Below are 67,159 nucleotides of genomic sequence, written 5' to 3'. Positions count from 1 at the left end.
AGGGAACTGTCACCTGGACATTCCTTCTGCCTACTACTTGCAAATAGCTGCTGTCTCCAGTCCTTTTCTAAATCCTTAATTTTGGTCCTTGTAGCATTTAAATAGGTTTGAAAGCAGATTGATTGGACAGATGTGAGATGGATTTACATATGGCCAGTACTTACCATTAATTCCTTGTATATGAAGATTGTAGCCTATTCTGCAGTACATGCCAGCAGTTACTAATTTTAAGCCTTTGTATTTTTCAGTCTTTGCCTAGTTCTCAAATGCACTTGGCTACAGGAATGTATTTTTGACCCTAGTCTTTGTTTCTTCACTGATTAAGAGCTCCTGTTCTTGATGACTTATGGAATACACTGAGCTGTGTATTTGTTTGTAGATAACTTCTGAGAGAGACTCTGCTTAGACTTGTTGAAGGAACTTCCCTAGGTAATGTTCTTCTTAACCTGCAGCTGATAACATCTCTGGCAGGGGTAGGTTACATGACCCCAGCTACTGCTCAGGTGCCCAGTACAGTTGTGTGCAGCTTAGCAAGGAGAGCAAGTCGTGTACGAGTGTTTTATTAGGCTTTAGTATTTGAAAAATTTGAATTCTCAGGAAAGCAGGCATCTGGAACCTTCCCTGTCAGCTGTGGTAGAAGAGTTGTGGGCTTTCTCATGGTGCAGTGTCATTATCACTTCACAGCTTCACTGTCTCACTGTGTAGGCAATGAAATGTTGTGTTGGCTGAGCTCTTTGGTTTCCAGATGCAGGGGAAGTTAAAACCAGTTTTGGCTCTTGTGAGTGCTGAGGAGGAACCTATTCTAGTGACCTTGGAGTTTCAGTCTTGTAAATTGGAATTGGCAGTTTCTCAGCCTGGAGTTCCCTTTGGCAGATGATGGTCTCTCATCATGCTGCCTTGCTGAAAAAGGGCAGCTGAGCTGGGATTGTCACTGCTCTGTGCTGCACCTCTGGAAGCCCAGGGTTGGTTTTCACTTGAAATGCCTTATCACAGAAGTATTTGTAAACTTTGTGCTTGAAGTTAGGTTGGAAAAGTTCACTGTGTATCTTCAGTAAGGTAACATAGTCCTTCCAACCTATTTACATAGAGACAACTTGTATTTTTCCTTGCTGGAGGAATGGCAGGGTTTCAGTGTTACATACAGGTGGTGTGTTTTGGCCAGGCTCATGTTCTCAGTGATCCCCAGCAGTTGGCTTTCCTGCCTTCTAACTCCATGATCCTCATCCCATTATCCCAGCACTGGAGCAGCCAGGTAATAATGTACTCACACAAATGTGTTTGTTGCAAAAGATCTGTGAACTGTTAATTTCAGGATTTTGTTCTGTGGATGGTTTTCTCATAGATGACTGTTGAAATTCATGCCTTGCTAAGGATTACAGTCAGTTCTCAAAGCTGTGGGTTTGTGACTGACTAACAAAGCGTTTTGAGAAAATGTCCTCATTTTCTTAGAAAGCAGTGTAGGCTTGTGGACAGAGATTTGCAACCAACTAACCTTCAAAAAGTAACTCTGTAGCTCAGTCTAACCTTCTTAGTAAGGAAAAACTAATGTCCTTTTATCTCATAGTGAGAAATTTTGTGACCCTGGTACAACCCTTGAAGAAGGCAAAGACAGAGGGGGACAGTGCTGAACTCTGGATAGGCAAAGTCAGGTGCTGGGTACAGAGGCAGAGAAAGACACTTCTACCTCTCCCCAGGGCTGGGCAGATGTGTTGATGCCTGCTGGACTGTACTCCTCAGCCCTTCACTGCTCTGGGAAAAGTGGAGGGTTCTTTGTGCACCTCTGGGCTAGCACAGGAGCCTTGAATGTTCCTGAATGCTCCTGACAAGAGCCAATTGTCAGTGGAGGAGCACCCTCACCAAGAAATGCCAGAGTGTGGGAATATGGCATCACTGACCTGAACCCTGCAATTTCTGCCCAGCAAGCACCCATGCATGTGCTGTGGGTGCATGAGAAGTAGCTGCTCCTGTGTGAGCTGATTGAGCACTGGGCATGGATTAATTGGGTGCTGACGTGAGCTGTCTCCAGGCTTGTCTGTCAATAGATTGAGTGCTTGTGCATGAAGAGATTGGAGACTAAGGTATAAGTAGTTTGGGCACTCATGCATAAGCTAATTGGGCACTAATGCATGAAGTTTCAGGGTATTCACGTGTGAAATGATGGGATGCTGTGTTCATGCATAAACTATTGCGTGCTCATGCGTGAACTGATCAGGCGCCCGTCATGCCTGCCTTGGCTGCTGCACTGTCTGTGCAGCCATTGCACACTGGCTGGGCTTTGTTTGCTGCTGGCTGGGAACACATGAACGTCCATTCACTAAACATCTCCCTCTGCCTCCAGTCCTGGCTGGCCAGCAAGCACAGAACAGTATTTTCTGCAGGAACTGGCCTAGAACAAATCCAAACCCAAACAAGCTTTTAGCCAGGAGATGACAAATGTGTGTCAGGGCATAAAGAGCTTTTATCTTCTGTATCTGAGGGAATTGACAGCACTGTGCTGTAACAGATGATGTTGCTCTCGCCTGCCCATGGACACAGAGCACATATTTGCAGTCAGAGCTGACAAAGAGCTTGTGATGAGATCCATAGGGTTGATGGTCTGCTGGCCTGGCTTTTATATTCCAATAAAGGAATTGAGTGCCTGCATGAGTCACTAGAAACCCAGACACTGGTTTCTCCTAATTCCCAGGAGCCCCATGGAAGCCTTTTTGGGGAGGTAGTGGGTGTGTGGGGTTGAGAGTTCTTGATTTCCTGATGGAAGTACCTATGCCCTCCTAAAACCACATTGTCCCACTAGTGCTCCCACTCTTCTGGCCAGTGGCATTAAGTAGAGCTGGAGTTTGAAGAAACAGGAGCTGAACTAACCTATGACTTCAAATAACTTGAGCAGTAAAATGCTGGAAAATATCCATCATTAGCAGGTACTGCAAGAAAAAGGAGCAATTCCTTTTCTGGGCATCCAGTACTGGAGGTAGAGCTCAACAAAATGGAGCTGGAATGAGCTGGAAATCAAAGTAAGTCTATGCCCATTAGCTGAAGCTGTAGGAAGCCAGAACTGCCACACAACAGCTGGAGTTTCAACAAGCTGGACCTGAAATCACCTTCAACTTAAAACAAGCCAAAGCTATATGATACAATCCCAGCAGTGTGACATTTGATCCTTTAAGCATGTCTAGTTAAGGGTTTTAAATTCTCTCTCTGTGGCCTTTCAAGTTATATTTGTACTTTGACACTGGGTGGCAGCAGCTCTATGAACACACTATTCAATAATCCCTTTCCTTTTCCTCCTCCTCCCCCTTCAGTATTTTCACAGTTCAAGTACCAGAGCAATAAATTGGATGTGCTTATCACTTTTTGACATTTCTATATATATTTATGCAGAATAGTTAACAAGGTAGCTGTTGTCTTCCTCTCCTCTTAAAAAGAGGAGAAAAGTGCATTTTCATAAAATTTCTGGCTCAAATGTTCCTTGAGGTGGTGAGGGAAAGGAAAATGCCACCTCTGGGTTTCTGACTTTTGCCTTGCCTGCCTGATTGGCACACCCACAGTATTTCCCTTTCAAGCTGGTTTGTTTGTAGATCCTCTGCTCTTCCTGTTGCACTTCTTGGTTGCAAATTGCAGCCTCCCACACTCTCCCCCTTGTCCTTAATGTGGTTGTGAAATAAGTTAAATCAGTTAATCTAATCAGGTACTATGATGTTACTCCTTTCACACATTGTAACAACTGTTAAATACAAGTTTCTCATTCCAGGATTCAGTCCTCTTAAGGGATAGGAGGAGTATTTCACCAAAAGTTCCAGATTTCATGATCACACCTACCCCTAGGGCAATTCTTGTGGAGCTGTGTTCTCTTCCATTTCAAAATTCCTTTGCTTTCCTTTGCTATGGTATGAAATTGCCATGCAGACAAAGGAAAACAAGTCCTGTGCAAGCAAGCCACCAGCCACCATCAGCCTGTGAAAAAAAGGACAGGCTAAATTCCAGCCTCTTTTGGCTCTAGACCATCAGGAGTCCTTTGCAGTGAGAGCTTTAAGAACATTCAGGGATGAGACAATGGTAATGTGGGGAGTATTTTGGAGTTTTTGTGTTTAGATGGTTTGGTTTTTTTTTTTATGCTGTGCCTCTATACATCAAATGCAAACAGCAGTGCCCTGATAAGTTTTAGGCAGAAGGAACTTGAAAATCATTAAGCCATTTTTTGGCCAGGGTGGGCTCATATCTGCAAGCCCTTCTCTAAGGGAAATGGCCAGGAGAAAAGTAAAATCTATGTGCAAAACAGATTAAAAAGAATTAAAAACTGGAAGACAGAAGCTGTGCTTTCCTCCTGGCTGAGAAAACAGGCAGTTGAAGACAGCAAAACGCTTTTCACTGCTGTGCTGTAGTGAAAAAAAGCCCAACTATTAGGTGTGGAGCTCTGTGGACTCCTGTCTTGGCCTTAAGGACAGCCAGAGCAGTGATGTGCACTGACTCACTGCACAATAGGATTCACTTTTTAATCCAGTGGTCACTCCTGGGCCTGGTGTCATTAGGATACGTGGGGGATGGCACCTGCTAAACTGGGAATAGGCTTGGATTTTTGGTGGGCATCAGGATCTGCACACAACACCTGATGCAACAGTTTCCAACAGTTGTCTTGTAACAGCTGCTTAAATAAATCCATGGTTTATAAAATTCAGTGTGACAATGCCTATTGGTAAGAATCTCACAAGCTCAACCAATGAACCCAACTGAATCTAATAAATTTGTAGCGAGCTCGCTGCAAAATAGATTTCACAGAGCTTGACACAGAGCCACAGCACATCGGGAGTCACAATGAGCTCACATTTGGGAATTCTGCCAAAGGATGCACCTGACCCCTGAGTTAAATCCTGCTGCTGTCTTGCTGCTATCCCCAAGACAGACAGCTGGGCAGTATTTATGTGGCAAACAACAGATAATGGGTTTACAAGAAAATAATTACCCACCTTTCTGTGCCTGCTGTGCAGCTCAGTTTGCTTTGAACTTGTAACTCCATGTCTGGCACCATCTTGCACATGATGCACAGAAGAACCAAGCCCTCATTTCTCACCTTTGATTACAAGAACAGCACCACACCCATGGGAATCATATCCCTGAATGTGGATATACAACCCCTTCACTGGTGAGAAATATAACTGGGAAACAAATTTCTGTACTGTGTGCATGTTGATTTACCCCTACTAGTTTAGCCCTACATCAAGATGTAAAGAAATCAGTCAGAAATGTTCAGATCCATGCCAGGAAACAAAACAACTGTGCTACAACATTCAGGCACAAGGGACTTGAGAGAGAATGAGTGGCAGTCTTATGCTGCCTTCCAAAAAGTGGGAAGGGAGGAAAAATTCAGGACAGTGTGTTACATTACAGTTGGGAAGGTTGGTTTTAATTTTCTCTTCTTTCCCACATTTTCTACACAATTTTGAGGAAGCCAAATTGTCAAAACTGTCAAAGGTTTCAAAACCCAAGGTAACACACATCTCTCTAGAGGGACTTCAAAACCATCAAGGAACTTAAATCTCTAAGGACAAAGATAAAAATTCTTCTTGCCGCTGCACTGCATCCTCTCACTCTGCTGCTGTTCCTGCCTCTCTGATGTGCTTACCTGCATCACCACTCTGATCTGGTAGCTGGGGGAAGGCACCTTCATCTCACCAGCCCAGGCTAACTCTTCCCTCACCTCTGTTCTCTGTCAGGAACAACCTTCATCCCTCCTGCCTCCTAAGGCAGGTTCTCTTGTGGCAGAAGTGCAGGGGAAAAAGCAAAGCTGACAGGACAGGCAAGAGCAACAAGGACAGAACTCAGACAATTACTAACATATCCATAGCATGCCCAAAACCTGAACGTCAAAATCCGTTATCCAATGACTTTAAATGAGGAAATACAGCAATGAGCATAATCTGATCATCATCCTAATTGTCCATTCAATTCTCCCACTATCTCCTGCACTGTGACACTGCTTCAGCCTGACTCACTTATTTGTCCCCTTGTTTTACATCAGCATAACTCCACTGCTGCTGAGCTGAGGTACATCTGTCTGTCAAAGGCCAGATGGTGTGACATCAAGTAATATTTAGTCTCTACTGTATCAGCTTCTGCTGGTTTCTGGAAAACTTCCCCTCAGTCAGCTGCATGCATGCCAGAACTAGAATGAATTGAACGTACATGGGAACTCTACATAAATACAAAGTAATCTGTGACCTCATTTATTGCAACTTTTTATACATTCATTTTCTCAAATCCACTAGGGAAAGCAAAATCTGAGCGGGGGACATGCTGCAAGAAATGCCATCAGTGACTCTCTCTCCAGGGTAACCTTTTCTCTCTTCTGAATCACATAGACAAGAATCCAATCTATGAACCTAAACTGCTGTATGGAATGTGCTTGTAAAAAAAACCAATGTCCTTCTCATTACATTGTAAGCTTACTTTATTTGCACACAAATAAACAAGCTAAATTAAACTTTGTAAAGGAAATTTATCCCACAGCTGCATAGACAATGCTAACTGCACTAAACTTATCATACAGCTATTTTTTCCACTTAAAAAACATATATATATATCCCAATAATATTTTATATATATAAGGAAACTACATATAAATACATGGAAAAATACATTCAAAAGCTTTTTATAAAACTTGTTACAGTATTATTTTTACTGTAATAAAAATATTTATGAGGGAAAGACAGATGCACGGAGAAACACAAATACCTAATTGTCTAGAGCTTCATCTAAATCCAAAAAATAAAATTTAGTCTTTGGTATTACTAAACAAAGTTAAGTTGCAACCATCTACAGCTCACAGCCTCTGGTCCACCCTCTCTGATTCCACTTTGCACAGACTCTGCTGGCTGCAAGTTTCCATAACAATTTGCAGACAGACAGAAACAAAACCAGTTAAATGTGTAGTGTCTTCTTTCAAGGGCTCCATCCAACCTTCACTGAATTAGATGGAAAATATTATATTGCCTTATTCAGGCTGAAGGCTATACAAAATATTTGAATTGATTTGCTGTCAAAGCGATGATCACCCATTAGTGAAAAATAATTATAACCATGGAACAAACCATGGAACTGCCCCTGGGGTATTCCCTCCCCCATTTCCCCCTTCCCAGTGGGAAAAGTCATGACCAGCAGCTAGGGGGATGATCCAGCAGCTGTGGGTAACTAAACCCTGAGCACACAGTGCAAGTTGCCCGGGAGGTTTTCCATCCAGCATTGCTGCAGCAGCTTCAGTATGGAAATTTAGATTGGACTTGGTCTCAGCAGGAGCTGAAATAAATCCAAACAGTGGCTGCAGATGCTTCCATCCCATAAACCCAGCATGAGAGCCAGGAACATCCCTATTTCAACAGCAGTTGGGGTTCCTAACACAGAGCAGCAGAATTTTTCTGTATAAGCCACGAATGCACAACATCCATCTGCATTTTTTCCCTGCAAGGTAAAAGCTTTTTGTCCATCTATTTTATCTTCACACTACACAAAAGCAAAACATTTAAAGGAAGGCACATGGCTCTTTGAAGCAGTAAGGGAAATGCACAGCACAGTCTGATTCTCTAGGCAACTTCTATTATGAATACATCTTTTTGTTTGATAGTCTCACATATCCAACCTGGAGCAAAACTAGACTGACAGAGGCAGTTTACACAGTGATAACCTTTTAGCTACAGCTAAATCAAATCAACCCTTTACTAAAAGTCTCTTTTCTATACATTTCTGAATCAGTGCAATACAGGACATTTTGGGTGAAAAGCCAAACAGAGCAGAGAAAAAGAAAAATAAGTGCCTATACTTTTAGCTACTGACAAATGTCACAACTGTTGGCTTCTGATACCCAACCTCTCCACCCAAAAAAAGATGTAGGGTAACCTTGTTAATATCAAAATTGTAGCTAGTGATATTTTTAGTGGCAAAACCATAGATCTGATCAATGGTATCTGAAAATATTCATAGAGACACTGTGTAAAAAAAAAAAAAAAAAAAAAAAAAAAAAGATAATTCAGTTACAGCTGCTGACTGAATGCATGCCCTTGTTATAAAATGCACAGATTTTAGTGGATTATCCAAACAAGTTCTGATTCTGTACTGTCTTCTGTTCTTCAAGGAGTGCTGCTTAATTCGTGTAACTTCATTTTATGCAAGAAACAAGATAGAACTGATGCCTATGAATCACTAAAAATGTGCCAGAAGGAAAAAATGATCAGAAATCCTTGTCCCAGCCTGAAAGTTCATCTGGAGGGCTTCCCACTTCAGGTGGATAGCTGTCAAAGTAGCTGTAATCAGTCGGTCCAGACAGCTAGGACATTGAGAACACAAACAAAAGGGTGTTTCAGAAAGGAACTTTTGAAATTGTTCTCTATTGATTATGCATAATTTTTGTTGTTCCCAACATGGAAGGCTAATATGATATAGATGATATATTTCAATGGATGCAATTCCTCATTCTTTAAAAGAAATACCTTCAGTAATTACATTGTACAATAGAACAGTGGTGTTAGCCTTCTTATATAAAAGGACTTCCCAAGTATTATAAAATTCTTGATTTTACCCTGTAATTCAGCAAGAAAACTGGGCCCCACTGCACAATTTGGATTCTATTTAAGACTAAATCTACACTCATAGGGTTGCTACCCAAAGCAGACCTTAGAATTACTTTTTGTTTTAAATTAAGATCCAAGTGAGTTTCAAATGCTTTACCCTAATCTTAGAGCAAAAGCAAATAGGGCATTTAAAACTGGGAGCTTACTCAAGGATGTGTTGGAACTCAATAGCAGAACACAGGAATTTGTACTCTTCACAGTAATATGAACAGTGCATCTTAATAATGTGCCCATTACCAAGGGAGATATATTTTTTCAATATTAGTTTCTGACCAAACACCATTTGTTCTAGTAATGGTGAAAATGTAATGCAAAGTACACAGGCAGAATAATATTTCCATTACTTGACTGATTGCAAGTTATGTATTGCTTGCTGTCTCTCTCTCTCTTTTGTTCAATTTTCACTAAAAAAATGTTGAACTGCAATAATTCAAATGCATCCTTGGGAAATTTTGCTATCTATCACCATCAGTTCTCCTTTGTAGGCAAGCTGTGTTAGTAAAGCATTATGATAAAAAAAAAGCCAAAGCCAATACCTCTCTTTTCAAAGGTGATGTTAATTTCCTCACTTTCAGACTATCCCAGTTAAAGCCACTCAACCACCTGATTGAAAAGAGATGAAAGACAGGGAGAGACCAAAAGAGAAAGTTCTTTTCTGAAATTATACCACAAAGAGCTGAAAATCACTTGAACAAGGGCTGTAAGAAGCCTTTTTTCATGCCTTTTTTCTGCTGTAACAACACAGTTAGAAGGAGGAATTTAGAGCATGGGCAGCTTCTGGACCACCAGGCACTTTGGCATTTCTGCAGGAGGAGGTGCAGAAACTGGCAGGTTAATACAGGCAGAAATACATGCAGAGACTTGTGTGTCTCCTTGGAATGCCACCCTTTGTACAGCATGAGAAGGGGAGACGAGAAAAATCAAAGAATTGCTTTCCCCAAGCACAAAGTGTAGGGCTTAGAAACAACTGAGATAAAAGGGGAAAGCAGAAAATGCTTAATTTACATTTTTTACATTCAGAGGGGTTTCTTTGTTAGGAGAAAGACTTGCATTAGAAAAATTCATTATGAGAAAGACTTTGTTACAAGAAAGAGGACAAAACCCTGAAATTATTGCTCTGGAGCTCTTAACTACTCATTCTTAAAAAGTAAATGTTGAAGGCTCAGGAGGTCTGAGAGGCAGATGCTGAACAGGCATTGATTTCCCTGAGAATTGAATTAAACTCTTACACCTGCAACTCCAACAACCTGCAGCAAAACCAGTAAAAAATAAGATTTCTAAATAATCATGCTGAAGATTTATGTTCATATTGTTGCTTGCTGTAGTTGCAAAAATACTCAAAAGCAACACAGATGTCTATAGCTCACCAGTTTGGGTTCTAACATATTAAAAATATTTCAAATTAAACCCCAAACTTTCTTCTCAGAAGTATCTCTTGCTTACCTATGCTTCTTGATGTCATTTATTCCATTCCTCAAATTGCCTAATCTTTCTGTAGGGTTTTGCCTTAAAAAAAGAAAAAAAAAAATAACAGAGAGAAAAAAAGAATAAGGATAAGAATATATAAAATATCCCTATTTTAAAAAGAGCATTTATAGGTCCTAACTGCTTGCACTTAACAGTTGCACAGCTTGCATAAAACATGTGGCCTCACTGCTCCTTTTTTCTGAGGATGGAGAAACCTTCTAGAAAGTTAAAACAGCATCACTCAGCTGTGAGAAGCAGCACAGGGAAATCAGCACAGGCTGAGGTTTAGCTGCACATCCTTTTTTCTTTTATTCCTGGCCAGCAGGTCTGAGTTACAAAAGGAGGCAGATCAAAGTTTACAGCTCCAAAGATGATTTCAGTTGTGGTACACAAGAATGTTGAACACTGTTTCTGGTGCTATGGATGAAATCCCCCAGGAGCTGGAATCCAAAGTCAGTGTCACCAACCAGAGGTTGTGCAGGCCATTGAGTTAGGCTGGCCCTATATATTTTGATATATTTCTAAAGGACTTTAAGTGCCTTATGTTTTCTGCAGAATCTATATGCTTAAATAGTTTTGGAACCTTTTTTCTTAACAATGTGCTTAATTTGCAAATGAAATTCCTCAGCTCTTTCCTCAGCCCCCACTTAATAAATTTTCTCAGAGATGTTTTTCAGAAAATAAAAAAAAAAAAATCCCAGCTACAGAGAAAGCCCAGAGCCTCTGCAGACTCAGAGGTGTGACACACACAGGGGCATGCAATGCATACTGAATATAACCAGGATGGATCAGGCCATGCATAACAATTCCAAATGAAGTTGTCAGAAATTCAATGCCCCAGTCTGAGTCCTAAAAGAGATCAATTTATCTGCACCCAGGCTTTCCCCACACTGCCCCTCCTACCTGCAGAGTCTGCGGATCAAATCCTCAGGTCGCCTTGTTATTATTTTAGGAAAATCCAGCTTTTCAATGCCTTTGAGAATCAAATTATATGTCATCATTTGGTCAGCCCCAGAGAATGGTGGGCTAGAAAAAGAAAGCAACACTGGTAAATGGAACATCTGGCAAGAGCAGATGTGGCCAATACTTACCTCAGTAAATAATTGAGAATATGGAAAAAATATGAAAAAAAGCCCACCTTCCTACTTTTACAACCCTCACCCTTTCAGCCTGTTTAAGATAATAGAAAGGCTTGAAGTTAGAAGGTACCAGGCAAAATGTATGACCACATGTGTCCCTCTAAGCCTAACTCAGAGAAGCTTCCACGTTGTATTGCCACTGAGCATTCCCAAACAGCTGTGATGGAAGTGTGCAGGAAGATGAAGAGAGAGCCCTGCTTGCAGTTCACCCACCCCCTGCACCCCATCACCCACTGATGGGGGAGAGAACAGCCTGCTTGTTCCTCACAGAAACAGCAGCAGCAGCTACAGGAGCCCCACACCTGCCAATTACAGCTTGTGTCTGGATAAGCCAGAGCTGAGAATTTGTAACCCACTTGGTCTGTGACATTTCTGAAATGATGGAAGGTAAGACATGCATGAAGAAGTGCAATTTTTCAAGGCTATTTAAAAATGGAGTGGAAAGATTTCTAAAAACAAACAAACTAGGTAAGAACTTTGAGTAGGAGGCACTCACCTGCCAGTGAGGAGTTCATACACAAGAATCCCAAGGGACCAAAAATCCACGCTGAAATCATGGCCTTTACTCAGGATGACTTCAGGGGCAACATACTCAGGGGTTCCACAAAACGTCCAGGTTTTCTGCCCTGATCCAATCTTCTTTGCAAATCCAAAATCAACCTGAGCAAAATCAACATATGCTGCAAATGCAGGGGAGTTTTGCACTGGGAAGCCTTAAGGTCTTAATTGCTTCCTCACTTCCTGCAAAGATCCTGGGGCTGCTAGTTTACAGCTGGAACCACTGCACAGAGTATTTGTGAAGGAGAAAGAGGTAATTCCACAGGATTACTGAATGTTACAAAACAGATCCATCTATTATCACAAGTAATTTTCTGAGTAGTTTTCCTTTTGGGGAGAACAACCCACAATTTCCTTGAGGACATGAGGTTTACTGTCCCTGGAAAGCAGTGGGTTGCTCATTGTCTTCAGAATGGATATTTCCAGCTCACTGAAGGGTATTCCTGTTGCACTTCCCATGGCAGTTCTTTTCTGTGCTCCCTCTCTACAGAGAGAGGGAACCTATGATTGCAAATTGAATCAATGAATGCTGAACTATGATTGTTTGAGCCTGGACAGGGAGGTAATTCTGCACCTGGGAAATGTGGTTTCTGTTCTTACAATAAAACTGACTGCTGGGAGAATATTTTTCTTTTGCTGTTTATTCTGTGGCAAGAGGCTGCAATTCCCCAGTTTGCCCATGGCTTGCAGTGGCTTTGCAATGCCTCTATTTCTCATTGTGCAATGAGGAGCCTGCCCTCTTTACTGCTGAAGCATGAGAGTTACTACACTCCAGGATCATGGTTCTATAATTACCTGCTGCCTATATCCCCCCTGCAAAGAAACAGGATACAGGCACAAAAAGGTAACATTACAACGGATTGCATCTTACCAATTTTATATATCCTTCAGCATCCAAAATTAAATTTTCTGGCTTCAGGTCTCTGTAGATAATTCCAATTTGATGCAGATAGTCAAAAGCCTCTGTCACACACCCAACACAAAACTTGGTGGTGAATTCATCAAAGCTGCCTCTGGAACAAAAATAGTTACAAGTTCTGAAAACATCTCAGTTATTAACCAGGTAATATAATATATAATATGTTATAACCAGCATATTAACCAAACTGAACCAAACATCTTTTCATTGAATGGAGAACCTGCTCAGTAGCCCATTGGGCTGACTTTAAAGGGCAAGGTGATGCTGTGCCTGCTGTACCTGTCTCTCAGCAGGCTCCACAGCTCCCCTCCAAGGCAAGCCTCCAGGAGCATGTACACGTATTTGTTATCCTTGAATGTGCGATACAGCCTGGGGAGACAGACAGAAGCAATTCAGGAAAAGCAAAATTAAAAGCAAGGCTTGCAGTGTCTTTCCTCCAGAACTCATGTGTGCCAAGCCTCATTCCTAATAGTGCTGCCCTGGGGGACAAAAATCAATGAAACCTTATGCTCAACTTACTTGACAACAAATGGAGAACATATCTGCTCAAGGATTTTCTTCTCAGAATAAATATGCTCTTGCTGTTTGGTGTCCACTACGTGTTTCTTCTTTATGCATTTCATAGCAAAAGCCATGTTCTCATTTTTAACTTTAACCTGTGAATAAAAATGATGAAAAATGAGGCAAAGGATGTTTTACTAAATCATTGTCAGTAGATACACTGATATCCATCTTTTCTAACACAGCACAGAACTGAAATTGATGGTTGTAACAAGGGACAAATTCCAGATTTTCTGCAGAACTGTTATGTATGATTTTAAGCCAAGCATCAGATATTTTAGTTTCCCAGTCCCCACTCATAAAGTGAAACGTTTCCTCTGTTAATTTTATATATAGCAAATAGCAGCAGCTTGGATAGGTGCTACATATCACAATGGGTTTTTATCACAGTGGATACCAATTTCAATTTAAAATTTCTAATCACCAGCATGATACAAAAGAACAAAAAGGAGAGGCAGTTTAGGAAGAATATGTACAAGTGATTTTGCATTACACAGAAATATTATCCAATATGCAATAAAAAGATGGAAGTAAAAACAGGGCTTCTTGGAAATGAAGGAAACAGATATCTGTGTTCTACAGCTGGATGAGAATTCAATTCTTAGCTTAGTTTCAGATGCTGCAGTAGAATTCCAGTGTGGATTTTTTTAATTTTTTTTTTTTTGTGAAGCATGAATCAGAACGAAACAGTTGATGATCTAACTACTGTAAAAGATTATTGACTTCACTAAAAGCACAAAGTCTCCTTTGATTTACTATTACTTTCAGCAGCCTGCACAAAAAGCACTCAGGTTTTTGTCAGACGTTTGCAACTCAGCCAGGGGTGAGTGGGATTTAAGGCTTTGGGTAATGAAGCTCTTGGTATCCCAGAAGCACAGATGTCCAGGCTATTGAATATGACTCAAAGGAGCCATTGCAGATTGCTGGAAACCTCCCAGAGAGCCCAGCCCAGAGACAGCTCAGCTGGCTGGGAGTGCTGTGGGACACACAGAGCAGCTCTGGCAGCATCAGACTGCTCCAGGTCCAGGCAGAGTCCTGGAAAAACTCCTGCCATTCAGGGCACAGAGTGAACTCCACAGGCACAAACTGATGGCTATGTGTGACCAGGAAGGTGCTTTCAACAGCAGGAGATGGAGGCACACAAGAATGGATTTGCTTCTTTCAATACCCAAGACTTGTAATGTTTATTTTAACTATGCATTGCTTTATGGAGAATTATTTCTGCCTGAGGGACACAAGCACACAGAATACCAAAATCCTCCACATTATTCAGTGGCTAAATCAATCATCCAAGACAGAGAGCTACATGAATAATTTTAAAACATTCTCTTACAAGCTCAACCCTTCCGAACCCACCAACACCCAGAGTTGTGACAACTTCTAAATTCTGGAATGGGGCAGGAGGGAACTGGGCTACTTTCTCCTTCAGCTCTATCATCTCCAAAGACACCTCTTTGGTCAATTGTCCACAGAAGGATCTTCCTCTGCATTAAGAAAATTAGAATAGGTTAGTGCTTTTCCTTGCCATTACTTTTAATGATCCTATATAAAGGAAAGGAAATTGAAAAAGGAGAAAAGGAGAAGGAGGAAAGAAAATCCTTCTTATTTCCTAACAGAATCTTAATGGAATCCTTCTGAAGTAAATTAGAAGAAAAATGCTACTGAAATTCAGAGTGGATTGACAGTAATTTTAGCAAGAGCTGATCCCTGGTGAGATTCATAATAATGTGGGTAGCTGCAAAATTTTGGGCACTCCAAGCTGGAGAAGCAATGCTTGAAGGACTGTGTACCAGTTCCAGTAGAATGATCAGAAATAAGAATGCAGCTGTATTTCTAACCAGAGGAAAAACACCCTCTGCTAACCTTCCAGCAGTGCTCAGACTGAAATCAGAGTCACACAAACCAAAATTGTGGCCCATAGCTAAAAGCAGACATCAATACCATCAGTGTTACACTAAACATTAAAAATAAACTGTTTCTTTTATGTCTGCTTCTTTCTTTTTGAAGTATCACAATCTTTTGCACAGCAATACAATTTCCTTAACTCATCCAGAGTTAAAGTTGGCCTTCAGGGGTAAAAACAACATCACCTTTTTTTCTGTGCTCAGTTTTCCAGGAATAGAGTGAATTCTTGTTTGAGATTCTATGTAATTTTTGTATCAGAAAAAGTTTGTTGGGCTCCATAAGCACAGCCACACTGTTCTATTACAGTGACTGCTGTCATTCCTAATGGTCCATCTCCAACTACCACCCATTATTTTATTTACATATCTATCACTCTTTTTAATAATTACCTGCTATAGGTATAAGAAACAAAAGATCTGACTTACTTTGCATGTCTCTTTTCATCAGCCTGGGCCAGATTAGCCACATAACCTTCCAGGTAAGTCTGCAGCTCCTCATAAGTTCCAACTGTTTGATTAAATGTCCTAAAAACACAAATGAAACATTATAAACTGTTGAACTTCTAAGTCATGACCCAGCTGAAGTTGGTTGACACTCAAGGTTGTATCAAGAAATCTGGCAAAAGGGGCAAGAGGCTTGTGCAGAGAAATAAACTCCTGTGTTTAGTCAGGCTTAAGTGGGAAACACACAGGAGATGGAAGCTGGGTCAGGTTACTTGGAATAATACAGAGAGGTTGTCAGGATAAATATAAATGAGACAAGGAAGGCTGGGGGCCATCTGGAATTAATCTGGCTGAGGATGTCAAGGACAAGAAGAGAGGAGTCTTCAAATATATCAGTAACAAAAGGAAAACAAAGGATGCTGTGGACCCTAAATGGAGCAGGAAGGCAGAGTTATACTGAATGCCCTCTTTGCCTTGCTCTCCACTGACAAGAACAGGCAGTAAGGTTCCTAAGGGAACCTCTGACCCAGGAGATCAGGGCAAACATCACCACTGCAAGGAGAGAAAGAGAACTAATAACTCTGAGCTGCTCTTAAGCATCTGTGCCAGCACCTGCTGTCAGCCTCTCCTCACCAGCATTCCCAGCACAACCACTCCCTCATTGAAGGAACAGTGGTGCCTCCAGTAAGTCCCACTAACCCCTGGAGGCAGGTGGCCTGCAGAGAGGGTTTGGCAGCCTTGCCCTGCAGTGAGTCACTCACTCTCTGTCTATGACGAGGCACTCCACGCTGTTCTCATCCGCAATCACATTCGCTGACCTGACGTCGTCACTGGGGATGGAAACACATCAGGACAGTTCAGAGCACGTCCAGATCCTCAGGGAACCTCACACTGCACCCATGGAGGGGCACAGCTGCTCTGGTGAAACTCCTCAAAGGCCTCAGCAGCCTCTACCTGTGTTAGTGCTGCTGCACCAAACACAAAATTCAGCTTTTTGCTAGCCATTGTAATGGTCTAGCACAGTTTTGGGATCATGACACCCCTTAGCAAGAAATTAGGGTCAGATGTCATCATCACTACATCAGGATTTTCTCTGATTTCTAAAATGATCCTTGGATATAAAACATCCCCAAACCCAAGTGATTCCCTACTCCATCACACATATAAATATGTACTGTGTGACTCCTTCTCTCTGTTTCTTACTGCCATGGGCAATGGAAACAAGAGCACATTCCAGTCATGATGGATCTTACCCATTCTGAAACCACCTGGCACAAGTTCTTACCCCAGATTTTACTGAAGTATTAACAATAATCCACAGTGCAGAGGGCCAAATTTGACTTCTACAGGGAAAACCAAAGGTGGATGCCAGTGTAAACTTTCAAGCTCTCTACAGCCCGTCAAAACATTAACACAAATTTGGTCACTACCTACATCTACTGGCTTTACAATCAAAAACAAGATTATATTCAGAACAGCCATGAGCTGTAGAATCAGACACACAGTGCTGGGACAATTAAAATCCTACACATCATGAATCAGACAATTTGAACTAACCTAATGAGAGCCTTTTCTCCAAAGTAATCTCCTTTGTGTAGATTTTTAATCACCTGAGGCTGTGAGTGGTCTGCAGTGCTCTGGGTAACTATCACCTGCAAAGCACAGAAACAAAAATTTAGTAAAGTAAAATTTCAAAGTATTGCATGATTTTTTCCTTCTGTGTATTTCAGAAATGTCTTAAACTCAGTAACACTGCAGAAAGAATTACAATATATATAGTTATCCCCTTCCATCAAAAATTACTACCAAAAATTCCCTGATCCCTCTCTGATTTTTGTTGGCAAGAAGGAATATATTCATTACTGGTAACCCCTCAACATCTCCTCATACCATCTCAAACAGAGCAGAATAAGTCACATTTTAATGAAAGACTGAAAAATATTTCAGCTCCTGCAGTGGGCAGATGTCCTGTGAGTTTTTTACCTTCTCAGCTGAATAGGCAGCACTTCAGAAGCATTAATTCACATTTCCCCTCGTGAAACTCTCCCCCCACAGGAGCACATCCTGCTGATGCCCATGCTAAACCAAACTAGGATATCTACAGACACAGGGATATTCTGGAAACTGGAAGTTTATTGAGGAAAGGTCTCCTGATTGAATTCTTTAGAATTAAATAAGTGTCAGCCTCCAAGGTATCAGCTGAGGGATAAAGGTGCTGCCTTGCTCCTGTGGAACTAACAGAGGAAAGGATTCTGAGACACCTCAAAGGCCATTCTCCCCTGACCCTACGACTCCATCACTTCTTGGATTTTCTCAGGTCTGTGTTTTGCCCACTAGATATTGCACCGTCTAGGAGATGTAGAGTCAAATCTCATTTACAAAAGAATTACCTTTACATCTCTGCCACAGTGTCAAGAGGCTTCAGAACACAATTTAATTACATTTTAATTAGAACAGTGTGACATGAGTTCACTGTAAATGGAAAACTAGGCTCTCTGAACCTCTGCAATTCTGCTCCAGGATTTTATCACTATATTGTGAACTTAAAAACATGTGCAAAAACACTCTGCACCATTTTGATTGAAGACCACACTCCTCAAGACAGCTTTTGAGATACAAGTGTTTGCACATGTTGCTTTACAAATAATTATTTATTACACCTTACCTTTCCTTTTGCTATTATAAAGAAGGTGTTTCCCTCTTCTCCTTCCCGAATAACATAATCTCCCTTGTCATAATACTCCTGGTGGGGGGCAATGAGAAACAGTATTGTCCAATAAATCTCTGAAAGGTTATTATGCTGAGTTCATAACACATGTGGGTGTTTCATTGATGTTCACTTTCCTATATCCTTCATGCCTCCATGCAAAAAGAGTAAAGAGTCACCAATACCCTTGGAAAAAAATCCCAGCTATATCAATACATCAAAACTTTCCCTATTTTATATATATATATATATATATATATGTATATATATTTCCCTTCAAAGGCTGCTGCAAATGCAGCCCTAAGGCACACAGATATTTGGCTGGAACCATGTGCTGGGGACCCAATGCCTTCTTCACTTACATTTTGCAGTGTATGTGGTCCAAGGAATATGAAAGCATTACATATCCACATCACAAAGAAGTAAATTTGATTACCAGAAGAGTCCTGGAGAACAAGTTTGTATTTAATCTTAATAAAGGATAGATTACAAATCCTCTTAACTACTTACTTGACTCCTTAGATGCCAAAATGTAACTTATTTCTATGTCACTAAATGTTATTATTTTCTGCCAACCTGCAATTCAACTCCAATCACTCCAAAATGACTCTCATGTTAAAAAAGCTTGATGTTTTTTGTTTTTTTTTTTTTTATTTATACTCCTTTGTTATTTTGGCAGCTCACTGAATACTATTCAGAAAAAATTTAACAATATCTTACCACTTCCAGACAGTCCATGATCTTGGTCAATTTATCTTCAGGTAAGTTTTTCAGCAGGGACACACTTCCAGAAAACAAAAAAAAAAAAAAAAGCCCCACAACTCAAAGTAGTTATCATTAACAATTATGATCTCATCTATACAATTTTTACAGCTATATTTTATAACTAGTTAAACTAGTGGTGAACACAGTATACAACTAAATCTTAATTTGGAAGGTTCAAACATTCTCCTCCTGTTTTTTTAGATCAACAAAACTCACACAACTTAGAAATGCAGCAAACATTGGTCAGTTTGTAAACCAATTTTGTATTTCAGGAGAGGAAGGACCTTAGTGGGTGTAAGGAATGATTTCAAAAGAATCCAGCAATTACATATCCAAGACATTATAGCAGTTCAAGAATATATTTTCAAGTGCACTAAAGAGACTGCAAAATCAAAGGGAAAAACTTCAGTGTTGTTTGGACAGCTATTGAAATATTATCCAATTACAGGAAAAACTTTGTGAACTTGCTGGTAAGAATGAAAAAAACCTCCCACCCTGATCACTCAGGCTTGTAAAATTTAGGAAATTATAGAAATTTCTTTCTATTTAGACTCAGCAAAGAATTGTGTATAAAAGTCAAAGATGGAGAGGGAAGTGAAAATACACAAGACATTCTGTGCATGGCCAGACTTGGCATCCTGATTTGAAAGCATAACAGAATGGTCATTCTGTATCAAAAAGACAAAATATTACATCAGCTAATTATGGTTTGGAACCTCTAATTTCTTCCTCTTCCTAATGAGGAGCATGGCACCACTCTCAGTGTTCCCTGCAGGAGAGAATTACTCTGCTCTGCAGATTTCCTAGTAATTTATGTTGGAATTAGTTAATAAGTTGAGAGACATGCAGATCTCATATTCAAATCTCCAAAGGATAAGGAATATTCCTTAATCTATTCCAGCAGTGAACTACTTATTGGAGGATTGACTTAATTTTACTTATTATATTGTTTTAAATTCCAGACCTGTAAGTTTCCTGTACATTTATACTACTACTTAAAGGCATTCAAGCATCAGTGTGATGCAGGAGAAAAACAATTAAAGTGGAAAACAATCTTATGAATCTTAAAAGAAAAAGACAAATATTCAGGCTTTTGAGGCCATATTTGCAAGAAGAACACCTTTTTCTATCTGTTTACAAGACATGCACAATATTGTTGTGCACCTTAGTAAATAGCACAAAGCAGTATCAGGAATAGAAAATAATCATATTTACCTTCTAAGGAAGTTTCTGTATTGCTCCTGTCTGGTTTGTGCTGTCACTCTCATGATATTTTGAAACACTTCTCTGTCCAGTGCCCATGTTTTAACATTAGTGATTGCTTTGAAAAAAACAACAAAAAAGAACAAAATCAGCAATCTTTCTAAATTATTTGATGGATGATAGTACAGCATCAATTCATAGTAGAAGACAGACTGGCTATTTCACAAGGCTCAAGGCTGAATTCTAAAATATCAAGCACCTATTGTAATCAGACTTACAAAAGAATAAATTCCCACTTAAACAATGCTCACTAAAGTAAGGAATAGATTTCCAAATGGTTCCTCTACAGAGTGATTTAAATGTAATTCCATATGCTGAACAACCTTGAAAATGACAGGGCTGAACACTTGGGAAAATCTATTCTAATCATGGACAGTCACTGCACTCAAAAGCTGTAAAATGCAAAGAAGTTGATTTCAAAGAAAGCAGAACGTGGTTGGTTTTCCAAAACCTGTGATGTTAAACACTGTGGCTTGGATCTAACTCTAATTCAGATTATATGCAAATGTTTGTGAGATCTGCACTAAGATAGAAATAATAGACATCAAGAAATACAGTTAATTTCATTTAATCCTCACTTTTCTTCCAAACCATCCATTATATAAGGGAATAAAGGGTAATCAAAATATTAATGATGCATTTTCAAAAGATAATCAAACTATTAATGCAATAAGCAGGCACAGGATTCAGCATCAGATGCAAGCTACTAAGCAGCCTCTGAGTGCAATCATCAACACAACAGAACAGTTATTTTTTAAAATAAAAGGTGCTTCTATTACATTTAATCTCTTCTTTTAAAAGATGCTATACCATATTTAGCAGTTTTCCTTCTGCTCTAAGGAAGGACAAAACTGTTAAAAATTTACAATAAAATTTACAGAAAAAATTGGGGCAATTGATTCCCTCCATCTATCATCAACACAGAATCATTTTTACAGGGAACACAAATGCCAGGTTTAAAATGAAGAACAGTAATTTCTCATTGCACACAATATACACATTTACTCTGCCATCTATCAGAATAGATCAAAAAATAACTTTGGATGCTGGATGAGAGAACAAAGGTGCTACTTTGGTTTTATTTCTCCCCTAGATAACATCTTTCAGTTTACTTTGCATGAAGAAAACATGGCAAGTATCCAGCCTATGGCAAATGTATGTCCTGTATCTTGCACCTTAACTAAATGAAGTGGTTATAGAGTTAGAAAAACACCTGCAATCTCAAAGATGAGATTTAAAATAAAAAGGATAAATTCAGAAACTTAGGAGTAAATCCCATGGCCAATTTCACATACAGCTACTGCCTGTGAAGGTGGTCCTGGGCAGCAGCAGCCACTGAAACACTGCTTGGATTAAATCCTTCACTTGTGAGTTTTGCAGGAAAAGGGAATCAGGAGATCCAGCATCAGGAGAGGGTTTTCACATGTGTGTTTGCTACTCATGCTCAGTTTTGGAATTGAGCATTGTACTCTTCTTCCTCCACAAGGAAGCCAGGAAAAGCTATTGGGGAGGGGTGGATTTCTAAAATGATTGCAAACATTCAAATACCTCTTCTTGTCCATAATTGGACAATTCTTGTCCTACCCCAAAACCAATTAATGCTAACAAAGGCCTAAAGCAGCTTGACATCTTATTATGCAGAAACACTACTTTATAATGCTAATACTATACAGCAGGCAAAAAAGAAAAATAGGGAACATATTCAATTAGAACAGCATGTTAGTAAGAAAAATAATCACATTACTGATGTTGTTCTGTTTATCAGGCAGCAACAAAAACAGATTACATGTAATAACTTCCATCTGCATAGCCAGCAATGACTAAGTGCCCAAACTGGGTGCAGGAAGAAAGACCAAAAGCTTTTACAGCAAACAACTTCTTGTTTTATTCCATTTGCTCCTTTTTAAGTCAACATGAACTCTTTATACTTACTGGTGGCACCAAGTCCCTGCAGATTTAGACAAGAACAGAAATTAGTCTTCAAGCAAAAGTATTATTTATGGAGTGGTGGAGAATGGAAAAATGATGAAGTTAACCATATTTAGTCTCTTACTTGTTTGTCACAGAGCAATTATGGCATGTTGGAAAAGGAATCAAGGGGTATTTAATGGATGTAAACCCAGTCTTATGCAGGAAGAGGAACATTTATATCAGAACAACACTTAACAACTCCATCCAGACTGCTAGCTGAAAATGGATCCAGGCAAGACTCAGCAACCTAACAATGATACAGAACTAAAAGAAGCACAAAAACAACTCATTCTTGAATATTTGATTTCCTCTTTAATTAGACTGTACCCACTCTACTAAAAACACCATGGTTCTAACATGCCTTCAAACTTGCTATAATTCCATCCTTGGCACTGCATTTGACACAAGAACAGAAGAGCCAGAGACCACCACCTCTACTAAAGCATCCAAAATTAAAACACAGTCCTGCCCTAGTTGTTAGTATGCTACAGATCAGGCTAACCAGCACAATTTGGAGGTGCCTAATTGTTTATCAAGGTTTATGTCAGAGATGGAATTACATTTGTGGCATAGTACTATTCAAGTTCCCAAGCAGAAAGAACTCAAGGAAGAAATAAGTGAGTTAACTGTAGATAACCAAAGCATGCAAACATCTATTAAATGCAAACTTCAAAGAAAACCCGGATATAAAAGGGATCTCACAAAAAATCCACATTTTTGAGTATTTTGAGCAAAGTTGCTGTATTTAACCTCAGGTACCTTTCACAGAAGCTGTCCGTGTGCAGTTGTATAAAATGGCCAGTTCACCAAATGCTGTCCACACAGGTATTGAGGAGAGTAGTTTATTCTGCTGAAAGACTTCCAGACTGCCCTCTGTCAAAAATCAACAGGATAAGAGGTATTAAACCTGTGCTCAGCTGCACAGACTAAATGGAAAACAATCAACACATTTCTGATTTTGCCACTCCCTGAAATACAGGAATGGGACTAACAATGCAAAATGTGCTTTGAAGCACATGTAGAAACCTGTCAAGATTTTTTTGTTTGTTTGTTTGTTTTTTAATTGTACTGCTAATCCAGATGTACTCTGGAAGGGAGGGCCATTCTAAATCCTGAAGGGATAAACCTTTGCTACAACAAACCACTCATTTGTGTGTCCTAAAGAAAAAAAGTCTTGAAATAGTGATCACAGAAGAAATTACTCATGGTTTATCACTTCATATAAATGTATGAGTATATATATGCAGAAAACAAAGGAGAGGGAGAAAAATTAAAAGCACATTAAATCTTCATTCAAGAAGTTGTTCTGGAGCCTTACTAGCAAAAGTCAAAGAAAGTCTGAACTTCTTCACAGTTTATGGCCCCAAAAAACCTTCCCTTAAACGTGCTCTGAAAGTTCTGCCCTCTTCTGTCCAAGGCACACACCATCTCCTCAAGGAGGGTTCTAATGTGAGAAAAAGTTCCAGGTGCACATCTTCTTTCTGATATTTCATCTGTTTTCAAGGTGTTATTTTGTCTTACAAGAATATGACCACACCATCACAAATCCTGCCTCCTCTTTGTTCCTGTAACATTTCTGTTCTCCTAACACAGTTACCACCATTTTTTTCCATCTAACCCATCCATGTGAAGCCAGAAAATGAGCTCTCCAACATATACCAGTTTGCTCTTGTTCAAATATTCCCACCTCAACAGAACATACTCCTTATAGTGTGAGCTCTAATTCAAATGAGTCTCTGGGACTTTTAGTGGTTCCCAATTGATGAAATGGGCAAATTAAAAACTTTTTTTTTTTTTTTTAATGGTGAAATGATGATAGAAACAATTTGGGGCATAGTAGCAGACAACATAAAAGATTGCAGGCTTGTTTGCCTTATTTTGGGAAAGCCTTCTTATTCTAAAGCTTTTAGCTTGCTTTGCTGTTTTTTTTTTGTTTGTTGTTTTTTTTTGTTTTTGTTTTTCCCCCCAGAAAAAAAACCCAAGCAAGCCTTTTTTTTTTTTTTTTTAAATCTCAGCTTTGAGAACAACGAATGCAGACCTCATCTTTCAACTTCCCATACACAGAAAAACTGGTATCTTATAAAGGTTAAAAAGTAAGTTTATTTCAGGAGTGGCTTCACCATTGAGCAATTCTCTGTATTTTAAATAATACCTGCTCTTCCTCTGGAGAAGATAAGATTGGCTACAGCAGAAAGGAATTTCTGGCTTCTGGGCTTTTAGAAATGAAAAAGGTAATGAAAAACCATTAAATCAAGACTCTTGTTTCCAAAGTGCTTTTTATTGCTCTCGCTCTGTTTCATAAAGATCACAGTAAAACTTGCACTGCCCTCCACAGGGACAAATTATTTAGGAGCACAAGCACCCTCACTGTGATTTCCTGCAAAACCTTCTAAACCCCTTTGCTGTTCCTTGCACTTGTGAGTTGTAGCAGTAAGCAACACTCACCTTTGAGCACAAAAATGTGATTTCCTGGCTCTCCCTGCCTGATGACGTAGCTGCCTTGCTGGAAGGTCCTCTCATACATGCATTCCACCATGTCCCGTGTCTGGTGAGGCTCCAGTCTCTTCAGGAACTGGTTTTTATTCAGGGCATCTGTGATAAGCTTCTTCTCACTGGTTGCAAACACAAAAACCACAAAGTTTTGAAATGCCCAGCATGGCTGGGGTTTGTTATTCAGTGAGCATTCATTCCTTTCCAGAGGACTCCTCTCATTTCTGCTCTGCCTGCCCTGTTCACACCTTGTGGGATGGCAGCCTGCCCAGTGAGGGAATTGTCTGTGCTGCAATCACCTGGTGGAGCAATCTGATGGTGCAGCCTTGTTCCCACTGCTCCCTGAGACACTCTGCATCATTTCCTGCTGGAGTAAATCCATGCCAGTGGGGGACTTGTGAAGACAAGGACTGCCTGTGTTTGAGCTGCCCAGGGGTTGGATTTTGAGAAGGAGAAAACATGGAAAAATGAACAGTGGGTGAATGTGTGGCCATGCGTGCATTCTGGCAATTTGTGGGTTCTGATTGATTTGAGTGTGCTCTGGCTCAAGGGCATCCTGTAAAGCAGAGCCTCAAGTCCTCACCAGAAATGAGCACAATTAAACAACTTCTGCACTGATGGGGCTTTTATGGCCCCGCTGGTGAGTTTCCTTTTACTGCTGAAGGAAAGATAAACTCTGCCTTCAAGTCCCCATGCTCCCAATGTTGACAAAGTCAAAACCCTGATGGATTTCTCAGGCATTTAAGGCCTCCTCTTGTTTTGTATTCATAAAGCAATGGGAGGTTGTCATCAAAACTAGGTTATGTGGGAAAAATCTCCTGAGGACAATCCAGGAATGAACAAACCTAGGGCATGTAAATACACTTACATTGTTACTAGCCATGTAATGACTGAAAATAAGTAAAGGTGATGAGATGAGGCAGGAAAATAAAACCAAGTAGCTATGGTGAGGACTGTGTGTAGAAATAGGGATCATAACTTACCTTCTGCTGAAAGCAACAGGGTTATTGGAATATAAGCTCTAACTTAGTTTTCATCTAAAACCAGCCTTGCTAATTTGATTCATCCTGGCCTGCATCATGTATACAATACTGCAATGAAATACAGTAATTGCATATAACCCAATACATACAATTGCAAATACCCAATATAACCCCAAGTTGAGCACAAAAGCTTCCAGAACTATAGAACAGGAGACCATGCTTCTAAAACTTTCATCAAAATCATTCCTGCTGAGATACTCCAAACAAAACTATGGTGCTCAAACCCCTGCCATATGAATAGCATCAAACTGTGCCATTTGTTTTACAAATATTTCTAAAAGGGACCAGTGACACTGTGGAATCAATGCAAATTGAAGAAGCATGGAGCTTCCCCTCCTTCAGAGGCAGCTCCTTTCACAGCTGGGCAGCAGCACTGTGAAGTTACCTCACACAGCAGTGGGGCTGCATTCAGCCCTTTTTCTGTAAAGGGACAGCAACAACTCCAAACTTCCCTACAGACACTGTCAGGCTAAAGAGTCTGTATTTTAATTACAGCAGACAGAATTCTGTAGACAATGGAGGTTACACTCTATTCTTATGCATCTGAACCACCTGAACTTGACCTACTACAGTATCTACAGACCAGCTAAGGAAACCAAATGTTTGTGCCTTTCATCATTTGGCTGTCTCAATAGCAAGTGATGGTGTCTTACACATGTGCACATGTATCACAGGGTAATCTAACCTAGAGGAATAACAGTGCACAGCAGTACAGCTTTGTGGTGCTTCTTCTGGCATATGTCTGCTTCCAAAATATTTGGAAGACCAAATAATGCTTTGACCACTATGACATCAAAAAATGATATGCACTACATTTGTATTGCTTAATACTTGCTTTGGTTCTGGCTGCTGCACTTTGCTAATCCACTGGCTTCTCTGCTGGCTTTACTCCTCACTGCTGTCACAATTCTGTCTCTGAAAGCACCCTGGAAAACCATGTGGTGAACTGCAGTACAAGGATGGTGCCAAAGAGAAGGCAGGTTACAAACAGAACACACTTAAAACTGTGATTTAAGCTACCCAGGCACTTGTGATAAAATATTAATGCAGTTCCCTTACTCTGGAAAAACACTGCTAGCTGAAGTTCTCAGCTCTTTGTGGTGACTCAGGCAGCCTTTCTGATTCATGAGGCACCCTCTAAGGTGCAGTGCTGGACATGATGGATGAGAAAACACGCCTCATAACTCTCAGGTCTACGATGGTAAGGACTCAGATATGGCACAAATAATAAAGCTCCCCACAAATCTGAAGGCGCTAAAGTCACTGGCAGAAGTCCAGGCAGAATCTGGCTACCACCATGTTAAACAGACTCTCAGGCTATCTCTACACTGCAAGGTAAAAGAGTCATGCTGAAGGATGCCAGTCTGACACCTCTGTCTGCAAGGTCAGCTCTGACCACAGAGATTCCTGGGTCTGTCACAGTCTGTAAAGTGTAACTGGACTCAAAGAGGAACAAGAAATACTCAGTTCCTACACCATGATTGTTAGAAGAAGGAGGGAGCTGGCAATAAAGGTAAATCCCCAAAAACCTGTGAGATTCTCCACTGAAATACAGAAGGTACCCAGTGCTCTTATCTGAAATCTGTGGGACACAAATGATTCTTGGTTAAAGTTCCCCACAACCTCAGCCAGCACCTACCACAGCTGCAAAGCCTACATGAAACAGATAAATACTTCAATCCTGATTTATCACAAAGAGAGGATATAATTGTGGTAAAAGTAATAACCTTGTAACAAACATTGAAGCCCTCTGAAGCGAGCTCACCTGGAATCCTTTCGGACTGTTGCTTTTTCAAGGGAAAACATGGTTTGCCTGCTCAAATCACACAGCCTTGTTGTTGGCTCTGCAGACACACCTTCCTTGGCTCCTCTCCTCCTATTAGCAGCAGCTTTAAATGGAGAAGGCTGAAGAGAGTGCTCTCCTTGAGTGCTAACAACATCCTGCAGCTTGTTCAACTGTATACACTTGCTCTGCAGCTCCTTGGTGAGCTCTGCTATGACCTTAGTCTGCATAGCCAGCTGCTCCTGAAGCTCAGCAACATGGCTTTGGCTCTCTTGCAGCTGCTGATCTTTTCTCCTCAGCTCCTTTTCCAGTTCAAGTACCTTGCTGCAGAGGACATCAGCTTGCCCATTGATCACATTGATGCCTAGGCATGGGTCCATCAGAAACTTGTGGCTGGCAGCACAGCCAATGGCAAGGTTTGCCACATGCCTATTGGGCTGCCTCAGGTGCTTGGGTTTCACTAATCCATTCCCCATTTTGTCCAGACACCTAGGTGGGAAAATAAATTTGCAGTTTTATTTCATTCCTGAAGGGGAAAAAAAATAAAATAAAGACAGAGAATGTTGAGCAGTGAATTTAGTAATTAGCTGGCAGCTGAATTAGCCATATGCAACTGTAGTAAACACAGCTGATTGCTTTCATCCTCTCCAGTTCTGCAAATCAGCAGGGTAAAAGGCAAGGAGAAGAGGTAGGGAGGGGTTGTAGAAACAAAGCAAAAGATCTCATGGCTACTACTTTGTTTTTGTGAGTTGAAGAGATGTATAAACTCCTTTCAGCCTAACAAATACAAAACAAACAGCAGGAAGGAAAAAAGCTTGTGCTTGACTGCTAAGGAAAGAAAACTGTTAGAAGGCAAAAATAAAAGTTGGGTCACTTTCACATGGAGGAATGATTATTGTGTACACAGACTAATTTAACCAGTGGGTACATACCTGCTGGCATAAAGGATATGTGATTAGAAAGTGTATGTACACGCAGCACACAGGCAGCTGGCTCATTTCTGCAGCTCACTCACTCATCTAAAACTGGATGGTATTTTTTAGTGTAACAGTTGCTTCTGCTGTCAAGGAACAATTATCTTTTTATAGTGAATTACCCCCCTTCCATAGGCTGCTCATGACAAGTGACCAGGAGAAGGAAAGGTCTTGGGCTCCTGTCAGAACACACCTACACCTCAAACAAGCACTTGTTGCAACCAGCAGCCTTCAGCAGATTTGCAGTGCCCCACCTCCTGCCTCGGACACAACCTTTGGCATGTTTCATGGATCATTCCAGGAGCAGCAGGGAATCCTGCTGCTGCTGTGGTCAGGCATCAGCAGGCCCAAAGCTGCTGCTTGTCTGCCCATGGATGAAGGACACCTTTTTCAGGCTGAACCCCCCAGTGATGTGGATTAAGGTAATCTCTTTTACCATTTTATTGGAACTGGATAAGAACGTGGCCCTGACAAGGTACATTGATCAGATGACAAGAAATAAACTGGGAGGCTCCAGCAAATAGATTTTACTTGTTAGTATAACCATACTTTTAACAGATGCAGAGTTCTGTTCCTTTTTAAAGCCTTCAATGGGTCAGAATTGAAATAGCTGACAAATCTAGTTTTGTTTAAAATAGTCTTTCTTCTCAGCTCTGCCTTGTTTATTGTGACTTTGAGTAATATTTTTCATTTGTGCCAATTTCACAGATGCATTTTGACAGCTGGTGGTTCAGCCTGTTAACAGGGACACCTTAAAATGCCAAAAATGAAGGAAAATCTGTACTGCACAGGAAAATTTAAACAAATTGCACATCAGGGTACCACACCAAATAACTCTGGAGAGGGACCTGTGTGTCACTGCACATGGTTTAGTCAAAGATCTTAGCTCAGCATGCAGCCATATTTAAAAGCAACCCCAAACAACAATGAAATAAAAGTTACAACATAGAGAGGAGATTACAGGAAACATCATCACACTGTAGCAGTCTCTGCTACTGAAATCAGTGACAGTCCCTGCATTTCAAATAAATTATGTCCCATACACTTTAAAATTATATATGGCAGAATGACTGCCCCAGGCACAGAAAAACCTACTGTTTGGATTGTATCCAGAAACAGAACAGGTTGACTGTGTGATGTTTGAGGTTCCTAATCCATCAACCTCACTGGAGTGACAACGTGAGCAGCTTCTGCCTTCCCCTTGTTAATTGCCAGTGGACAATGGATCTGACAGATCCCTGCTTCCACATGGTGCCCTTTACTGCCACTCGTGTCAGAGACTCACGTATGTGGCAGGAATCAATAACAGGCTGACAGGCGATTTTGGTAATTCAGCATTACAATAGCCAATTCTAGCAGAAAACTTAAAGCCTTGCTCCTCCGCCCTCCCACCAGCTTTACCCACAGCTCAGAGACGAAAAGCACAACAGGGCGTTCATTGCTGTGTGTGCCACAGGGCACCTCACACCCTCGGGGTCGCTGACAGACGGGGCAAACCCAAAACCCACCCGGGAGAGACGGAGGATGCTCCGGGGATGGTCCGGGGATGGTCCGGGGATGGTCCGGGGATGCTCGGGGGATGGTCCGGGGATGCTCGGGGGATGGTCCGGAGATGGTCCGAGGATGCTCGGGGGATGGTCCGGAGATGGTCCGAGGATGCTCGGGGGATGGTCCAGAGATGCTCAGGGGATGCTCGGGGGATGGTCCAGAGATGCTCAGGGGATGCTCGGGGGATGGTCCGGAGATGGTCTGAGGATGCTCGGGGGATGGTCCAGAGATGCTCAGGGGATGCTCGGGGGATGGGGTCCGGGGATGCTCGGGGGATGGTCCAGAGATGGTCCGGAGATGGTCCGAGGATGCTCGGGGGATGCTCCGGAGATTCTCAGGGGATGCTCCCGGGACCCCGCGCAGCCGAACCCGGGTCCGCCTCAGCCCCACGGGGTGCGGGCGCTGTCGGAACCGACACCTCCGCCCCTCCAGAACCCGGTACGGCCCCGGGAGGCCACGGCTCCCCCAGGCTGCCCGGCCCCGGCTGTGCCTCACCTGCGTGCCCGGCTGGCGGCACGGACGGAGCGCTGCTCCCGGGGCCGGCTGGGCACGAACCCGCTCCCGCTGCCCGGGAGAGGCGGCACAGGGGCGGCGGAGCTCGCCCGTCCCTCCCCCTGTCCGTCTGTCCCTCCCCTGTCCGTCTGTCCCTCCCTCCCTCGGCGCTCCGGTGTGGGTCCTGGCGTGGCTATGGGGCACACACCTGCAGCCTTTGCTCTCTCCTCTTCTCTCCAGCTGACCCCCAACACCTGAATCGTGATTTTAAAGTCATTTTAGCTAGGGGTTAGAAGCAATTCCTACTGATCAGAGGGTAAGTTAGATAAACAAACGATAGGTTAATGATTATTAGATGCTGAAGCTAGAGATAATAGAGGTATTGTTGTCAATTACGAGCTTGCTTCAGTTTTGTTTATAGAAGGAGATGAAGTAAGTGAACTGTTATAAGAACAGAAACCGGTGGAACAGTGGCTAACACCTGGGCTTTACACCAATCCATCACAAAGCTGGGGACCTTGGACTGTGCCAGAGGGGCATGGAGACCTGATGAAGACTTTCCTTACCTCATCTTTCAGGACCACTGACCCAATTTGAGACCACCAACCCAATTCAAGAGAAGAATTGCGCACACGTGTGATGGACTATTGGCCTCATTTTAATACAGAGCAGGAATGGGAGATGCTGGGGTTATGCATCTGTATGGATTGTAAGACTTTGGGAAATAAATAGGTGGCAGGGAACCTTGTATGGGGCTGTCATGCCTCTAGGGGATTACCCCCCCCCTGCAGCCTGCCATTAAACATTTCACTTTGTAACTTTAACTAGTTACAGAGTCTTTGTGCATGAACATATTGGTTCTAATGATTCACACCACTGCACAGTCCTGCGAGGAGCTTGCCCATGTTCTAGGATATATCTTCACTCACCCCAGAATGAGCATTGCCTGTTTTCAACATTGGCTCTTGGTGGACTTCAAGTTTCACAAGGGCTGTTTTCTCCTAGCACATCTCTTCATGCTGATTCAAAACATCTGTCTCCAAGGGTTGTTTACCTGAACAGCCTGACAAATCAGGGATGAAAGGATTTTACAACAGGCAAAGAACTGCATGCATACCTCTCCCATGGATGCTGTCAGGAAGACTTGGTCTAATGCCAACCTGTAGCCTCTAGGACACTGACTCTCCAATTTTCTTCTCCACAAGTACCCTCTCCTTTTGGCACTGCCTACTTATAAATCTTCCTTTGGTTCCAGAAGATCTCAGTGTTCCACCATCTCTGTCCATGTCTGGGATGAAGCAGCTCACATAAATTCTGAAAGAACCTGCCCCCAAAAGAAGAAATTCTAAATAAATTCTGGTCACATACATTTCACTACTCAACAACCTCAAATCAGAAATGTTACAATGCTCAGTGAAGCATGTGATGAGAAAACTTGTCCCAGCAACCCCTCATACAATGCAAATGAGCTGCTCTGGGATGCAGTAACTGACTCAGATTCCCTGAGGAAATTTGTCCGCACCCTTTTCTCCTGTTGCAAAGTTCCTAAGAAATGCAGCCAGGAATCCAGAGACTGCTCCCTATTTGTGGTACACCAGGGCCGTGTGGGGTCTTGCTCTTTGCTGATTAAGTGAAAAAGTAATGGGTACACTCGGGAGTGCATCTCCCAGGAGACTTTGGAGATCAGCATTCCAGACCTGGAAGGACTGAGGTCAGCTTCAGGGCACTGTCTGGAGGGTCTCATACCTGTGTGGGCAGATCCAGCTCATACACCTCTTCTAAAATTTCCTTAGATATATTACAGAGCCTTTTTATCCCTCCAGAGCTTGTTTCAGGGTAGCAGTTACGTTAGGGTAAAATTAGGGATGCTTTGGCCAAGCTAGATTAGAACTTCATTTGATACAGGTTATCTTGAAAGTTTGGAAAGCTTGCAACTTATTGTGGTGATATTGTGAAAGAAAAAGCTGTGCAATCATATCACACAAGGCCTATATCCTATAATAACCACTGCCTGTCTGCAAACTGCAGGGATAGCAGTAAACCTATGAAGCACAACAGGGGTGGCCTGTTGTTAATCCTTTCCAATTGCACTGCTGTCTTAGAGAGAAACAGATGAGACATTTATTGCCACAAAGTATTGAGGAGCAGGAGCTTGAAAACGTGGGGATTTAGATTGTACCTTTCTGCTGCTTTCATGTTTTGTAGCAGAATAAAATTGGTGGTGTTAAGTGTTGCTTTGCTGGTTTGTTTCGTTTTGTTTTTTTTTTTTTTTTTTAGGTAGAAATCAAGCAGGGATTAGAAAATAGCAGTGCTTCTGGATCTTTCATGCTTGCAAAATATTTCTTTATTTTAAGAATTTTTCTCTTAATTTTATGACTAGCCTGTTGAGTCAGTAGATCTAGAAGATAGACGTCAACCTGAAACACAATGTAGTTTCATTTGCCCCTCATATTTCCAGAAAGAGTGTTTTCTTTGGGGTTGATCCTTTCTTCCCTTCCACCTCAAACAAAAGGTTTTTTTATAGTGCGTTTTGGCTCATCTAGTAACATAGTTAAAAGCCAAACAATTAGAAAAAAACATTGTTTGAAACCCAAAGCACATCTCAACTAATTATCTAAGCTCCACTGCTGTCAAGAAAAAGAAAAAAGAAGAAAGTGTGTTTTGTTGTTTTGTTTGCTAAAATGTACAAATAACAAAAGGTTTATTTGTCACCTAAAACCCCTGTGTGCACAGAACTGTAAATAAATACCTCAAGTCTGTGGATTGGCCTCTTGCACACTGGGTGAGAACCATTTTTGGGACAACACCCTTGGTGAGAGGTAGTGCTGCAGCCCTGGCTTGAGGCTGGGATCATAACAGTGGTTGTTCAGAAGGCAGCAGATAACAAGTGAGCTCTTGATTTTCCTTCTGTCCCCATCTGCCAAAAAAAAATCCTCCTGCTCAGCCTTGTGGGAAAAACAGCTTCTCACCCTGCTAAAATGATCACTGGGCAGAGTTCACCATATTTTACTGTCTCTCTTTAAAACTGATTGACAGGTTGAATGTTGCTGGGATGTCTTGAGCAGCCTTTTTATGCAGATATGATATCAAAGATTGTGGCATACAAAAGAGAGGCTGTATGAGAGAAATGGCACTGCCTCTTAATTCCCAAACAAAACCAGTGTTTAGATTACATGAAAAGATGGATGGTACTAGGGCTCTGTTGAGACCTAGCACATTCATTTCTTCTAATTCAACTATCACATATCACATTTCAAAGCATCCTGCTATTGTGGTTACTTTTTGCATGCAAACCTTTTCTGTTGTTGACCCAGGTCTCATCTTTACATTGAAGAAGTTCTCCTGTGGCACTGCCCAGCAAGTCATAAGTTTGAGCAGCCAGGTTAAATAGCCACAGCACTGCTTCCAAGCATTCCCTTTTCCTGACCACTCTCCAAAGAGATCCATCTCAGTTCAGCATCACTGGTGGTGGGAATACAGTCCTGGACTGTGGAATGAAAGCTCACCAGGAGGGCCTGAGCATCATCCCTGCCTCAAGGGTGTCTCTAGGCCTGGAAACAAACCCTTACAGCTCCCTTTGCACTTTCCCTCCCTGTCACTTTTTGTCTCCATTTATTTATTTTTCCAGCTGATCATCTCAGTGCTACATTTCACTTTCCTGTTGGGTGCAGACATCTGGTGGTGGAGCTGGTTATGACAGCCAAACAAGGGAAGCCAAACAAGGGAGGGGTGCAGGGTCTTTTTTTCTTACACTTTGGCCCAGTGACAGGAAAAACAAATTCTGCTATGTAGCAAGGATTTCTTTTCAGTTTTGTTCCCCTTCTACCTTGTCACTCATTTTCTCCCCTCATCAAGCCTCTGGGAACTGCTTTACCTGGGTGTTTAGCAGAAAGGGCAGACTGTGCCCGACAGAATGCAAGTCACTTCTGCAATGTAGGTGTGCTCAGAGCAGGACAGGAGGCTCTTCCAGCAGTTCCCCAAGCAGTATCTGCCACTCAGATGCTCCACAGTGCAAAGAATGGCTCCAGTCAGTCCTGCCAGCTGCAGAAATCTGCACCTCACTCTTCCCTGAGACAGCCAGGAGAAGCTGGAAGCAGGAACAGTTCCAGACAATGTGTGTGGTCCTTCCTGGACCACCTCCATCTGCCTGCAGTCTCCTGCTTCTTTTTTTCTGGGATTTATTTTGTGTATGTTTTGGCTCTGTAGTGCATGAAGGAAAATGAGCTACACATCACTTTGTTTTAGTACCTGCTGAAGAATTTCTTTGCAAGGCACAGATCCTTCAGCATATGACACATCTGGAGGGGTATTCAAGCTCTCCCACCGAGATACTGTGCAGTAGGACACATGGAGAGTATTCCATGAACTGAAAGAAATATGCAGGGTCAGGGACTGCTCCATACTCCACTTGCTAAAGGTGGGATCAACCCTAATTTTAGCTTTTCCAGGAAGAGCAGCAGAGTGAGATCACTTCACCTGAGAGGAGATGAATGAAGTGCTGGAGGTGCCTGGTTCTTTCCAGTGCCTTAAACCACATGTGCTTGCAGGTGTGACTCCAGGTGAATCTCAGTGTGCAAAGCTCTTTTGCCCAAAGAGCCCAAGGCAAATTTAACTTGACACAAAAGCCTGGTCTCAGGAATGAGCAGATACTCTGTACCTCTGCCTCTGCTCTGTCTCTGTCTCTGCTCAGTGTTTCTTCAAAACTTAATGTGTTTACAAGACAAGCAATTTCCTCAACTTCAGACAACTGTTTTAAGGCCATTTTGCTTTCAGATATTTGTTGCTGGACAAGCAGGAGCCATCCTGTTGCCACGAGCTTACCTACACTGTATAATTCATTCTATAACCAAGCAAATTCCAAACTGTAAACTAGATGACTCATCTGCTTAAAGGAGGTTCTGGAAGCAATGTGATATCAAACTGATAAGTGAATGGACTGAGAAAAACAGCAAGAATGTGATTGAAATCACCATGTAAGAGACAGCACTTAGAACCAATGTTTTTGCATTTGACCAATGACAAGGCTGGGAGGAAGGGGAGAGAGGGAGAATAAATTTATTAAAAAACATTTTAATGTGCTCATTGGGTTAGTTTCCCAAGTACTTGAGTATTTATTTCCAAAAATCAAATGTGTGAGTGGTGGCAAGCTTGTTGCTTTTTTTCTTCACAAAAACCTAGAGTCGTTTTTGGGGTTTGCATCTCCCCCTCTGCAGTTAAGAGGAAAAAAAAAAGGAATTATAAGAGAAAATTTATGTTGAATCATATACCATACATGGCCAGTCCCAAGAGAAACATTCAGTGAGTGCAACCTTGACTCAGTAGGATGCAAAATGACAGGGAGAAAACTCTGATCATGCTCTCAAAGACCTTTTATTTTTCATTCTGCATTTTACTTTGTCCCCATTTCAAAATATCTGAACACTTTTCAGTTGGGCATTAAACAAGATAACTTAGCTGAATCTCATTTCCTTTACTCCAAAGAAACCTGTTTTCCAGGTGGTTAATCTGAATTGTTGCTTGTTTTTAGCTTTATTTCAATTACAAGGTAGCCATTCTGAGGAAAAAGTTGAGAGAAGTGAGGTTGTATAGGAAATATGCCCCAGTAAAATCCATTATGATGCTTAATTCTCATTGGCTTCACACCACATGTTGGCAGAAGTTGAAGAGTCTGGAGATAAAGCAGTTGCTGGCTTCTAAACACATTTTTTCTTGGGAACCTTCATTCATTTTTCCTCATTCCATCCCACCCAGATCTCTGGATTTGTTTCATTTGTATCACAAGAGGGCACCCTGCATCACACTAAAGCTTCCCATCCACATCTTGAAAGGCAGAAGCTGAAACAAGGACAGATCATGGACTGCAATTTTTTAATGGAAAAGCAGAATTCAACTCCACTGAACCATCTGGAGGAGAAAAGGACAAGGGAAAGCCTAACTCCTTCTGAAATTATTTTCTCCCAGACCTAATTATTTCTGATTTCCTACATAAAACTTTATCCTAAGAAAAACTCATTTAAAAAGCAGTGAGGCATTCCATATGTAAATGCTACAATAAGGACTCGTTCATGCCAGGAAAGTTATTTAATCTTTTGAACACTAGGCCAGACTTGGGGACCTGCAGAAGATCCTGCTGATATTTTGCCTGGTTTATTGTTCCCTGGAATACACTGGCTCCAGATGCTGCTTTCCCCTGCAGCTGGAAGTCCACTTAAGAATCATTTTCCCTTCCAACCTCTGGACTGCACAAGATAGGGGAGAAAAGCACTACAAGAAAGCAGGTAATTTAGCCCCACAGAATCACTGGCAATCAGACTTCTTGGGCTATATAAAAGATGAAAACCAACTGCTTTATCCACATTATCTTTTGCATTTTTATTCCTGAAAAGTAATCTCCATGGGAGGAGGACACAGTATTTACTTGGCTTACAGTAAAATCTCCTTTTGGGTCACACTGTAGCTAAAACCTTCTAATGAAGGAGATAATAAAAAATCATGTTCCACAGAGCTTTAGGCAGCACAGTGTAATGATGATAAAGTGTCAGTGGGTATCAGATGGTGCCCTTGCTGCACTACTAAAGGATTATTCTTTTCCAGCAAAAATACTGCAGGAAGCCCTCAAAGGAGCATACTGCACACAAGTAAGGAAAGCTTCCCAAAATGACAAGGAATATTCCCTAGAGTAACAGAAGTCTTGGAAAATGAATGACATTTTGCCTACTAGCCTATTTGCCTATTTTAGTGCTAGACCAAGTACCAGTTCCAGCTCTGTCAAGAACATCTGTCTGACAAAATACAGCACAAATGCAAAGTACCCACTTGGATGTAAAGGTCCTTACTTGTTCTTTTAGACAGGACAGCTGTAAATAGGCTCTGGCACATTTCTGCATTTATCTTGACTGCTCTTCTCATGATGATGCCATGAAGATAGGAGAGCAGGGTCCTTAAGACTGTAGGTAAGGACAGGTATTGTTCTTCTGGGCTTACCCAGACATCTATAGACTCTTTTGAACAAGTTGGTTCACATGGGTCTGTAAGAGGCAGAGTTTTTGTCTCTGCACTATGAAAATAAAGTGCACCACAAAGAAATAAGTAATGTTTGAGCCATTTGTGCAGGAGGCATTGTTGTTGCCTCTGCCTCCATTAAGCACTGAGCATGTCAGCACTGAGCTGGGATTTTCAGTCCTGCCTGAACACTCAGCTTGTGGAGTTAATGTGTTCTTGTAACTCCTCATTTCAGAGAGTCTGTGATGTTTCCTTTGGGAGCTGCTCCAATCAGAATCATCCCTTCCTCTCCCATTTGCTATGGACAGGTGTGAATGGCTCTTTCCACCCAGTGCTTCAACAGCCTGACAGCTTGGGATGTTAAAAATTAAAGCCCAGCACGGTTTGGCTGCACCAAATGATGGAGCAGAGGGCACAGAGCATGGCAAGGCTCTGACATCAAACACTGAGTGTAATAATGGCTGAAGGAGCAGCTCTGGCTTGCCAGAGGTTTGGGATTTGCATTTCCCTTTCAAGCACCAGGCACAAGTCTCAACAACAGGGGAAAGAGGGGAGGATGGGGAGGACCTCACCTGGTGAAAGCTGGAAGGCAAGTCTGTGCACAGCAGAAGCATTTTTCTCCTTTCCAAGAGAAAGGGACAACACAGGGAATGGGAAAGGAGAGGAAACCTTCTCTGCCAGGGCTTGAGGTGCTGGGATTTGTGGAACATGTATCTCAGAGACTTCCAGTACCTTGTACCAGCAAATAGGCTGCAGTTAAGGGACAGTATCCCCACCAACAAAGGCTACTTCAACACATTACTATGGAATTCTAAATTATTTGCCTGAAAAGGTACAGACAGAACATAAAAACCACCTTACCTGAAGACTCAAGAGATGCAGTGCAACAAATAAATATATTTATTCTTACTTTTTTCCATTTTTTTTAACAACAGTAGGAGAATAATTCCAAATAGGGTTTTTTTTTTGCCAAGTATGTACTTTGCTTATTGATTTTTGCATCCAGGGTGGTCTACAGCTACAGGCTTAGTTTTGTGGTTTTTTTTTTCAATCAGGTTTGTCCTAGGATAAATAGAGTGACTAAGTATTTAGAGCTACTAAAAACTTATTAGGTGTGTAACACAGTGAACTACTTCACAGTCATAAACATAATCCCTAAAGCAAACACACAGGAAGACTTTTTTGTTCCTAGCTGGAGTTGAGAAGAAGCCTCTTTTTTTCTTTTTGGCATCTTGCTATTTCAGTCAAAATGGATTGTGTTCACCACTGTTACCCTTTCAAAAAAAAGCAGTTATAAAAATTACTTAATAAAAACATACTCTCATATTTTTTATGCCAGTTTCTCAAAGACTATTCTAAAAAAGTCAGCCTGTTCAACCTAATATAAGAAGAAGGTCAAGTATGGAAAATCAAGAGTAAAAAAACCTCACAGTAAAAATAAGAATTTCTGTGGCATGTAGTGGTTAGTTGTAAAAAAGTGAACAAAAGAAAAAGCCTCACTAGAATTCGTAGAGCTACACAGCTACTATTTTTTACAGCAGGTGTATTTTCTACCATAACATTGATTTTTATTACTTTATATTTTTAATAACTTAAAATAATAATGAGTTTGCCTGCCAGCAGCTAACTCAAAAACACATTGGAAAAAGAGAAAAAAAAACCAGCCACCATTACAGTGGTAAGGAGAAATTCTCCTCAGCAGCCAATTTTTGTGTCCAGTCCTTTCCCTTCTTAGCAATCCCAGTCTTCTGGGATATATTCAGCTTATTAGGAATGAGAGCTCTTCCATGCAGCCTTGGGTTTCACTGAAAGGAATGGTGAACATCTCCCCTCTGTGAGTCCTTGTGGCAGCTCTGCAGAGTCCTTGTAACAGCAAGCTGCAGCAAAAGCAAAGGAAAGAATATTCCATCCAGGTGTGAAATGATTCATAGGCAGCACTGAGATCTTCAAAGGATTCTCAATCAATACTTCAGCCTAAATCCCAGCTGAGTGGGTTGTGATTTTATCTCATTTGTCAGATGGGAGAAGCTGCCTGTTTGTTCTTGAATTAACTTCTTTCATCTGTGCTGCCAAGATATAGCAACTGACTGCACATCTTTCATGGTTCTGAGTGCCACTCAGTGCACAGAAAAAGAAACCAAGCCATGGCCCTGGGCAATCCACGTAACACAGAACAGCAGGCACGGGGTGCTCTAGACTCTGCCCAGAAGTGCTGACCTGAAAGGCAGAGGGAAATGCAAATGGGTGAAGACAATCGTTGGAATGATGTAAATCTTCTCAGACAGAGTGACTGCTTAAGGAGGCTTTGAAACTGAGATTCCTGTTACTACAGATTTTCACCTTGTCACCCTGTGTCATGTAATGTCTGTGCCCTGATGTGAGTAACTCTCTGTCCTCTCAAAATGATTCGAATCAATCAGATGAAATAGTTACATCCCCCCCCCCATCTTAATGGTTCATGTATCCTTCCACAATTAGTAAACTCAAAGAGCTGATGAGGCTGTATTCTAATAGCAGTAGAAGAAAAGCAAAAAATATGATTTTGTTGAATATTCTTCCCCAGCGTGAACTCTTAAATTGTTAACTGGTTTCATTAATGCATTTGCCCAGAGCAATCTTTATACAAACCTCAGCCCTGTCTGAAAGGCTGGTGCAGAAAGGGATGCAGTAGCTGTGAAAGCATCTGTGAGGAATCCAGAGTGTTTGTATAGTGCTTGTGAGGAAGTGGGGATTTCTTGGGAGTTTATAAAGTACTTTCTTCCTTCACTGAGTAACACAAGAAATTAAAATACAAAATTACTTATTCTAATTCCCATTTCCTAAGGGAAAGAAGGACCTAGAGGGTTTAAGATAAAGACTGATTGTTCTGTTTTTTCCAAGAGTCCCAGATTGAAGGGGGGGGTGGTTTACAACCTCGCTGTGCCCCATCTGTTGAAACATGTAACATGCCATTTGGTTTTAACTGCTTGATGCTTGTTCTGTATCCCATTCTATTTATTTATTGATCTGGGTAACCTCTGACACAAACCTTAGTGTCTTCCATCTGTCCTTTTCAATGTGGTTCTCAGGACCCTCGCTTTCATAGGAAGCCAAGTAAAGTGCTGCAAGCAGAAGCAAATACATTATGTTAGGCCTACTGGCATTTTAAAATTTGTTCTCTCTGAAGAGCAGACTGAGTTAAATGAAGCAGGCATGTATTATCCATCCCTCAGTTTAGGGCTTCAGAATCCCATTAGGAAGTATAGCATTGCTTATAATTGCACCCAGACAATGCTAACAAACTGTGCATGAGAACAAAGACTACCCTCAGGGGGGGAAAAAACCAACCAGTGGAAACTCAAAAGCACGGGAAAAGAAAGCACTCAAGAGAAAATAAAATGAGCCCAGGGACATGGTGCTTTGTAAATAGCCAGTGGAGTCCCTGTTTTCTTCCTGAAGCAGCACCCTTTAGTGCAAAGCATGCTGAAAGTCCACATAAATACATTTCATGTGACATTTAGAGGGACCACATCAATTTGGTTTGTTCTATTTCAGAACCAATGTTGATTCTCACAGACTATAAAAGAAAAATCTTAAAAGATATAAAAGACAAATCTTATCTTCTCTGTTATTTGTAAGGGAGGAGAATTTTTCACTTGCCAGACAGAGATGTCTCAGGACAGTCTTTCCTTACTGTGAGGAAGCCACAAATTAACACAGAAAGAGATTAAGCAGTAGCCAGTGGCACCATCCCTGCAAGTGACACCCCCCAACAAGTCCAGAGCTCCTTACCATCATCACTGAAGACTGGGACAGAAAGCAAGTACTGCAGAATCTTCCAATCCTTTTCAAAAGGACACTCCACTTGCTTCCAAGTCATAAATTCACTGACTTGTTTTGCCAACTCCCAAAATTTCTGTCAGAATACAAAGCAGAGGAGGTGCTATCAATTGAATAGCATTGTTTACCTTGAACAATTTTTAAAATGAGAGAGAGAGATTGGTTTGGAGACCAAGGCTTCGATTGTCCTTGGGTTTTAAGATAGAATTGAACATGATCTGACTCAACAACTCAGCTTCTAACTTTTGTGTTCCTGTTTCAAGCTATGGTAACTTCCCACTCCTTCACCTTGTTAAAACTGCTGTTGTTAATAGAAATATAGTATATCATGAAGTACACTTAATTTTTTCAAGGAGCTGGTAACACTCCTTATGCCCAAACTTTAACTTTGATGATGCTTGTGCTTTTTGTTTTGCAATAGTGATTTGCACATCAGATGCTTAATACTGACATTTCAAAATCCAGATGTTTTCTGTCAGTTAGCAAATAAGAAATGCTTTATTTTCTTGCTGGAAATCTATGCCAAAAATAAACACTCCCCATGTAGTGTGCTGATGCCATTAATTGATAAACTCTTTCAATTAAAGTTTAACATGCCTCAAGTGCACATGGATTCCTTGAGTAAAAGGACATCCTAGATGATTGCACAGCCTAGTTTTAGAACCTTTAGGCTAATTCAAGCCTATGACTACAACTAAATGTACTGTACTTTTGTGTGAATGACCCAGGCTTCTTGAAAACTGCAAGTACCAGGAAACAAATCACTGGGTAACCCACCCTGTGTCAGATAACAAGCATGAAATCAGAGGCAGAAGAACTACTGGAAGACAAGGAAGTCAAAACTCCGTCACTGCTGCTCTATCACATATTTCTTCAGAGACAATCTGGGACTTAAATGCATGAAAATGCTGCCTACATATCTTGATAAAGGAGGAATTGCTTTTTTATGTGTGGAATTCAAAGATTTGAATTTGAATTTGAATATTTTGTCATTAACTATAGCAAACCTGTGAATTGAAATGTTGAGATGAATTTGAGCACTGGGAAGAAGTTATGACTTTTTTTCCCCCCACTAAAAAACCTGGGAATATTGAAAGTTTCTATAAACACTCCATCTTTGATAAAACTGCTTTTTTCTGACTACCTCCATCTCCCCTGAGAAGTAACAGATAAATTCCAGCCTATGCTTGCTCTTCCAGAATCCAGTGGAAATTGGGCTGTGATCTGCTTCAGTTTTTTGTTAAAGGGGCTGACCCTGCACTTAAAACCCCATTAAAACTCAATGCTCTACTCACCTCAAAATTGACGTGACCATTTGGAAGGCGATTGGCACAACCCTCATTGAGGAAATAAATATCTTTGATCAAGAGGCTGAAGAAAGGTATCACAATCTAGGGAGAGAGCAGCATTATTAACAGTCTGGTCCTGAATCAAGACACAATGGTCTATAGAGAAAAATGAAAGTCAGGTGATACAAAAGATAAGCAATTACTGAAGGAGTAAAGATTCTACATCTTTACACAAAAACTGTGCATTCACTACATTTGAAAATACAAGTCTCTCCACAAAGTCCTATGTCATGTCCTTCTTGTTTTATTTTTTCACTTCTTCCTTGCAGATTTCAGAAGATAAATGGTCAGTTACCTATTTCTTAATGTAATTCCTGCAGGGTATCTTGTAGTGTAGCTTTCCCACCTGACAGGACTTGGTAAACGAGGGGAGATGCACATTAAAGCACAGCAGGGAATATTGGGGTAGCAGCACAAGTACAAATGGTTTTTGAGCTACAATTCCCTGAGCTCACACAAGTCATGGAACCTTGGTATTGACTGGCTTAAAATTAAGCATTTCCTGCCAAACAAACTATTTCCTTTGGACAATGCTGGAGGATTTTACTTTCTTAAAATAGTTCTATGTTAATTTTCATCCTATGGAAGTTTTCACAGCTATGCATCCTTGTTACAACTGGGGATATTATTTCAGTGGAACACTTCACTGCACCATATTTCAATATCTCTAAGTTCTTTCTCTGAAGTCTTAAAACTGACTTTTATCTGAAAAGAAATATGCCTCTTACATTTAAACTTCTGGTACTTTGAATGATATGTGAGCAGACCCTCAGGACTCAGAAAGATATTCCATGTATAACAACAGTATAGATCAGCAGACTGCATGTGGATTTGCTTCATCTGCCTGGTAGTTTATTCCATGAACTCCAGGATCATGTTTATTAAACACAGCATGAAGTCCTAATATCATAAGGAGTTGATGAGCAACTGCTTCCAAGTGGAGAGCAGCTAGGAAGCTGTTTGATTCCCTTTCACAAGAACTACCACTGAGATTCTGCATCTAAAGGCTATACACAGGAAGGGAATGCCACAGCTCTGTCTAGATTTGAGATCTAGAATACCTTTTATGAGTAAGTTTTGAAGTTTTTCCACCTTAAGCCATGAATTACTGAAAGATTAGCACAAGTAGCATCTCTAAGAACAAATTACTAGCAACTTCATGTCAGTCTTTAGCCTTTCTATTTGTGGTATGGGCTTGTGAGACACAAGTGTCTGTAAAACAGAAATGAGCTGAGGCAATGTACTTATTTTACTGAAATAATAAAAGTGATAATTTCATGTTTGGACTTTCAGTCAGCACCAGACTGATCTGGCAGCCTTTTATAAGCCCACCAGGGGTAGAGCTGCTGAGAACCAGAATTCCAGGATAAAGGTTTACCATGCAGCTGAGCAAGCACATTTCCCTTCTGCCCACTGCCAAGCCATTTGCAAACACACCTTCTCTCTGTTGCTGTGAGCTGTCAGGGACCTCTGGGTGGCTCCACGCAGGGCAGTTCGGTAATTATAAAAATTGCTGGAGGGGTCCATCTGATGCTGCAAGGCATGAAAAGATGCAAATAATGAGGTGCACACAATCCTTTTTCAACTGAGTGACTCCCAAATAGGAAAAGGTCTTCTGAACAGCCCCACAAATACAGCTTAGTAGAGGACTGTGGTATCACTGTCTGTTCATTTGATCAGAAGAGAACCTTGTTTTAAAAAATGTCCATTCGGCACAACAAGGGATCCAATACATTCCCTTGGATAAATCACAACCTCATGCAGTGCTGCATGATCTTGACAATAGCCAGCAGGACAATACCCATTAAGATCACAAATATACTAAATTAAATGTCACAATGAAGCCAACCCCACATTTTAGAGCAGTTAAATGGTATTAACAGCCTCCTGTCCACATATTAGGCAAACTTACCTCAAGAATATCAAACTTGGCTGTCTTCACTTTTGCCCAGGTTTTCTTTAATCGAGACACAGGACTCATGTTCATGCCAGCTTGATATAAGAGAAAGAGATTGTTGGAATATTTAAAAGAAAAAAATATTTCAGGTACCTTGGACTAGGAAGTATTTCTAAAGCAAAGAATATATTACCAATTACAGGTATTTTCAATGGAGCTACTCAAGAAATCACAGTTTTCTTTAAATTCCAAAATAACCTTGGAAACTAAATCTTCATCTCTTACAGAATGAAAGCTCAAAAGAAAATGCTATGACATTATTTAATGTGAATTTCATAAAACATGTATATAAAGCAGAAAAGCTCAAATGAGTGTTGTTCTGAACACCATCTCTTACATAATTCATTGAAAACTACACATAACTACGAAGTTTTTGCATTTCAAATGAAAAAAAAATTCACAGTATTTTCCTACCACATAGAATGAGGTGTGGAATTTTTAAGCCACTAGGATGTGATAGAAATAATGGAAGACATCAATTCTCCATATTACATTATTATTAGGAAAAGTTACTATTCCAATTTAGCACTGAAGCTGGTTTCAAAAAGTGGGGATTTGGGTCTCTGAAGAGTTGCAATGAAAACTTAGGCTTATATCAACTTCATACTACACACATAGCACTACAACAGTGTTGAGCAACTTCATGCTGCTGAACAAGCTAAGCAGTAGACTTCTGTGTGAAGCATTCTGCTTCCTTTATCCAGATTTAAACTGGGATAAAATAATATCTCAGTACACATACTTACAAATAATAGCCATTAAGGAATTGAAGTTGCCAATGTTAAAACATTCCCGTGCCACGTCAATGAAATATTCTATCACTCTTGCTCTGTGCTTCTTCTTCACAGGCTGCAAGAGATGCATTTGTAGGGTTATGATCAGCAGGGAATAGCACTTAGACACATCCCCAAAGAAATAACACCCCTGCTAAAAGTCTTTTCCGTATGTACCACGGCTTCACACTATCATTTACATGTAGAGGAAGCCACACTATTCAAAAAGCATTCAGGACAGCAAAGACAAACTTGATCCCAGGCAGGCAGAGAGCAAGGACAGCAGGCAAAGAGGTTCTGCCAAGAAGAAGGATATGAAGAACAGCAGAGCAGAGCAGAGGGTCAGCCAGAGGAGAGAAATGTGCCTCAATTCACAAGAGGCTTTCAGAGAAGAGAACAGCAGGCCAGACATGCTCACGTACCAAGAAGGGCTAACCCAGAATAAATCACCACTGTCACACAAACAAGGCTGAGGCACCAGTATAATGCTGAAAACACTGAACTTCTTTCCTCCCCAGACGTGCTCTGACTGCATTCAAATGTGAACAATTACAGAACCAAGAGAATGAAAAGTCCAAAAGGCACCAAACCTGAAAAGGCTTCACAGGTTTGGATAAGTAAACAAAAACTTTCAGCACAAAAAGTCCTTGCTCACCATACAGATTTCTGTGGCAACCAAGTAACTGAGCCTGTTAAACCACTCCACATAGGCTTCAAGATTCCGAGTCTTCTTCCGATCTCCATAGCAGCTCTACAGACAGAATTAAAATAGCAGCTTTTAGCACAATTTATCTTTTCCCTCTGAGATCTTTTGGCTTTCTGCCTTGCCATTCCCAAACATTGTCAAGTAACCAGGAATGACTCAAATTACCCAAAGTGACAAAAAGGTTGGAGGGAAAGCAGCAATGGTAGTATTCAACATGTGTAACTTCCTTCTGAGCTGTCAGGTCAGCCCAGTAAAGCACTCCAGCAGCCATGTGGAATCCACCCTGTGCTTTAATGCTTTAAGGACCTCAGACAGACTTATGCAAACAATCAGGGCTAAATATCTTCATAAAGCTCCCTTGAATAGGCACACAGTGCTTACTCCTGTAAGCTCTCTGCAAGTGCAGCAAGAAAACAGAGGCCAGACACATTATGTTTTATGTTTGGGAGATCAGCTCTATTGTTTTGATGGAATTATCCCTTTCCTGAGCAGTGCTATGCTGTATCACCTTGGAATCATTCCCACACTACATCTCAGGGTTGCCTAAAAAGGGGTAGACAGCAGTTTCAGTGATCTCTAGTGGGAAAAACAATTTCAGAGACCACCTGAATGAACATCAAATTGTAACCTTGCATCATTCCATTTTGTTTGTCAGTTTTAAGCTAATTCAAGTTTTAATGGACTGACTTTGCCACAGCTTATTTACAGAGGTTAAGTTATCTTGGAAAACATAAAAAATTAAGTCATTTTGAAAACAGCACTCAAAAAGATAATAACTCCATCATGACTGGTTAAAAACACTGCATATTTGCCTTCCATCTCACATAGATCTAGAGCCCTCTGCACTCTTTTTGTTATGTCTGCTCTATCTGCAAATTCCCCCATGTGCCACTTGGTTGCAAAGAGTCCAGTTTACTAAAAAGGAAAAATGGATGTCAAAAATGAATAATGCAGAAGGCAAAGTTAAACTCAGCCTCTTCCAGCTGCAGGCTCCATAGATGGCCTGGGTAAAACATTCAAGGATTGAGTTCTCCCTTAGCTTAAGTCAGAAAACCCTGGAAATGTGTTCATTTAAGTCAACTTGTTTGCTGACTTCTGGAGCTTCAGGAGTTGTACTCCAGAAAGAAAAAAAACATAAACAAAATGTTTAATGGGACTACTAAAGCTTGTTTTTTACTGGTCCTCATTTATTGGTAGACCTCACTTTCAGCTCGTGGTGCACCTGATGGAAAATGACGCATTTCAAAGCTGCTCCAGATCTGTTCCCATTACCTTGTCATTATTCAAAGGATCCTTTTGCACAAACGCCTGGATAAATTCTTCTGGTCCAATATAATTGAGTCTTTCCTAAACAAAGCACAGAAGCAGCCAGGTCACATCCCCTGTTAACCTGCACTTCAGAAAGAGGGGAAGGATGAAGTCATCCCTGGGAGGGTAACAACTCACAAGCTCGATGTGCGTCAGCTGCTGAGCTAACACATAGGGATCATTGCAGACTGTGGTGATGTCCCTCTGCATGGACTGGGGCTTGGTCTTGAGCAGTGTGAGGCGATCTGTGCATGTGCTGGCATCAATTTTTGCAAGTACTTCCTCATACTGGGTAACTGCAGCCAGCTTCCGAATCAGGGTCTGCAGGAGCTGCTGCACGTTCTTCCTGTACACCTGTCAGAACAAACAATCAGAAATCCCTTCCAAAATGTGAGAAGAGAGCATTAAAGTCTGTATGACACCACAGATACCTGCTGATACCTGTGTTTGTTGCCAACTTAAGCTAAGCTCTACTGTGTGAATTTGTAATACTATCATTTCATCAGACCAAAAGGAATCTGGCTGAGGTTTAAGCAGTGATTGTCTCACTCATTCAATATTGACCCAGTTAGCTCAAAGAAAAGATGTGTTCAATCCACTTCCTAAAAAGTACTGGACAAAATACAAGACATGAAAATACTCCATCTTCTCCTGCTTAAGACGACAGAAAAAACAAATATGAGGCCATTCAGTGATAAAAAGGGTCTGCTTCTCTCTGCAGCAAATCAAGACCAGTTTCACTGAAGTCAGAGCTCAAACATACAGTGAATCTGAGGAAAAGATAACAAAAATATTCTCTCTCTTCTGCCTTTGCAGGCCTTTCAATGTAGTGATTTAAGTTAGCAGAAGTGACAATTTTAAGTGGAAGCAGAACTCCTACTCTTAAGTAGATAGATCTGTGTAACCAAGATGGTTACTGTTCCATATTTCACATATCCTAAAGCCACTAAAACAAAACCTATTTAGCTTAAAAACAATAATCTAAAAACTATTGTCTGCACACTATAGTATGATCAGTCCAAGGTAGCAATATTTCCTTTATTCTGATGAATTTGTCCTTTCCTCCAAAGCCTTTTCCAAATATGTTGTTTTGAAGGAATGACATGTTTGTGTGGTGAGAGGTTTTGGTTGTACTCTGACTGACAGCTCTTAAAAGAACTGGAGTACAATAATTCAGGAAGTGGAATAAGAAGCTATAAGTAGAACTGTAGTGAACAGGAGTAGGAAACTGCTTCTTTTGTATCCTTTAAGGTAATGACTCACAAAAATCCAAGTGATCTGTAGAAAAGCAAGGTCAAGGAAGTTGCCATTTACTATTCCAAGCAGTTCACAATAAAACAAGTCAATTTACTGCAGAGCTTGCTTTCACTTTGTCTTTCTAAAGGAAATATCAAAGTCAAAAGAACCTCAAAGCTACAGCTAGAAAGGATTTATAGTTCTCTGCAGAGTAGGATTCCTCCCTTTGCACATTTTCTAGCAGCTTTGTACATCTGCCTTTCCCTTCAATAGATGATTTCACTGTTTAAACTGTCTGTAGTGCCAGAAACTTCGTTGCAGACAACCCTTCCCTCTTCTCATTTCATTCTTCCATCCACCAACTCAACTTCCTCCAGGCTAAGCAGCTCTTTATTTTTTTTTTTTGTGCCAGTGAGTATTTTTCAAGTGGGTGTGACCCCTCAGTACTAATTACTTTGCCTGGAACTAGACTTCAGTTTCCTACCTTGCTATGAAGAATATCTAGAAAAAAAGCAACCTGGCACTCCTGGAGGGAGGGCACACCTCTTGCCTCTTCCCAGTTCAAACTTCCCTGGAGCTTTCTTGCAGCCTTCAACTTGCACATCAAATTTGGTCTATTTTTCATTTGTATTTCACACCATCTCTTGTCCCATCTTCTTTTGTCCCTCCCCACTTTGACAACACCAAAATATATTTCAGCTTCCAAGTTGTGTTTAGGTTTGCTCTTTTCCATGCTTGTGTACAGCCTTTTGCAGCACTCTCAGCCCCTCTCAGTCCAATTTACCTCCATGCCTGTAAATGTGCTGTTTGCTGCCTCATCCATATCATTACTTAAAAGCTTATATAAGGAACACTGCTCCCTGAGGAACACTGGAAACACAATGCCATTTAGCAATTGCTATTTGTGTTTATAGTTCTTCCAAATGCCACTCCAGTGTGTTTTGCAATCACAGCATTATGCCAGCTACACAGGATTTGCTTACTGAAACCTTGTTAATTCCCTTCCACTAAGTAAATATAACCTTTGGCTTTTGGCTGAGTCTATTTCACTACTTAAAAGACAAGCATCAAAATATTTCATAATAACCATGTGGAACTTCAATTCCATCTTAAAAAGTGGGATTTAGAAAAAGGTCAGGTGATTTCTTTGTATGCTCCATCCACAGGAAGGAATATGACAGACTTCCTCTGAGTTGATGCTTTAAGCTCAAGACAATTCTTCCTGGTCCAGTCCCCTTTTGGAAATTTCTCCCAAACCTGCTGTAACTTTTCCATTGACCTACAGGTCAAAGGCCCAATTCCAAAATACCTTACTTGAGAAATTATCAACATTGATAGGCATTTCTCAGCTATTGTCCTAGCTAGCTTCTTCCAAGTAGAATCACTGAAATGACAAATACTAACATCCACCAAGTTATGCCTGTCTGCACAAAATGGGATTATGTTATGGGCTTAGAGGTGGAGAGAACCTTGCCTATGCTTTGGAGAAGATCTGCTTATGCTGTGCAGTTTCATCCCAGGCTTAGGCACCAAACAGAACATTTTGCCTACCAGCACCTTCATGATAAGTTTTCTCAAGCACACCATATTATTAACAGCAATATAAGCAGTGATAGGAATGCCTTTTAATCCAATAACTTTGTGTGCAGACAACTTACCTCATCCCCACTGGTTATTCTTTGTGCCAACTCCTTCAAGTTCCTCATCATTCTTTCATCTCGGAAATCATAAGGAAAAGTCTCTGTCCACTCAGTCAACAACTGTAGGATTTTTGGTGCAATTTTCTGGGTCCAGTTCTATTTGGAAACAGTAGTGAAGAATGTTACATTTAACAGCAATGCAGGAAATACCTAGCTCAAAGGAAACAGAATTCTGTTCTGTAGGATAGTGTAGAGCATAAGGGTATGAATGTCAGGTGAATTTTGATCTTAATTTCATTCAGCATTGGATTACAGGTCAGAGCCAATGGCCATGGAAGCCATAGAAGAGACTCTCATTGGCTTAACTGACCTGGAAATTAGGCCTCAGGTGGGTGGAAATGACTCCCCTCATTATCAGGAGTGCCTCAGTGCAAGGCATAGATTAGTGTTTCCATAACTTATGACTAACCCTCAACAAAGAAAGTGGAAAATTTCAGTTGTGCCAAGACCTATGTGTGCACTACACCATATGAGAGAAACCTGTGTACAGAGAAAGAGAGGCAGGCTGGGGAGGAGATGTGGTAGTCAGAGGCTGCCTCGGGAATAGTGACCATTAAATGATTTTTGATTATTGGTGGAGAAAGGAGGGGGGGTCAACAAAATCTCTGCCTTGGACTTTCAGAATGCAGATTTTGGCCTGTTCAGGACCCTGGTCCAGAAAAACAGTGGAGCAGAAGCAGCAGCCCTTAAGGAGCACAGGCTGAGCAGTGTGGAAATTCCCCATGAATTTCAGTGAATAAAGGGAGAAATTCTAATTGCTTGGGCCAGGTTTTCAATCTGCTCAATCCCACTGAGGACTCTCTGGAATAGGAGCATTCTGGTTTAGGCAGGGGCCTGGGAAGTGCCTGAGAGTGGGGGATCTTACCTTGTCCAGGGCAGGCTCACTGAGCCTCTGCTGCTCAGTGCACAGGTGGCAGACTTTGGCCATGAGCTCGTATGGGTGCATGAAGAGGCGGGAGCTGAGAAGGAAGGTGAAGATGTATGTCCTCTGCAAACAACAGGAAGACAGAGAAAGGCATAAATTACCTGCAGTTTTTTATATTTTCTCAAAATGCCCTCCAGAAAAATCTGCTCCTCATACTTTATTATCTGCAGTAGAAAACTCTGCATGTGGCTGTTGCCAAACATTGCCAAAAGCAATTACGACAGAGGTAAGCATTTAATTTAACACTTATCATTGCTCCAGAACCATTACTATAAGCTCGAGCCAAGGTATGCAAGATTAAACCAAAACAAGGCAGGGCAAAGGTGGTTTAGCTCTCCTATTGCACACAGCCTTATTGCAAGCTCATTATTTGAAACTACTCAGAATAAAATTTCAACTTATCTTCTCTTGCTCTATGGTAAACCTTTGTCTCCTGGGTGAAAGTGGAGGGAACTACATAGCTTAATTTTACAGAATAAAAGTCAGTAGCTAATTTCTGAGGTTGCAAGAAGAGGCTCCTTATTTTGCCTTGATTTTCCATATACCATGATTTGAACTCATTGTGAGATGGATATTCAAAATATCTGTATCTCTGGCACCCACTCTACAATGTTCTGGCTCTAGAAACTTGGAATAAATCATGATGTTTGACCAACCAGTGTCTAAATTGCTACATATTTGAAGTTTATACTAAGCATTAATGGATAAGCACTAGCTTAAGTACAGTCCTGTGCTGCTCTTAATTGTGAGCCAAGCTAAAAAAGATCCTATCTTGGGAATGAGAATAGATCTATGACAATAACAGAAGCTGAACATAAGCAGATTTATGTCTTGCAGGAGCATGTTGACAAGTAGAGCTGCAGTTTCATCATCCACCAGTTATCTCCAACTGCCCATTCCTGCCACCTTTTGGTATCATTCTTTCTTACCTTGTTTTCTAAGAATTACAGAAAATGTCTCAATGCATGGATGTGCCAAAAATTCTCACATGACAAACCTCCTGTTGTCACACCCAGCCTCTGCTGATCCTAAACAGCGTTCAACATTTTGGTTGCTTATTGCAAGATACACGTAGACCTCAGATGAGCAATGGGAAATATGCATTAAAAAATGCTTGGTTTTGCAATAAATACTTTCATTCTGTCTCAGCTGTGGTCATGCCTTTCTCTTCAGCCTGCCTGGCAGCTTTTTGAGGGTCAATGGTACACACAATCCATCAAGCAGTAAGCCAGTCTAGGTGTGTGCTTTATAAATGAGTCACCAGGGTTGCTCAGCTTACAGCAGGAGTAATAAAACATTAGACTTCCTAGGTTAGGTGAGTTACTGCATGCTGCACTCAGGTGAAGCACATATTATCACTGCTGGTCAGCCACTTGAACCCCTTCCTTAGCCATGGATGTGACACATTCTGCTCCTGCTGCACATTCCCCTTTGGGAGACACATCAGGCCTGGCCATACAGTTAGCTGGGTGTGTAACTTACATCGGGGTAGTAATCCACATTGGGTACCAAGTGCTGGATCAGAGCTTCCAGAGACCCTGACAGGAGATTGTTGTCCTGGTAATAGAGCCCTCCACAGTTGTCCTCTTTTGTCTGATACAGGTTCCTGTTGTAGCTGCTGCTGTCAAACATTGCTGCAAAGGGAGGTGTCTGTGGCATCTTTCCCTGCGGAGACACACAAAGAGATAAGGGATAATTCAGAGAAGGTACAATGTAAGGGGATTTCTATCTTCCAGAGGTAATACTGCACTAGAAAGATAACTCAGTGTCACACCATGCACACAGCAAAGACTGCTGTTTTCAAGCCTGTGCAGACTTCTCAGGAAAGGGCCAAGACAGGCTTTCACCACTGCCTGTCACAATCGCCAGCTGCTTCTTTTGTATCTCGCTGTTTCTTTATTAAATGACAGATAAGATGTCCAAGCTGAGAGTTAGAAGGAGGTACAAAAATCCTGACAGGTTTTGGGAACTCACACTTTCTATAAAGCTTTTGGGAATGTGGCATAATGCTCACTTTGGTCAAATGCTGAAAGTAGCTCCCTAAGAGCACCACTCTGATGGGGAAGTGTGTTCAGGCTGTCCCAGGCTGACATACCCCCAGCCAGAGCAGAAGGAGCAAGACTGAAGTGAAGCCCTGGAAAGGTTTTGTGAGAGGACAGTTTCCTTTATGCAACATGACAGCCATGTAACTGCAATCCCAAACCTCCCATTTCCCAACTCCACCCTGGTAAATTGGTGCTTGGTTTTCCCAACAACACTGTGACAGGCGTGACCCAGGCTAAAGCCTGATGTTTCAGTGCATCTGCCTCCACCTACTCTGAGTGGCTCTACAGAAATTTGGAAAACCTTGCCTGGGCATAGTTGCTTACCACTGTTGTCCAAGTTCACCAGTGATACAGAAAATGAGACCAGGTTCAGAGTTTTGTTAAATATTCTCCCCTAATTCTGTGAAATTGTGTTTTCTGTGAAATTCTGTGAATCCTGTATTTTCCAGCTTTAGGAGAAATAAAGCAATTACTCATCAGTTTGCATCTTAGTCCCTGTGGAATCAAAATAAAATGTCTTTCCAAGGAAAAGATCAGTCAGTGCTGCAGGCTGCTCAGTCACTCAGAGCAGTGGGTGGGCAGCAAGGGGGCCATGACCACCCAAGAGCTCCTTTGGTAATGCAGTATCTGAAAAGGCCAAAAGATAAAATCTCTCTGATTGCTTGAGTGTTGAGTTATAAACTCCTTCCTTCTCCCTCCTTCCCTGTTTTCTGGGAGCAGCAGCTCTTGTTAGTTTAAGGAACTTAGGTATTACAGTCTCAATGGGAAGCAAAGTCTGTGCCTAGTTTTAACCACAAATGTGCTGGTTTAACTCTCCTGCAAGCAGCTACTGGGCTGTGGGTGCTGATGGGCATTCAGGGAGAGACAGATAAACTGCAAAAGGGGATGGCACTGTTTCCAATCCTCCCTACAACTTCAAGGGAGATCAAACTGAGGGGACAATATCCACAGACTGCTGTGCTCATGTGTCAACCCAGCATGAGAAAAGCATTAATGCCTCTGAGCCATCATTGTAAGTGCAGATGCTGTTTCTTTCTCTCCATTGTATCAAATCCTATTCGGAAAAAGGCTCTTTAAAGCCACAGGCTTCAGCAAACAGCAGCCTGTGAAGGCACCCCGTTTTGAGAACAACTAGTGATGTGACAGCCTGGAGATAAATAGAGTGCTGCCATCTGTGTGCTCCCCCAATACCCACAATAAAGCACTTTTCAGAGTGAGCTCGGTGGAGATGAGAAGCTATTAAGTTATTAGCCAGATTCCTTAGCTCGGACCTGAAGCACCACACAGACTTGCTGCTGCTGGCAGTGTGTCCAGACAATGCAGACATTCAAACCAGCACAAGCCTGAGCGGTTCTGTAAATAAACAGCCAGAGAAAGCCAAAAACAAAGGCAGAGAAGGACATGGAGAGAGCCTCCTGGCCTACATGACCTGTGCTAATTCCACCTTGAGAGGTGCCAAAAGATATCTGCATCAGAATGGGAAAGAGTGAAAGGAGCCCATGTCTGAAAAGTGACATCAGTCACCGTGCAGCTGTTCAGCCAGCGATTCAATTCCACTCAGCCCAATGAACTGGGAGAAGAATGAAGTAAATACACATGCCACAGCATAAGAGGGGGAAGTGCAGGACTGAACTTAACAGGGTTCCTGTACAAGGGAGTTCAAATTACTGGGCAGGTGAGGCACAACTCTACATGGCCATGCTGTGCAGCAATAAAGCACCCTGATGCATAAAGACTCCTGGTCTTTCAGGTTCTTTGCAAGGCTAACCCAGTTTAACTTTACTGAGGAGCTGACAGGAACCTTCTGCAGCATTTCCTACGTTTTCATGCTGGGCATGTAAAGCCACAAACTTGAACCAACTCCAAAATATTTGTCAGACAACTGATGCTGACATGTTCTGTTTGCACCAAAACTCAGATTTTTCTTCAGCTACCAAAGCACGGTTTATTCAGCCAAAATGCAAGTGGTAGTGAACAGTGTGTAAACACTGCAACCCAAACATTTGTAGCACTCCAAGGTAATATTCCACTGGGAAGTGAGAAGGCTAGTTTGCACCTGCAAAACAACTTGTGACATCAATATTAGTACTTGTAAAAAACCAAGGCGAGGAGTTGTTTCAACCCAGATCGCATATTAACCAAAACAGCCTAATTCAGGGTGAGACTGGAATCTGCAGGGGATTTAGCCAGACTAGCCAGCAATTAGTTTTGATTTCATGCAATCCTCACAACATAAATCAGACAGGTTGAAGAGACAGTCTCCTAGAGCCTCACCAATAGGAAAGAAAAAACCATCAGGCCATTAACAGATGTACTGATTTGTAACCATAAAATAAAATAATCAAAAGTCTGTCCCAAAGGGGCACGTATTGTGTCACTTCTTTGCTAACTATTTCTGGAAGCTGCTTGACAGAGGGCTCAATCCTGCTTCAGTAAGACACCAAGTCGTGGTGATGTTCTGTGTGGTCCAAACTGGGTTTCACTTGGAAGTGAACAGGACACAGGACACGTTCTCCATGCGATGAAAAGGGATGACAGCAAAGTGTGACAGAGATAAATATAGCATAGCCAATGGGATGAGATGATTCATACAACACATGTGCTTTTCCAGCATGACTCCTTCATTATCTTGACCTTGACTCCTCTGCTGTATTTTATTTGGAGGTGTAGACACAAAGCAGCATTCTTAATTCTAACTAAAAACTTCTTTAGCTAAAGCTTTAGCCAAACCCTCCCTTCAGAATAACTTGAGTGGAATGAAATTTGGCTACAGAGCAGACAATGGTCCACAGATCTGTGGCATATAGAGCAGGGGTATCTTGGACCTAAAAGTATTGTTGACAAAGCACAGCAGGACAAGATCTGATGAGCAGGAATTGGGGAAAAAAGACAAGAAATATTATTGCAGTGAAAAATGTCCTGGTAGTTAAAAACTGGAACTTTTTAACTGGTCTTTGGAAACATTTGGCTAGCAATCACATGGAAACCCATTTATCTCTTCTCTCTTTATTTTTTTTTCCAAGAATGAAAAGAGTGGCTTTTTTTTAAAATTAAAGATCCGACTTGAAGGAAAGAGCAATGAAATAATTTCCTGGCTTTACCAGTGATGCTCTCCTGTGACAGAGAAGTCAAAAATTCTGCACTGTGAAAAGAGGATTACAACATCTTTTTATCTGAATCTTTTTACTATCATTATGGAGAACATGAGACCTTGGACATTGAGGTCCATGTTCTGGCTGGGAGCAGCCTCTGACAGGAAAGAAGACTCAGCCTTTCCAGGAACAGCACTGTAAATGGGAAATCAGAGCCAAAGATGATGTGCTGAAACCCTCACCATCTCCTGCAGGAGCCAAGTTTCAGTTTGGCAAAACTCAAGGAATCAGACGTAGCTTTCAAGGCTGCCAAGTGCTTTCCCAAATCTATATGCTAAAAAAAAGCTCAGGCTGTCCATCAGATTCATAAAACAAACCCAACAATATGGACAGCTGATATCCTTCACAGAAGCATCCACTGAGTTCAGTAGGAGCCATGAAATGTGCCTTTAAATCCACTGCCAAGCATTTTCAGCTCCTCTGTTAGGTGGTTTTCACCCAACTTTATCCCTCAGGCAGAGGAATAGTATGAGACCCAATGCACACCTCCCCTTAAAAGATGCAAACTTCAGAAATGCAATTACATCCCCTCAGAGCTGTTCCCTATACAATCAGAAACCCTTAACCACATTTAGCAGGTGATTACCATCCATCATTGTTATTAAGGATGCCATCATAAAACTAAGGTATGGCAAAACAAAAGACTGACTTCCTGCAGGAGCCAAATTCCAAAGAGGGCCCTTATTATCCCAACTCTTCCTTTTGTTAGCAACATGCCTGCAGAAGCCCTTCCTGTTGTCTTTGACATCCATGACCAGACTCAGTTCTAACTGGCCCTTAGCTTTCCTAACCTTATCCCTTAGCTACCTGAATAATTTCCCCATATTCCTCCAGACTTACACCCCCTCCTTGCCTCCCTAGCCTGTCTTACATGAAAAGCCAACAACCTTCTATCCCAATGCCCCACCACAGTCTCTGTGATGCCAGTGATATCACACCCATGCAGGCATGTGCATGTCTCCAATTCCTCTTGTTTGTTCCCATACTGTGTGTGTTTGTGTAGAGGCATCTGAGCCAGGCCCTTGATAAAGCTGACTGGAGCACCTGGAATCCCTCTGCAGTGCTTGGGGCATCCACCCAGGCTGCCCAAAACAAAAGCATACCAGACACAGCCCATCACATTCCATACAGCTCTTCAGTGGTGTGTGTGTGTGTGTGTGTGCTTTGCTCACACAGCAAGTTTTTGGTTTTTTGTTGGTTTTTATTTTTTTTTTTTCACTGCAAGGTAAAGGAGAATTAAGGGGAATTTTACAGCTCAAGCTACTGAGAAGATAAGATGGGTGTTTCACGTGTCTTACTTGCAGTAATTAAAATCACAGAATTACCCCAGCTCAAGCCCTTCTTGCTTCCACTCTTTGCGATGAATTTGCCATACAATTCTCAGAATGTGACTTCAGCACCAGCTCTGAGTTGTAGTTCCTTCCTAGAATTACTTACTAAGTGTATCTTTTAAGAGGCAGAGCACAGACCATTTTTTTTCATATTCAAATGAGATGAAAAAGGGAGTGATATCAGCTTTTTCCAGACTGAAATTTAAGAGGAAAATTAAGAACCTCTCATAAGGAATCCACCCCAGAGGAAGAGGACCAAAACTATCCATGTTGGACAGTGTCATAACAGATAGAGATAAGAAACCTGACTGAGCCTTAAAGTACTTTTTGGTTTTCACTAAAACAGCAGAGGATGAACAATTTTGTAAAGTTTTCCAAAAATCACCCAGGCGACAATAAGCTGCAAAGGAAAATGAAAAACGCTAGTAAGCAAAGAATAAAAGAGGATCTGAAATTCAAGTAGAGGCATTTTCCTCATGAATGTGCATTTTTCTTGGGTCTATAAATAGTCCCAGCTGATGATCTGGGAAGGTCAGATGCAGCACTGCTGACGGATCACTCAGGTATGAGAACTTTGGCACAGTAATTAAGTGAATCCTGAATGACTCGAAATGAACAGCAAAGGTGTGATGGACATGAATACATTTTTGTGTTTACTTGGGAGCATTAGAAACATTGTAGGGCATTTAGTGTAGAAAAAAGGAAGGAAACAAACAAGTTCCTCTTTTTTGCTGATGTGCTGGAAATCCATGTCCCTGCTAAAGCCCCACAACTCATCTCCCCTTCTATCCTCTCCCATCCTCTTCTTCAGTGGGGCAGAAAGAGAGAGAGAGAGTCTCTAATGATGCTGAGGGTGGCTGTGACAGCATTGCTGCAGTGCCAGGCAAGCACATGCAGGCAGACTGCATCACAGCAAAAACCCCAGCTGCAGGAAAATTACTCAGCCCAGGGAGAGGACAGGACATATGTTCCTCCCAAACAAAACACATGATACAATCTGTCCGTGTGGCTGGACACACCAAAGCAACAGCCTTGAAACACATGACACTGAAAGCATACAACATCTGTAACATGTAATTTCTTAAAACACTTATCTCTTACCATGAAAACAATGCTGCTGAGATTTCTGCCTGTAGGTTAAAACCAAGAAGGACACAATTATTTAAAAAGATATGAAGCATGCTCCATCACCAAATGATTAATCTTTTTGTTAAGTTTTAAGTTATTTTTAATTTTATGGGTAATTTCTTCATCTGGATGATACCCTTTTAGCATTTGAATGCAAAATAAGGCTTTTCTCATATAAGTGTGGGGTTTTTGTACCCTGTACATCTTTTTGTTAATCCCAGTTGCAGAAGAGAAGTTTAAAACATGAATAAATAGGCTAAGTATATATTATAAGTGACATGATGGATTAGCACAGCAGTAATTAAATGTCAGAAGGCACAAGAGATTATTGAAAAGTTCAGTCCACTGCATGCTCCATAGTGACTCTTCAAGATTTGAGGGATTTACAGAATGAATGAAAAGGAAAAAGATGCACAAGTGTCAGGCCAGCCAAAGGATTCAATGAAACACCTCCCATCTTAAAAAACAGACAACACATACAGCTACTCTTTTCTACCAAAATTCCTGAGCAGACAGCTGGACTGAAAGCAAGAATGCTATTAAAGCCTTCCAGCTCTTTATGTTACTGAAGCAGGGTGGGGATTTGAGAAGCAAAGCATTCCCCTTATTGGACCCAGTGAAGCACAGTACAGTTCTGCATTCATTCTATTTGTTCTTAAATATTACAGCCTTACAAGACTAAAATCCCACCTCTCTACTCAGCCAGCTGCAGACTGGTTTGTCAGGGCTGCCATCCACCAGCAGGTTGCAGATCTCCACAGCCTGGAGGAGTTCACCACCCCACTCCCACACTGCTGAGCAGCAGCTGGGATGCTGCTCCTGCATCAGCTGATGGCTCGTGCAGTTCTGAGGTCAGGAGTCTGAAGGCAAGGATGCTTTATTCCAAAACATCACTGTAAAATGAGTGATTCAGCAGCTGATTCAAGGTGGCTGAGATGTCCAGGAATGGGGTGTGGGATGGGGTGGACAGATGGGGCCTGTGATGCCATCCATGCTATGCTACCCCCACTAGTGAATCAGAACTCTGACACGAGTCTGTAGCTCTGTATCTACAGAGTTCTGCATCACTTCTGTAGCCTGCTTGGTGCCTCCTGCACACTTCAAACTGACAAAACTGACATTTGATGTTTTCAACAGAGATGCTTCCCCTGCTACCACTATCACCAGAAGATATTGTGGTACTAGACTTTCACTAAGCTTGGGGGGTGGGATCCATTCTATGTGACAAGGATGTAATCCTAACCCACCCCAGGTGATCCAAGCCAAAAGATCCACCTTCTCTATCTGCATGGTCAGTAGCTAAGTGTGGTTCTAACTGGCTTCATCAAGAGCTGTTCACACATCCACCCACAGAAAACAGAAGCAGAATTATTTCAGTGCTTAGACCTGGCAGCTGGTAGTTTAGATCTGCTTCTGACTGCTATGAGCTCCTCACGTGGCTTTAGTCAAGTCACTCAGTTTCTCATTACAGCATTCCTCTGCTTGACAGTACAAAGAGGGATAAGTATGGGGTTATTTCCTTTCATTAGGCACTAAGATCTTTTTTCAAAAGGTGTACAGAATGTGTATCATATATTACTGCCAGGAGCACGGTACTAGCCTTAAGCATGAAGCTCTCTGGGCATGGTTCAGGATACCTTCTGAATCCCCAAACTGCTTCTCTTTTCAGACATGCTTGGCCTTTTGGAGCAACCTACAGTACACTTCAAAAGCAAACACCTCTCTCTTTTGTAATTGTAAAAGGCAGACAAGTTATAATTTACAACAGCAAGCTGTAGTAGTGTTAAATAACAGTACTAAATTTCATTTAACTGTTTCTACCTAAAAACTCATTGCCTAATATCTCTGCCATTTAGATGATGCAGAAACATTGCTAGTTTTAAGGCAAACAATTCATATGATCTTTTTCCCCAGTCGCTGAGTCCTTATGTTTCCATGAAAAAGCACAGAATTTTTACTGACACTTCAATGTACAGCAGGTTGAAAGCAGTATACTAACAGAAATACTTCAGTTAAACCCCCACCACCATACCAAAAATTAATACACTTTCCAATGTCTAGATTGAAGATAAAAATGGATGGTTCCACTTTGTCAGTTCAGAGAGGAAGTACAGCTCTGTATCAGCCTTTCACCCATTTATATCTAGGCTGGGTATCAGCCAGTGGCTTCTAGAACAGAGCTGGGTCTGAGGTATGAGAGCTTGCTGTTTGCAATCAGCTTGCCTGACTCCTTGGGAAATCAAAGAGAAGCACATTAGAGCCCAAATGACAGAGAAGATATTTTTCTGGCAGGGCCACAGTGGCAATCTCTGCCCTGGCAGGCTGCCCCTGCTGGTTCTGTCAGCCTTGGAGCCCCAGCAGCAGTTCCCGTGCCCGACTCAGGGTGGACCCCTGGGCTTGGCAATCGATGGTCAAGCACTGCTTGCCCTGAAACAATTACACCCATTAAGTCAGCACCCGGTAGGTATGGTATTGAGCAAATCTACACCACGCTGGGCTGCGAAAAGATCATTACAAACGTGGCCTAATAGTGCCTGGATCCCTGCAGGATGCTTAAGGGAGGATCAACTCCAGTCCTGATGGACAAGTACTGTCAGTTCAGCACGCTACATTCATGCAGAAAGCACCCGGCCTTGTATCAATGAGAGCAATTATCTCAGAGAAAACCCCACTCCCCAGTCTGACTCAAGCTGATTTATCCTCTGCCTTACTCCTTGTGAATCCAAACTCAGTGTGCTGGCTGATGCTCCCAGGCTCCTCTCTGCAGGTGTGTTCCCTGGCATTTCTGGCCCTGTTTCCAGATGTCACAAGAAGCAAGCAGAGTACCTGACCCCATGGGAGGGGCAGGTGACCCTGGGGAACATTTTATGCTGGGGAGAAGATGTATTTTGATGAATCCCAAAATAGTCAGAATGCATGGATCTGAGTCATTCAGTGCTATTCTGGAGACGCCTAGGGAGAATGAGCTGGATTGTTGTCATAATCCTGCACATTTTCCATTTAAAAACACAGTCATTTAAAAATAAATGCCACCCAATTCAGCTTCCTCACTGTAATGATTTAGTTTTCTAATACTACTTCTTACAGCAGCTAGAACAGAGGAGAAATTAGCAACAGCTTTCAGCTGGAGTCTTTGCCTCCTGTTTGTAAATTATGTATTGTCTTGCTGTGGCTGCTTTGTTTACAAGCTCATTTTCTATCAAAGTGTTTATTAGATGATGTGGCTCAGTCCCTCATACCCATGCCAAGCAAAGGGTGCTTGTCAGTGCTTGCAGAGTACACCTGTGTGTTTACTAACATTTGGAAAAAATGCTTAAGTATGTGCAATCACAAACTGTGCCTCCTCATCTGAAATGCAGGCATTTTATCCCAACCTAGCCCGTGTCAGCAGACCCTTATGGTGATGTACAGCACTATGGCAATATGATCCACACACAGCTCCTTCCTGTCTTCACTCCAAGAAAAGCTCACTCTTTAACTACCCAGTTACAAAAGTAAAGCCTCATGCTGTCAGGGCTCCAGTTCATACTTCCAGTTTCATTTCCCAGTTCATATTCCTCTGCTGGTCCCGCTCCAGGGTTGAAGTGTGCCTGTCACCTCTGGCACAGAGTGACAGCAGCTCACCCCGCAGACCAGGGGCAGGTAGGGTGACTCTGCACTCCCCAGGGACTGCTCAGATAAGCCACATAACTGCAGCAATAAACGCAGGGCTGTCCCCCAAAACCTCGGCAGAAAGAAACCACAAAGAATGCAAACCAACAGGGATTCAGTGCGCCGTACAAAAAAAAAGCATTTTACTCAGTGTGTGGCACAGCTGTGAGCTTAACCCCTGCTAAATCAATAATTTCTTCCCTCTTTTACAAAGATAAAACAAATCCTACAGTGACCTGTTACAGTCCTGCTGTTCAAAGGAGCGATATCCCCACTGCTTATCCAAAATCAGAGCTTGGTCTCAGCTGTTCTCTCCAGCGCAGCTCATCAGTTAGCTACTTGTCTTGGGTATATTTAGCTTTGATTTTCAGCTGATTAACAGCTTCTCTCCAAGGCATCTCATTTGAAAGCCTTAAGATAAGCCTGAGGAAGCCGGTACCTCAAAAAAGCTCTTCTCAGCTTTCAAAACAGACAGCCTGGAGAAACAGTCCTGCCTGCCAAAGTCACAATTTCCCGCAGATGGCACTGACATCTCAGCCCACCAAGGCGGCAGCCTCACTGAAAGCACCCCCTCGACATTCCCGGCTTAGACAGCGCTGCCCGAGGTACAGAGCACCGCTTTGTTCCCGGCTCTTTTGATTTATCAGGCCATTCTTGCCCTCTGAGAGGAGTCAGCCCTCCTCCGCTCTGTTAGGAGAACTCCTCCGACAGAGCTCCTCATCCCTCTGTGTCCCATTTAGCTTCACACACAGGCAGACGGGCGGGCACTGCTTCTCAGGGCTGCTTTAGTTTACAGTCTGGACTGTGTAGATGTGGGTGACGCACCGGTCTTGGGTCGTTTAACACCGATTTTGGGTGAGTTAACACCGATTTTGGGTGAGTTAACAATCCTCACTCTGCTCGCACCCCCGAGCTGCTGGCACCTCACACAGCACAGGAGTTTGGAGTTTTACCACGCACTCAGCAAAGCCACACACACACCTACACCCGTTTTACTCAGCCCTACAAACACAGCCTGGTAAATCAGTGCTTTTATTATCCTTTCCACCCAAGAAAACCTGCAAACAGTTGAAGTGACGGGCGTAAAGAAAAGCAGGGAAAGCTTTTCCAAGTATTATAGCCTCCGAAAAAAAACAACAAACCACCAAAAAAATCACATAGTTCAGTTGTACGACCTGTTCTATTTTACTGCAGGGAATGGGACAAGGAGAAGGACCACCGCTGATGGGTGGGAGTCTCTCCCTTACCCAATATCCTGATAACCCCCCCAAAAGCAGCTCTGTCCGCACAGAACTGGGGAGCCAGGAAGGAGATTAAACAGCAGGAGGAATGAGACCGTCCTGCCGGGGTTGGCAAAGAAGACAGAGACGGATGGATGGATGGATGGATGGATGGATGGATGGATGGATGGATGGATGGATGGATGGATGGACAAGACGCACCGCAGACTCGCGGACCGTACCTGGAAGTGGCCGCAGGCGCTCCGGGCCCCAGACGCTGCTTTATGGCTCTCACACCCTCATCATCCAGCGCACGGCACGGCTCAGCACAGCACTGCACAGCCCGGCTCCCCGCGCACTGTGCCGGCGGGCGGAGCTCCGTGAGGTGCCGCTCCCGCCCCGAGCCGTGCCCGCCCCGCCCGCGCCGCAGCGCCGGGGCCGCGGCGGAGCCGGGGGCGGAGCGCGGAGCTGCCCGCCCGGAGAGCTCGGAGGAACCGGCCCGGGGAGCTCGGAGGTGCCCGCTCGGAAAGCTCGGAGCGGCGCGCCTGGAGACCTGCGGAGCCGCCGGTGGGGCGCTGGCACCGGGTGCTGCCAGACTCGGCCTCAGCTGCTGTGTTGTGTCCCAGGTTTCCTCAGCCCCGTGCTGTGTGTTCTCTCTCCCCAGTTCTCGTCCAGTTAGTTCCCCGTGCAGCTCACGCACAGTAATCTTCAGAAAAGTCTTAGACCCACTGCAGCTCCTCATCCGCTGCCCCTCGTTTTCTCTGCAGCTCAGTTTCCAGCTCAGGTCTGGTGCCCCGTTGCTCTTGGATGCTCTTGCTGCTATGTGCTCTCCCTGAGCCCTCGGAGTTCTCTCTATTTCTTGCACGGCACTCTCAGCACTTTCCCAGGGTGAAATTTACTCCGTCTATAAACCAAATCTCTGACAAGCCTTATTTTCCTTCACCAAAATTTTTGCAGTACCTCTAAACCTTCTGAGATGAGGGGAATGGAGCTGCATATGCACAGTTCAAGTTGCAATTGAACCTCAGATTTCGGGAGCAATACTCCAACTTTCCCTGCTCTCCACCCCCTCCTAACATTTACTGATCTATGATCAATTCCCTTTTTCTGACCTCCCAAAACATCCAACCAAGGTCTTCCTATGGAGTGGCAGCAGCCAGATCAGAACCTGCACTTTACAAGTGGGGCTAGCTGCATACATCAGATCTTTCACTAACTGAGGAAAAATTGTTCCTGGTAGTTAAAGGCTTGAAAGACAAGTGCCTCTAGCTACTATTTCTACATTCAAGCATGGAAGGAACTTGAATAAACTTCACATCTTGTGGCCAGGATGATTTTGGAGGCAATCACACAATCCTGCCTTCCTGCCTTCCCATTTCTCTAAATAGAGGATATAGAAAGAAATACTTGTAACAACTAGCTTTAAAGTAGTTGTGCTGTCAATGTAACTAATAGTAAAAAGAACCCCGACACAAAGGGCCTTTGTGCACACAACTCTCTCTCTGGAATTAGGACTTAAACACACACGTGGTCTCACTGTGGATTCTAGAAATTGCTTGCAAGTCTTCAGATTCTGGATTCACACAAAAGTCTGCTCTGTCCCTTGAGACAGTGTAACATACAATGTGAAATATAGCAAAATGACATTGCAATACCATTTTTCAAGGAAGATGACATAGTGCCAAGTCATGGGTCCCAGCACTTACACATATATCCTGGTACTTTTCCCATTTTGGTGAGTATGTCAGAGGATGGTTCTATGTATTTTCTTCAGGCTCTGTTCTGTGGTGATTCTGCCTCCAATTCCTCTTTGTGACAGGTTTCTTAATGCAAGAGACTACCTGGCTTTCTTGATTCCTGTTTACCCCTACAATTCCCTTCATTAGATAACCCTTGTAACTATGCATACAAGAAATCTACTGGAAAAAAAAATTATTTAGACTTCATCCAGGTAAAGAGGCTTCCACTTTTTTAGAATTTTTGTTTTGTCCCTCTCAGATTCAAGGGCAAACATTGCTTTTCCCTCCCTTTGTCTCCTGTGTTCTCAGACATCTCTGAAATATTTTACTGAAGTAACTGCAAGTACAGGCACATTAATTCTGGTTTGTTTTGGTGCAGGCTGACAAGAGTGAAGGCAGCCTGTGGGCTCCCTGGCAGGGAGGAATATCCCAGAGAAGTGATGGAGTGATGGGTGATGCACTGAACAGCTCTGTGTGCTGCTCAGGCCTCCTTTGCACAGTGCAGGTGGTTATGAATCACTTGGCAAGAGTTGAGAGGAGATCAACACTTGGAAGGAGGTAAAGAATTACAGTTGTGAGTCAACATTGCAAGCACAGAACATGCCTGGTTCGTGCTGCTCAGATGTTTTGCTTGTTTATTTTCCCATTTTGATATGGTGGTCCTCACAACAGCAATGCAGATTAAGGGAATTAAGCACAAACAAAGCCCAAAAAAACTACACAGGGGATGATTAAATCAATTCTTGCCAAACAAGTTTTCCTAAAATCCAGGCCTAGTCCTCATGGATCTGCTGGCATAAAACCCAGCTGGCTTTAACATGAGACCATCCACTGTGGCAGAAATATGGGCTGCAGGCTTGGACAGCAAACCAGGTCTCTGCTTTGTCTGTGAAAATGTCATCCACAGCCCCAGCTTATCTCTATTATTGCTGTAAAACATCAGCATGTGAGAACAGAATGTCTTATTTCAAAACAAAATGGATTTTAGGAGAGAAGAGTATTCCTCTGTGCTGTAGGCATAGAAAATCCCTGGGCAAACAAACTGCAATTCTGGCCAATTGTAACCAGGCTCCTGGGTTTTTAGACTCACTCCAGAAAAGGCAAGTTTGACAGCAATGCCAATATTAACTGCTGAAGAAGTGAGAGCTTTAAAATTTCAGTACTTTCATTGAAGGAAAATGCATATTTTCAAGATATTTCTGTTTACTTTTCTGCTGACTAATAAGTGAGTTAATAAGCTTCAGATCAGCATATTCAGACTATTCCATCTCTCTCTCAGACACAAGAGTTGGAAGTTATAAAGAATGGAGGGTAGGGGGAAAGCAAATTTAATGGTATCAGATAACTTGAGGAAATGAAACTTTAGAAAACTCCCCAAGCCTGGACATTGTGAAAGTAGAGTTGTTAACTCTATGCAATTTGTATTGTGGCCCAATTGCTGTTACATGGTTGAAAAGCTGAGTGCTGATAAAACA

At 42.0% G+C, this 67,159-nt stretch overlaps 2 protein-coding genes across 4 annotated transcripts; both read right to left on the bottom strand.

Moving 5' to 3' along the window:
• Positions 1-6,424: 6,424 nt before the first annotated feature.
• Positions 6,425-30,745, bottom strand: PRKG2 (protein kinase cGMP-dependent 2). 3 transcript variants are annotated; one of them, XM_079307267.1, is made up of 19 exons: positions 30,647-30,745; positions 27,612-28,118; positions 24,759-24,925; positions 23,073-23,186; positions 20,295-20,400; positions 19,035-19,098; positions 18,273-18,350; positions 17,165-17,259; positions 16,369-16,437; positions 15,590-15,688; positions 14,593-14,743; positions 13,218-13,354; positions 12,978-13,067; positions 12,651-12,792; positions 11,718-11,881; positions 10,986-11,108; positions 10,059-10,121; positions 9,152-9,218; positions 6,425-8,311 (listed from the first exon to the last, which is right to left on the bottom strand). In XM_079307267.1, the coding sequence occupies exons 2-19, from the start codon at positions 28,103-28,105 to the stop codon at positions 8,216-8,218; spliced, it is 2,319 nt and encodes a 772-aa protein (XP_079163393.1). In that variant the 5' UTR covers positions 28,106-28,118; positions 30,647-30,745; the 3' UTR covers positions 6,425-8,215. The 3 variants fall into 3 exon arrangements, with proteins under 3 accessions (XP_079163393.1, XP_079163394.1, XP_079163395.1); XM_079307268.1 differs by lacking the exon at positions 9,152-9,218 and having other exon boundaries at positions 8,026-8,311; XM_079307269.1 differs by lacking the exons at positions 15,590-15,688; positions 16,369-16,437; positions 17,165-17,259; ... (5 more) ...; positions 27,612-28,118; positions 30,647-30,745 and having other exon boundaries at positions 8,026-8,311; positions 14,616-14,742.
• A 7,777-nt stretch (positions 30,746-38,522) lies between these two features.
• Positions 38,523-64,351, bottom strand: RASGEF1B (RasGEF domain family member 1B). Its single transcript, XM_079306775.1, has 14 exons — positions 64,188-64,351; positions 52,901-53,083; positions 51,359-51,481; positions 50,452-50,589; positions 47,696-47,911; positions 47,522-47,596; positions 46,199-46,294; positions 45,517-45,619; positions 44,726-44,805; positions 44,251-44,346; positions 42,760-42,855; positions 41,417-41,540; positions 40,674-40,746; positions 38,523-39,862 (listed from the first exon to the last, which is right to left on the bottom strand). The coding sequence occupies exons 2-14, from the start codon at positions 53,075-53,077 to the stop codon at positions 39,838-39,840; spliced, it is 1,422 nt and encodes a 473-aa protein (XP_079162901.1). The 5' UTR covers positions 53,078-53,083; positions 64,188-64,351; the 3' UTR covers positions 38,523-39,837.
• Between the last annotated feature and the right edge of the window lie 2,808 nt (positions 64,352-67,159).

Source organism: Erithacus rubecula (assembly GCF_903797595.1).
Source record: "Erithacus rubecula genome assembly, chromosome: 5".
NCBI classification, from domain to species: domain Eukaryota; kingdom Metazoa; phylum Chordata; class Aves; order Passeriformes; family Muscicapidae; genus Erithacus; species Erithacus rubecula.
Note: the sequence above shows the minus strand (reverse complement) of the source record. Positions and strands in the feature narration are given on the sequence as shown.

Bases quoted from the DNA above. Each gene is read 5' to 3' on its own strand.
- PRKG2 (XM_079307267.1), bottom strand. From the start codon at position 28,105: ATGGGGAATGGATTAGTGAAACCCAAGCACCTGAGGCAGCCCAATAGG. The intron at 24,926-27,611 runs GTGAGCTCGCTT...GTTTGCAACCAG, and splicing joins ACAGTCCGAAAGGATTCCAG to TGAGAAGAAGCTTATCACAG. The intron at 12,793-12,977 runs GTACAGCAGGCA...TTTTTGTTCCAG, and splicing joins TGGAGCCTGCTGAGAGACAG to AGGCAGCTTTGATGAATTCA.
- RASGEF1B (XM_079306775.1), bottom strand. From the start codon at position 53,077: ATGCCACAGACACCTCCCTTTGCAGCAATGTTTGACAGCAGCAGCTAC. The intron at 50,590-51,358 runs GTAAGATCCCCC...GTTTCCAAATAG, and splicing joins GTGAGCCTGCCCTGGACAAG to AACTGGACCCAGAAAATTGC. The intron at 42,856-44,250 runs GTGTGTTTGCAA...CTCTCTCCCTAG, and splicing joins CTCACAGCAACAGAGAGAAG to ATTGTGATACCTTTCTTCAG.